Source organism: Lepidochelys kempii, chromosome 14 (genome assembly GCF_965140265.1).
Source record: "Lepidochelys kempii isolate rLepKem1 chromosome 14, rLepKem1.hap2, whole genome shotgun sequence".
NCBI classification, from domain to species: domain Eukaryota; kingdom Metazoa; phylum Chordata; order Testudines; family Cheloniidae; genus Lepidochelys; species Lepidochelys kempii.
The window spans coordinates 35,602,607-35,674,460 of NC_133269.1; the positions used below are offsets into that span (position 1 = coordinate 35,602,607).

At 45.8% G+C, this 71,854-nt stretch overlaps 3 protein-coding genes and 1 pseudogene across 3 annotated transcripts; all 4 read right to left on the minus strand.

Annotated features, from left to right (window-relative positions):
- Positions 1-12,544: 12,544 nt before the first annotated feature.
- On the minus strand, positions 12,545-13,501 carry LOC140897726 (olfactory receptor 14A16-like). Its single transcript, XM_073310711.1, has one exon. The coding sequence runs from the start codon at positions 13,499-13,501 to the stop codon at positions 12,545-12,547; it is 957 nt and encodes a 318-aa protein (XP_073166812.1).
- Positions 13,502-32,347: 18,846 nt separating this feature from the next.
- On the minus strand, positions 32,348-33,307 carry LOC140897712 (olfactory receptor 14A16-like). Its single transcript, XM_073310658.1, has one exon. It carries the CDS (start codon positions 33,305-33,307, stop codon positions 32,348-32,350), a length of 960 nt encoding a protein of 319 aa, XP_073166759.1.
- A 15,541-nt stretch (positions 33,308-48,848) lies between these two features.
- Positions 48,849-49,808, minus strand: LOC140897775 (olfactory receptor 14A16-like). Its single transcript, XM_073310801.1, has one exon. It carries the CDS (start codon positions 49,806-49,808, stop codon positions 48,849-48,851), a length of 960 nt encoding a protein of 319 aa, XP_073166902.1.
- A 9,345-nt stretch (positions 49,809-59,153) lies between these two features.
- Positions 59,154-60,109, minus strand: LOC140897488 (olfactory receptor 14A16-like; annotated as a pseudogene).
- Positions 60,110-71,854: the final 11,745 nt, after the last annotated feature.

Here is a 71,854-nt window from a genome sequence, read left to right on the forward strand (position 1 = left end):
TTGCCCCATGGAAATAGGACACGGACATGCCCAGTGCACTGAGCACCAGGTCATCTCTAATAATTCCACTCTCCCTTTCCCTGCCTTGTCTAGTTGCACTGTGAGCTCATGTGGGGAGTGGCTGTGTCTCACTGTGTCTATCTTCAGTATCCCTGTCAAGAGCATTGGTGTTTAGCTGGCAGCAGCGTGGGGCAGAGGATCTGATGCTAGAATAGGAGAGCTGGGTTCTGGTCCCGTTCACCTCCTTTTGGTTCTTGGGTTGGGTCAGGATAGCCAGACATTAGCGGGCTAGTTCAACTCTGACTCTAAATTGAAAGGTGCTGGTGGGTTTAAAACACATTCTGGGGCTACCAGCTTTGCTTGTTACTCAATTTTTATCATCTACTTGTTATTCCTTTGAAACAGAAATAAGCACAGTTGCAATAGCACAAATAGGTTGGAAATCATGGCATTATTCAAAACTATTGATGTGTCCCACCCTTGCTAACAACTCCATTTCCAATAAGGGGTAGTTGGAAATTTTCGTTCTAATTTTTGTTTTCAAAACCAGGATTTTAAACTAAACAAAAATGTCTGGGAAAGTGTCTGTGATACTATTTTTTTTATAAATTGGAAAACCCAGTTTTCTTTTGTTTTCAAATTAAAATTTTTAGTTTTCAAGTGTTTTCAGCTGAAAAAAATAGTTTTTGGCTGCCAAGTCTCCAAAACTTTTCTGATTTTGGGTTTCTGGTGCAAAGTCAAAATTTTCCACTGATTTTTTTTTTCTGACTGGATCTAGATGTATGACTAAATAGATAGCAAAAGCCTTACAGAGTTCAAAATGTAATTTACATGGAAGGTCTTACATATACTCTGTATATTAATCCCCAAATATATTTAATTGAAATAGTGAACTTACTGCGCAGGTCATTGTGGATTTTTCCCCAACTTGTGTTGCATTCGATCCTCCAGCGCCAGGATTCTTTGGTCATTATCTATCTAACTCAATTGTTAACACCACTGGAGTATCTAGAAGCCAAAGGTTAAACTATGTAAGAGTATTTTCTCCCCTCACTCTTAGATTGATCTGATAGAGCTCGGCTCAGACCTATTGCCCTCTGCAGATGAGCTGTGTGCAGCTAGCATTGAGCTTCACTGACATTAAAGGACTGGTGCTGTGGAAGGTGACTTATCCATGTCTATTTTCGGACTTATAGGACTCGCTCCCCGGAGCTCTGCACAGCTCAAAAGCAGAGGCCCAGAGGCAAAAGTTCAAAGAGTCAGAGAGAAAGCCAAAAGGAGACTTTCTTCACACCATACATGATTTTATAGACCTCTGTCATATCTTCCCTTTGTCGTCTCTTTTCTAAGTTGAATAAGCTCAGTCTTTTAACTCTCTCCTCATATGGAAGCTCTTCCATACCTCTAATCATTTTGGTTGCCATTCTCTGTACTTTTTCTAACTCTAAACTTCACATAACAGAAGGACCAGGGGTCACCCAATGAAATTAATAGGAAGCAGGTTTAACACAAACAAAAGAAAGTACTTCTTCACACAACACACAGTCTACCTGTGGAACTTGTTGCAAGGGGATGTTGTGAAGGCCAAAATTATAATGGGGTTCAAAAAAGAATTAGATAAGTTCATGGAGGATAGGTCTATCAATAGCTATTAGCCAAGATTGTAAGGGATGCAACCCCATGCTCTGGGTTTCCGTAAACCTCTGACTTCCAAAAGCTGGGACTGGACGTCAGGGGATGGATCACTCAATGATTGCCTGTTCTGTTCATTCCCTCTGAAGCGTCTGGCACTGGCCGCTATGAGAGACAGGATACTGGGCTAGATGGATCATTGATCTGACCCAGTATGGCCGTTCTTATGAACTGCACACAGATCCCCAATCCAGTTCATACAGCTTAGCCCTGGTCTACACTAGGACTTTAGGTCTAATTTAGCAGAGTTAAATCGATGTAAACCTGCATCCGTCCACACAATGAAGCCCTTTTTTTGACTTAAAGGGCTCTTAAAATCGATTTCCTTACTCCACCCAAACAAGTGGATTAGCGCTTAAATCGGCCTTGCCAGGTCGAATTTGGGGTTCTGTAGACACAATTCGATGGTATTGGCCTCCGGGAGCTATCCCAGAGAGCTCCATTGTGACCACTCTGGACAGCACTCTCAACTCAGATGCACTGGCCAGGTAGACAGGAAAAGAACCGCAAACTTTTGAATCTCATTTCCTGTTTGGCCAGCGTAGCAAGCTGCAGGTGACCGTGTAGAGCTCATCAGCAGAGGTGACCATGTCGGAGTCCCAGAATCGCAAAAGAGCTCCAGCATGGACTGAACGGGAGGTACAGGATCTGATCACTGTATGGGGAGAGGAATCTGTGCTATCAGAACTCCATTCCAGTTTTTGAAATGCCAAAACCTTTATCAAAATCTCCCAGGGCATGAAGGACAGAGGCCATAACAGGGACCCGAAGCAGTGCCGCATGAAACTTAAGGAGCTGAGGCAAGTCTACCAGAAAACCAGAGAGGTGAACAGCCACTCTGGGTCAGAGCCCCAAACATGCCACTTCTATGATGAGCTGCATGCTATTTTAAAGGGTTCAGCCAGCATTACCCCAGCCATGTTGTTTGACTCCTCCAATGGAGATGGAGCCAACACGGAAGCAGGTTTTGGGGATGAAGAAGACGATGATGATGATGAGGTTGTAGATAGCACACAGCAAGCAAGCAGAGAAACTGGTTTTCCCGACAGCCGGGAACTGTTTCTCACCCTGAACCTGGAGCCAGTACCCCCGAACCCACCCAAGGCTGCCTCCTGGACCCGGCAGGTGGAGAAGGGACCTCCGGTGAGTGTACCTTTTAAAATACTATACATAGTTTAAAAGCAAGCATGTGAAAGGATTAATTTTCCCTGGCATTCGCGGCTCTCCTGGATGTACTCCCAAAGCCTTTGCAAAAGGTTTCTGGGGAGGGCAGTCTTATTGCGTCCTCCATGGTAGGACACTTTACCACTCCAGGCCAGTAGCACGCACTCGGGAATCATTGTACAACAAAGCATTGCAGTGTATGTTTGCGGGGCGTTCAAACAACATCTGTTCTTTATCTCTCTGTGTTATCCTCAGGAGAGTGAGATATCATTCATGGTCACCTGGTTGAAATAGGGTGCTTTTCTTCAGGGGACACTCAGAGGTGCCCGTTCCTGCTGGGCTGTTTGCCTGTGGCTGAACAGAAATGTTCCCCGCTGTTAGCCACTGGGAGGGGGGAGGGTTGAGGGGGTAGCCACGCGGTGGTGGGAGGCAAAATGTGACCTTGTAACGAAAGCACATGTGCTATGTATGTAATGTTAACAGCAAGGTTTACCCTGAAAGAGTGTAGCCATTGTTTTATAAAATGTGTCTTTTTAAATACCGCTGTCCCTTTCTTTTCTCCACCAGCTGCATGTGTTTCAATGTTCACAGGATCTTCTCCTTCCCAGAGGCTAGTGAAGATTAGAAAGAAAAAAAAACGCACTCGTGATGAAATGTTCTCTGAGCTCATGCTGTCCTCCCACACTGACAGAGCACAGACAAATGCGTGTAGGCAAATAATGTCAGAGTGCAGAAAAGCACAAAATGACCAGGAGGAGAGGTGGTGGGCTGAAGAGAGTAAGTGGCAGGCTGAAGAGAGTAAGTGGCGGGCTGGAGACAGGGCTGAAACTCAAATGTGGCGGCAGCGTGATGAGAGGAGGCACGATTCAATCGTGAGGCTGCTGGAGGATCAAACCAATATGCTCCAGTGTATGGCTGAGCTGCTGCAAAGGCAGCTGGAGCACAGACTGCCGCTACAGCCCCTGTGTAACCAACCACCCTCCTCCCCAAGTTCCATAGCCTCCTCACCCAGACGCCCAAGAATGTGATGGGGGGGCCTCCAGCCAACCAGCCACTCCACCACAGAGTATTGCCCAAAAACCAGAAGGCTGGCATTCAATAAATTTTAAAGTTGTAAACTTTTAAAGTGCTGTGTGGCATTTTCCTTCCCTCCTCCACCACCCGTCCTGGGCTACCTTGGTAATCATCCCCCTATTTGTGTGATGAATGAATAAAGAATGCATGAATGTGAAGCAACAATGACTTTATTGCCTCTGCAAGCGGTGATCGAAGGGAGGAGGGGTGCGTGGTTAGTTTACAGGGAAGTAGAGTGAACGAAGGGGCGGGGGGTTTCATCAAGGAGAAACAAACAGAACTTTCACACCGTAGCCTGGCCAGTCATGAAACTGGTTTTCAAAGCTTCTCTGATGTGCACCACGCCCTCCTGTGCTCTTCTAACCGCCCTGGTGTCTGGCTGCACGTAACCAGCAGCCAGGTGATTTGCCTCAACCTCCCACCCCGCCATAAATGTCTCCCTCTTACTCTCACAGATATTGTGGAGTGCACAGCAAGCAGTAATAACAGTGGGAATATTGGTTTCACTGAGGTCTAAGCGAGTCAGTAAACTGCGCCAGCGTGCCTTTAAACATCCAAATGCACATTCTACCACCATTCTTCACTTGCTCAGCCTGTAGTTGTACAGCTCCTGACTACTGTCCAGGCTGCCTGTGTACGGCTTCATGAGCCATGGCATTAAGGGATAGGCTGGGTCCCCAAGGATAACTATAGGCATTTCAACATCCCCCATCAGTTATTTTCTGGTCTGGGAATAAAGTCCCTTCCTGGTTGCCTGTAGCTGAACAGAAATGTTCCCCACTGTTAGCCACGGGGAGGGGGAGGGGCTAGCCACGCAGTGTGGGAAGGTAAAATGTGACCTTGGAATGAAAGCACATGTGCTATGTATGTAATTTTAACAGCAAGGTTTACCGTGAAAGAGTGTACCCATTGTTCTATAAAATGTGTCTTTTTAAATACCACTGTCCCTTTTTTTTTCTCCACCACCTGCATGTGTTTCAAGGATCACAGGATCTTCTTCTTCCCAGAGGCTAGCGAAGATTAGAAGGCGAAAAAAACTCACTCACGATGAAATGTTCTCTGAGCTCATGCTGTCCTCCCACACTGACAGAGCACAGACGAGTGCATGGAGTCAGACAATATCAGAGTGCAGGAAAGCACAAAATGACTGGGAGGAGAGGTAGCGGGCTGAAGAGAGTAAGTGGTGGGCTGAAGAGAGGTCTGAAGCTGAAAGGTGGTGGTAGCATGATGAGAGGAGGCAGGATTCAATGCTGAGGCTTCTGGAGGATCAAACTAATATGCTCCAGCATATGGTTGAGCTGCAGGAAAGGCAGAGGAGCACAGACCGCCGCTACAGCCCCTGTGTAACCAACTGCCCTCCTCCCCAAGTTTCATAGCCTCCTCACCCAGACGCCCAAGAACGCGGTGGGGGGGCCTCCGGCCACCCAGCCACTCCACCCCAGAGGATTGCCCAAGCAACAGAAGGCTGGCATTCAATAAGTTTTAAAGTTTTGCCCACACTGCCAGGGCCCGTGCTTTGAGAGAAGTCTGTGTCCATGTCCTCATGACTCTCGTCACCACGCTGATGTCGCCTCCTCGCCCGGTATCGCTTTGCCAGGTTCCGGTGCTGCATATACTGCTGGATAATGCGTGTGGTGTTTAATGTGCTCCTAATTGCCAAAGTGATCTGAGCGGGCTCCATGCTTGCCATGGTATGGCGTCTACACAGAAAAAAGGTGCGGAACAATTGTCTGCCATTGCCCTGACGGAGGGAGGGGGCGACTGATGACATGGCTTATAGGGTTGGCTTACAGGGAATTAAAATCAACAAAGGGGGTGGCTTTGCAAGAAACTGAATGGCCCCCTCAAGGACAGAACTCAAAACCTCAAGGATAGAACTCAAAACTGGGTTTAGGAGTCCATTGATTTCACAGAGGGAGGGAGGAGAAAATGAATACAAAACAAATCTGGTCTATTTCTTGTTTTGAGCCCCTTCATCTATCTTTATACATCTTGCTGGCAGCAGACTGTGCAGTACGACCACTAGCCATCATCATCTCCTGGGAGCTCGGCAGAAGACTGTGCAGCATGACTGCTGGCTGTCGTCTTCTGCTGGCTGCTGATTAAAAGACAGTGCATTGCTGGTAGGACTCAATCACCATGAGACGAAACTTAAAAGGGAAACGACCTGGCTGAGTCACTCCCATGTTTGCCCAGGCACCCCTGACCTCATCGAGGTCAGTTAAAAGAGCACCCTGGACTACGTTGACGATGGCTACCAGTCATACTGCACTGTTTTCTGCCAAAAGGCAATAAGCTGCTGCTGTGTAGCAATGCAGTACCACGTCTGCCAGCACCCAGGAGACATACGTGACGGTTACCTGAGCGGGCTCCATGCTTGCCATGGTATGGCGTTTGCACAGGTAACTCAAGAAAAAAAGGCGTAAAATGATTGTCTGCCCTTGCTTTCATGGAAGGAGGGAGGGAACGGGGGCCTGACAATATGTACCCAGAACCACCCGCGACAATGTTTTAGCCCCATCAGGCACTGGGATTTCTACCCAGAATTCAAATGGGTGGCAGAGACTGCGGGAACTGTGGGATAGCCACCCACAGTGCAACGCTCCGGAAGTCGACGGTTGCCTCGGTACTGTGGACACACTCCGCTGACTACAGGCACTGAGAGCATTTGTGTGGGGGGACACACAATTGACTGTATAAAAACGCTTTCTACAAAACCGACTTCTATAAATTCAACCTAATTTCGTAGTGTAGACATACGCTTAGATGCTTGTGCCAAAACATTGCCACTAGCGGCCTAGAGGGGTGAATGGTCCCTGTGCAGGCAGCAATGAATGCAAGGCTGGGCGTTGAACACTCCAAAGCTCAGGCCTGGTTGTTTCTGTTGTTTTTGTTTGGCCAATGATGAAAGAGTGGCCAACTGTAAATTTTGAGGCTGGGTAAATTTCTACTTCTCAAAGCCTTCAGCTGGCATTTTCAAAGGGGCTTAATTTTCAAAGGTGCTCAGCTACCATGGACTGTCAGATATCCAGCAAATGGAATAACCTTTAACTTATACCCAAGTGGGAAGCAAATTAAACTGTGTGAACAAATTGATCTGTCTCAGCCCCCAAACTCCTGCTTTTGAAAATCCCACCAGGCACCTACATACCTTTAAAAATCTGGCCCTTCCATGTTCTAAAATCACTGGCCTTGACAAAGCCTCAGTTAGTGGCCCAGGCTCCCTATTCAATGAATGGGAAGAAACAGGTGCCTAACAATGGGATCCACACAAGTCAGCATGCGGGGCCCAGAGGCACCTAAGCTAGCCAATGTGAGATACAAACCAGAAGGGTGTGTGCTAAGCTGTGTCCCTGTTGCAGTATAAGGTGCCTCAGTCCAGGTAGGCAGGAAGCGTCCATCTTGGCTTGTGATCCACAATTGGGAACCCTCTCCTAGGGTCAGTCATATATGGTATTTTTTTGCAACGAGGAGGAACCCCTCCCTCATAACTGTCAGACCAGTGGTTAGGGTACTCACCTGGGATATGGGAGATCCCTGGTTCAAATCCCTCCTCTGCCTGATGAGGAAAAGGGATTTGAAGAGGGATCTGCTACCTCTCAGGTGAGTGCTCTAACCACTGGTCTGTAGGATATTCTGATATGGAGCGCCCTCAATCTGTCCTGTTAAAGCTGTTCCACTTTGGATAAAGAGGTAAAGAGTCACTGGGACAGAGAGAAAGCAAGCACGAGAATGACTCTCTAGCCTGGTAGTTAGAGCACTCCCCTGGAAGGTGGCAGACCCAAGGTTCAGTCCCCTGCTCCAATGCCTGTGTAATTATTTGTTGACAGGGATCCCCTCCTGATAATACCCCACAGCACTGATGATGTGGACATTGGCACTACATCCTTTCTCAGTGCACACCCTTGTCCGTGTTGATCCCTCTCTGCTCCATTCATCAGTGAGGTGTCTAACGTAACTGACACACCAGGTCCCAGAATCCCAGTTGCAGCCCACAAGGCGAGGAAGCCCTAGAGCCATTGACCTGGGAGCCCATCCCAGGAATTACAGGCTCCCAGGTCCAGGGTAGGGACTTGGAAGCCCTGAGAGCCCTGGCTCGAGACAGGTCTTCAGCATTCCCAGGCTCCCTGCTTCTGAGCCACACTTAGAGACGGGGATCCCAGGGCTTTCAGTCTCCCAACTCTGTGGTGGGGAGCCTGGAAGCACTGCCCTGAAGCCAAGGACCCTGAGAGAACGGGCTCCCCAGCTTGGCAGGCAGGCACTGCTCCATGGCCAACCTGCTTTTGCTTCACTGAAAGTTCATGGAACCCCAAAGTTCCTGAGTTCTATGACTCTTTGAGTTCTATGAATCAGCATTTTTGGACAAAACTCTGTTTCACTGGAAAATTTCCATCTAGCTCAATACGTGGCCTCCCTGTTATTGTCTCAGCCAGAAGCTGGAGTGTGCTCCACCCTGTATCATTGGAAGAACTGACTGAATACAGCAAAGTCATCCCTGGGTGACTCGTAATGTTACTTTTTCAGAGAATTTGATTCAGCTGAGTTCATGACCCCTGTGTGAATATTCCGGCAATGCAGACAGGAAAATTGGTGGAATCAATGACATTTAAGCAATGAGATGGGATTTTCAAAGGGGCCTCAGGGATTAATGTGCAGAACTCCCATTGAAAGTCAATAGGAGTTGGATGCCTAAATACCTTAGGCCCAGTTGAAAATCCCAGTGTCTCAGGTTGGACTGGCCCTTTAAGGGGAGATGGTCTCATCCACACCTGTGCCCTGTTATTCAGTCCCAGATGATGGGCTTGATTTTGGGTCTGTGGGTGGGTCAGGTGACCAGGCATCATGGGAGGGAGCCTGATCCATCAGAGCAAGGGGTACCAGTGGGTAGGACAGACCCAGGGGAGGTCTGTCTGGAGAAGCTCAGAGTCTGGAATGGGTCTGGCAGAGCGCCACTGCTCAGAGAGATCTGAGGAGCAAAGAGAGCTGGACCTGATGCCCTGATCCAAGGGTAAAGACTAGAAGAGGGCACAGGGAGTCTCCTGCAGGGAATCCAGAGGGGACCCAGGGTCAGAGAGGACTTGGGAAGAAGCTCTCCATAGCTGCCAGAGGGGAGGACTGGCTGGAGTGACCTGCACTGCAGGGCAGGAACAAAACCCACAGAGGGAATTAGGAGTCCAGGATGGGTTTAATGGCCTAGTGAGCCTGGAGAAGACAGCCTTGAGAGACTGGCTTTGAGATAAACTTTTATTTTATGTCAATAACCAGACACCAGAAGCAGAGAGAAATTTAAATGCACCAATTGTAGCAGTTTGTTTAATTGGGGAAGGGGAGAAACTGAAGCAGCGGCAAGTCTGAGACCAGTTGGCCCTATCCCTAATCCAACAAAACACTTAAGCATGAGATTAACTTCCAGTTTTCAATGGGACTACCGTGTTTAAATTAAGCACATCCTGAAGTGGTTTGCTGGATCAGGGCCTTAGTGCAGAATATTCAGTGGAGGGGAGTTTCAAATTCACAACCATGTGTGTTTAGAACAGATCCTGAGGTCGTGTAAATTCTCAGAGCTTTGTTGACTTCAGTGGAGATATAACAATTTACTCCAGCTGAGGACTGGCCCCTTCCTTTTTAAGGAACCTGTGTGTGACAGTTCAACTGATCCACTCAGGGAAGGGAAACAGAGCATGTTAAAAATATATCCAGCCGAAACAGCTCAAAGTTCAAATGCTGAGTACTTAGGATGAACTGTGTAGATGAGCTGTGGAGTAAGATATCGTCAGAGAAATTCTTTGGTAAATGTTTAATAATTAATCTTTATAAGAAAATCATGATCTGGGCATAGTCTTGAATAGGAAATGAGTCACAATAATTTCCACAAATTATTCATTATCTATCTATCTATCTAACAGTTCACAATCAAATAAAAATCTATCATTATGACACAATTAGGTTGCGTGTTAGGACAAAGAATGGCCCTCTCTCTCTGCCTATCTAATCTCAGACTCTGCCTTTGTCTATCGTATGTGTAGTGTACACAACCACACACAAAGATAGTATTCTAATAGTAATAAAAGGCCAACTTCTGAGATCCTTTCTCAGTTTGGAGGTGACTAGATTTACACTGGATGGCATATGGAATACCAGATCAGTGCATGTATCAAGGTTCCTTCCCCACTCTGATTCTCGGGTATAGATGTGGGGACCTGCATGAAAGACCCCCTCATCTTATTCTTACCAGCTTAGGTTAAAAACTTCCCCAAGGTACAAACTTTGCCTTGTCCTTGAACCCTATGCTGCCACCACCAAGCGTATTAAACAAAGAACAGGGAAAGAGCCCACTTGGAGACGTCTTCCCCCAAAATGTCCCTCCAAGCCCTACACCCCCTTTCCTGGGGAAGGCTTGATAAAAATTCTCACCAATTTGTACAGGTGAACACAGACCCAAACCCTTGGATCTTAAGAACAATGAAAAATCAATCAGGTTCTTAAAAGAAGACTTTTAATTAAAGAAAAGATAAAAGAATCACCTCTGTAAAATCAGGATGGTAAACACCTTACAGGGTAATCAGATTCAAAACAGAGAGAATCCCTCTAGGCAAAACCTTAAGTTACAAAAAGACACAAAAACAGGAATATACATTCCATTCAGCACAGCTATTTTACCCACCATTTAACCAAAGGAAATCTAACGCATTTCTAGCTCGATTACTTACTAACTTTACAGAGTTTCTGAGCTGCATTCCTGATCTGTTCCTGGCAAAAGCATCAAACAGACAGACAGACACTTCGTTCCTCCCCCGCCCTCCAGCTTTGAAAGTATCTTGTCTTCTCATTGGTCATTTTGGTCAGGTGCCAGTGAGGTTATCTTAGCTTCTTAACTCTTTACAGGTGAAAGGGTTTTGCCTCTGGCCAGGAGGGATTTTATAGCACTGTATACAGAAAGGTGGTTACACTTCCCTTTATTTTTATGACAGCATGTGATGGCATTTTTCCATTTACACGAAATTATAACAAAATTACCCCAGCCAAATAACTTGCACCAGTGTTTATGTTACTACTGAATTTAGTCCCATGTCTTTGGTCCAAGAACTTGTCAGTAGTAAACTGGTGATGCAAGTTGAGCTACTCTGCATTAGCTCTGGTTTAGCTGAGATGGGAATCTCACCCTTACATGTCTGTTGCATTCACTTTCTCCAGGCTGCCTTTAGCCCCACTTGGATCCTTGTGTGTACAAACCATTGACCAAATCATGATTCCTTTGAAGTGAGTGGCTAAATTCCAGTTACTTCAGTGGGGATCAGAATTTGGCCTTGTTATCCAGAGTCTGATTGTCTTTAGGAAACATTGCAAAACCTTCCTCTTAAATAAGCCTTTCAACAACAGCAAGAATGACACAACATTGATTTATGCAGTGGTGTTTTAGCCATGTTGGTCCCAGGATACTAGTTAGACAAGGTGAATGAGGTAAGATCTTTTATTCCTCAACTTCTGTTGGTGAGAGAGACAAGCTTTTGAGTTTACACAGCGCTCTTCTTCAGATCTAGGAAATGTACTCAGGGTGTTACAGCTAAATAAAAATTGGAACAGATTGTTTAGTGTAAGTAGTTAACACATATTTCAAGGGACCATTCAAGGTGAATTGGCCTGTTGACGACACAGGGTATCATCAAACAGTTACAAACCATACTCAATAGGGACCACGTCCTGAAAGAAATACTTCCAGAACTCCCTGTTCTGGCCTTCAAACAGCCTTCCAACCTCTCCAAGCTCATCCTCAGAAGCAAGCTCCTCAGAGACCAGGACACACCAACTCAAAGCGACACCAGACCTTACCAGAACAACAGATACAAAACCTGCAGACATATCTCCACTGCTGTGATGATCAGCACCCCCCACAAAACACCTGTCAAAATTCATGGGTCCTACACATGCCTATCACAACATGTGGTATGCCTCATCCAGTGCACTAAATGCCTCAATAACAATTATGTGGGTGAAACCAGACATTCACTATGCTCTCGAAAGAACTCGCACAGGAAAATGATAAAAGACAAAAACACCCTATTGCCTGTGGGTGTACACTTTTCATAAAGTGATCATTCTATATCTATACCGTGGGTTTCCACGGTATGCATCCGATGAAGTGAGCTGTAGCTCACGAAAGCTCATGCTCAAATAAATTGGTTAGTCTCTAAGGTGCCACAAGTACTCCTTTTCTTTTTGCATTCTATATCTGATCTCTCAGTCCTTCTCCCAGAGGAAACTTGCACAACACCTTCAAAGGATGAGCCTGGGAGCTTAAATTCATAACTTTGCTAGATCCTAAAAATCATGGACTGAATGGAGACACTGGATTTATGGCTTATTACAACAATCTGTAATCCACTAACCACCCCACCCCCTGCCTCCTTCCCTATGACCTGAGACGTGTTAATGGGTAACTTATTTACACTGATATAAACCTATAATAACTCCACTGATTTAGCGGAGCAAGTGTGGATTTACCACTATAAATACAGCATTTTGCATAAAAAATCACATACCATATTCTTATGGGGACAATAACAGAGTATCATCAATTGATTGTGTTTGTAAAGAAACACAGATAAAACCATGTTCATAAGAGAAATATAGACATTTTATTCTTTGTGAATAATCTCCACCCAGTCAGTTTCCTCAGGGAAGCTTTGATTTCCTTGTTCCTCATGCTGTAGATGATCGGATTCATCACTGGCGGCAGCACGGAATAAAGAACAGCCACCATGAGATCTAGACCTGATGGAGAGCTGGAGGTGGGTTTCAGATATGCAAAGATGCCAGTGGAAACAAACAAGGAGACCACAATGAGGTGAGGGAGGCAGGTGGATAGGGCTTTATGCCTACCCTGCTCAGAGGGGATTCTCAGCACTGTTTGCAAGATCTGAGTATATGACACAATTAAAAAAACAAAACAGCTTAAGCCTAAGCATGCACTCAAGATGAGTACCTCAACTTCACCAAGGTATGTGTCAGAGCAGGCGAGCTTGAGTAGCTGAGGGATTTCACAGAAGAACTGATCCACCATGTTGCCTCCACAGAAGGAGATTGCAAATGTGTTCCTGGTGTGCAGTGAAGAATATACAGTTACACTGATCCAGGCACTGGCTGCCATTTGGACACAAGCTCTCCTGTTCATTATAGTCTCATAGTGCAGTGGTTTGCAGATGGCGACGTATCGATCGTACGCCATGATGGTGAGTAAGGCGAAGTTGGCTACAGCAAAGAAGACGAGGAAAAAGACTTGGGCAACACATCCAGAATAGGAAATGGATCTGGTGTTCATGAGGGAATTAGCCATGGACTTGGGGATGGTGACAGAGATGGTACCGAGGTCCAGGATGGACAAATTCATCAGGAAGAAGTACATGGGGCTGTGAAGGTGGTGGTCAAGAGCTATGACTATGATGATGAGAAGATTCCCTGTCAGGACTGCCAGGTAAAGCACTAGAAACACCACAACGTGCAAAATCTGCAGCTCCCGAATGTCAGAGAATCCCAGGAGAAGGAACTCAGTTATGTTGGTTTGGTTGGACATTTTCTTTCTTAGTTCATAGTGTCCTGCCTGTGGAGGGAAAGACAAGGGCAATGGCCAGGATTATAGTGAGAGAGGGAATGACTCCAATTCCCCTCTCCATAATATCTCATTATATAAATGTCAAAGGTGCACAGCATTCATCACTTCTATTGACTGGAGTAGTGAGGGCTGCTCACAACCAGAGCACGACTCTGGTGCATTATCACGGGAGTGTAAATTGGCATCGCTCCCTTAAAGTCAATGTAGTTGGGGTCAGTTTACTCCATCTGAGGATCTGGCCTAATATGTGGCTTGATCAAATGCAGTATGGAGGATGGAACAAAACAACCCAAATCCAAGAATGTTAGCCAGCATTGTGCCCCTATTGCTACAGACACCAACTAAAATGCCTACACAGTCTGATTCCCACTTTTCTGGGAAATGCAGGATAGACTCATCCGGAGTCCCACATGGCAGCTCGTCTGTGATGATTCCACCCCAATACCACACAGATGGCCTGCTGCCTGTTTACACATTGATTTATGGCACCAAATTGTAGCTGCATTTCCATCTCTGGGCGATGATGGGCTAGTAGCGTCGCTCAGTTACTGCTATGTTGTATTGTTTCCCTCTGTGACTTTATCTCTGTATTGTGTGGGTCAGTGGCAGTCAGGAGACTTGGGTTCTACTCTTGGCTCCACCACAGCCTCTCCTGCCCGGCCTTCCATACAGTTTTGCAACCCCCATGTGGCCCTTGGGCCAAAAAGTCTGCCCAGATTTAGGCTGAAATTGTTTGGTTCTCACAACCTCAATGAAAAGTTAATTTTTTCTGATGAAATTTTTTTAAAAAAAATCTGATCTCTAGATGTCTGCATAATTTGATAGTTAAAGTCTCAAAGAGTTCTAATGACAATTCATATTTCTGATATTAAATTTTCCCTGTACATTAATACTCTAACATATTTAATTGAAATAGAAAACTTACTTTCATAGACTCATAGAATCATAGAAGTGGAAGGGACCTCGAGAGATCATCTAGTCCAGTCCCCTGCACTCATGGCAGGACTAAGTATTATCTAGACCAGAGGTGGGCAAACTTTTTGGCCCAAGGGCCACATGGTAGATGAAAAACTGTATGGAGGGCAGGGTAGGGGAGGCTGTGCCTCCTCAAACAGCCTGGCCCCTGCCCCTATCCGCCTCCTCCCACTTCCAGCCCCCTGACTGCCCCCCTCAGAATCTCTGACCCATCCAACCCCCCCTGCTCCTTGTTCCCTGACCACCCCCTCCCGAGACCCCGTGCCCCTAATCGCCCCCCCCCAGGACCCCACCCCCAATCCAACCCCCACTGTTCTTTGTCCCCTGACTGCCCCCTGGGACCCTCTGCCCCTAACCAACCCCCCAGCACCCCAACCCCATCCAACCCCCCCGTTCCCTGTCCCCTGACTGACCCGACCCCTATCCACACCCCCGCCCCCTGACAGGTCCCCCAGGACTCCCACGCTTATCCAACTCTCCCCCCCCCGTTCCCCGGCCGCTGACTGGCCCCCCCAAATCTCTGCCCACTGTCCCCTGACTGTCCCCCAGGACCCCCGCGGGAGTGCTCTGCCCCACCGCCCAGAGCACTGCCTGCACAGTGGTGTGGCTGCGGGGGAGGGAGAACAGCACGGGAGGGGCCAGGGCTAGCCTCCCTGGCTGTGAGTTCAGGGGCTGGGCAGAACGGTCCCGCGGGCCAGATGTGGCCCGCTGGCCGTAGTTTGCCCACCCTGATCTAGATTATCCCTGACAGGTGTTTGTCTAACCTGCTCTTAAAAATCTCCAATGAAGGAGACACCACAACCTCCCTAGGCAATTTTTTCCAGTGCTTAACCACTCTGACAGCTAGGAAGTTTTTTCCTAATGTCCAACCTAAACCTTCCTTGCTGCAATTTAAAACCATTGCTTCTTGTCCTATCCTCAGAGGTTAAGAGGAACAACTTCTCTCCCTCCTCCTTGTAACAACCTTTTATGTACTTGAAAACTGTTATCAGGTCCCCTCTCAGTCTTCTCTTCTCCAGACTAAATGAACCAATTTTTTTTTTTCAATCTTCACTCATAAGTCATGTTTTCTAGACCTTTGATAATTTTTGTTGCTTTTCTCTGGACTTTCTCTAATTTGTCCACATCTTTCCTGAAATGTGGTGCCCAGAACTGGACACACTACTCTAGTTGAGGCCTAATCAGCACAGAGTAGAGCAGAAGAATTACTTCTCTTGTCTTGCTTACAACACTCCTGCTAATACATCTCAGAATGAGATTTGCTTTTTTTGTAACAGTGTTGCACTTTTGACTCATATTTAGCTTGTTATCCACTATGACTCCCAGATTCCTTTCCACAGTACACCTTCCTAGGCAGTCATTTGCTATTTTGTATGTGTGCAACTAATTGTTCCTTCCTAAGTGGAGAACTTTGCATTTGTCCTCATTGAATTTCATCCTATTTACTTCAGACCATTTCTCCAGTTTGTCCAGATAATTTTGAATTATAACCCTATCCACTTGCAACCCCTCCCAGCTTGGTATCATCTGCAAACTTTATAAGTGTACTCTCTGTGCCATTATCTAAATCATTGATGAAGATATTGAACAGAACCAGACCTAGAACCGATCCCTGTGGGACCCCACTCGTTACACCCCTCAAGCATGACTGAACCATTCATAACTACTCTCTGGGAACAGTTTTCCAACCAGTTATGCACCCACCTTATAGTAGCTCCATCTAGGTTGCATTTCCCTAGTTTGTTTATGAGAAGGTCATGCGAGACAGTACTAAAAGCCTTACTAAAGTCAAGATATACCACATCTACCGATTCTTCCCTATCCATACGGCTTTTTACCCTGTCAAAGAAAGCTATCAGGTTGGTTTGACAGGATTTGTTCTTGACAAACCCATACTGACTGTTACTTATCACCTCATTATTGTCTAGATGTTTGCAAATTGATCGCTTAATTATTTGCTCCTTTATCTTTCTGGGTACAGAAGTTAAGCTGACTGGTCTGTAATTCCCTGGATTATCCTTATTTCCCTTTTTATAGATGGGCACTATATTTGCCCTTTTCCAGTCTTCTGGAATCTCTCCCATCTTCCATGACATTTCAAAGATAATCACTAATGGCTCAGATATCTCCTCAGTCAGCTCCTTGAGTTTTCTAGGATGCATTTCATCAGGCCCTGGTCACTTGAAGACATCTAACATGTCTAAGTAATTTTTAACTTGTTCTTTCCCTATCTTAGCCTCTGATCCTACCTCATTTTCACTGCATTCACTATGTTAGACGTCCAATCGCCACCAACCTTCTTGGTGAAAACTGAAACAAAGAAGTCATTGAACACCTCTTCCATTTCCACATTTTCTGTTATTGTTTTTCCCCCCTCATTGAGTAATGGGCCTACCCTGTCCTTAGTCTTCCTCTTGCTTCTAATGTATTTGTAGAATGTTTTCTTTTTACCCTTTATGTCCCCAGCTAGTTTGATCTCGTTTTGTGCCTTGACCTTTCTAATTTTGTCCCTACACACTTGTGATATTTGTTCATATTCATCCTTTGTAATTTGACTTAGTTTTCACTTTTTGTAGGACTCTTTTTTGAGTTTTAGATCATTGAAGATCTCCTGGTTAAGCCAGGGTAGTCTCTTGCCATACTTCTTATCTTTCTTACACAATGGGATAGTTTGCTCTTGTGCCCTTAATAATGTCTCTTTGAAAAACTACCAATTGTCTTCTATTATTTTTCCCCTTAGACTTGCTTCCCATGGGATTTTACCTACCAACTCCCTGAGTTTGCTAAAAAGTCTGCCTTCCTGAAATCCATTGTCTTTATTGTGCTGTTGTAGATAAATCTCTGCATTAAGCATCTTCACATAACTTTCATATGACTTTGTATTATGCCTCTATTTTCCTACAACTTTATATCAGATCCTTATTTAGAAAACTTTGTATTGAGCCTTGGTATAATGTTAAAAATGTCTTTTTGCTAGAAGTAGAATAAGATCTCTCCCTCCTGCCCCCCCCCCCCCGTTAATCAATTGACCTGTTGAATGAACGAGGTGTGAATGGGTAAGGCGTGGAAGGCAAGCACCTCCAGACAGCTGCAACCATTGGAGAGGAGATGGAAGCCAGACCCAAGAACAATAAAACTTGTCAAGTGGGCTCACTAAAGAAGATCAAACATATTGACGGCCTTGGGAGTTAGAAGCGATCACCTTCTTTTGAAAATACCCTCTTTGAAAATAAATGTGGCAGCATTAAGACAACACCCAGAAGGAAGCAGCACAAAGGACCAATGGACACAGACACAGATTTCGTATCTGGCATAGATTTGCATGAGAGAGAAGCTGCTATAAATATGAGGTGTCTTGCAGAGGACCCCAAGTCAACATTGGAGCATCGATCCGGATCGACAGAAGCCCTGCTCCACCCCTCCCACATCTAATTCACCTGGCCAGTGAAGTTAAGGGGAGCAACTAGTTGGTAACAACAACAAGATGGAGTGTGCTTGTGTATGTATGTGAGTGCATGAGTGTAATATATACCGCATGCATATGATAGAGTATTGATTGATACATGTATTACCAATAAATGTGGTGCTTTGCCTTATTCCCCCTGAAAAGATCCTGTGCAGTACTTTAAGTACAACACTGTTTTTCCTCCTACCATTGCTTGGAATCATGAACTCTACCATTTCATGATCACTTTCACCCAAGACACCTTCCACTTTCAAATTCTCAACCAGTTCCTCCCTATTTGTCAAAATCAAATCTAGAACAGCCTCTCCCCTAGTAGCTTTCTCCACCTTCTGAAATAAAAAATTGTCTCCCATGCATTCCAAGAACTTGTTGGATAATCTGTGCTCTGCTGTGTTATTTTCCCAACAGATGTCTGGGTAGCTGAAGTCCCCCATCACCACCAAGTCCTATGCTTTGGATGATTTTGTTAGTTGTTTAAAAAAAGCTTCATCCACCTCTTCTACCTGGTTAGGTGGTCTGTAGTAGACCCCTACCATGACATTGCCCTTGTTTTTTACCCCTTTTATCCTTACCCAGAGACTTTCAACAAGTCTGTCTCCTATTTCCACCTCAACTTCAGTTCAAGTGTATACATTTTTAATATATAAGGCAACACCTCCTCCGTTTTCCCCTGCCTGTCCTTCCTGACCAACTGTACCCTTCTATACCAATATTCCAGTCATGTGTATTATCCCACCAAGTCTCCATGATGCCAACTATGTCATAGTTGTGTTTATTTACTAGTATTTTGAGTTCTTCCTGCTTATTCCCCATATTTCTCACATTAGTATACAGACATCTAAGATATTGATTTGATTCTCCCCCCACCAGTTATGTCTTGTCTCTCCCTTATTTCTGCTATAGCAGCCCATGCTTCCCCCAGATTCCAACACTTCTCCCAGGTCTCCATGTTTTTGACTTACCTGTGGGCTTTGGTCACCTGCCCCCGTTGAACAAAGTTTAAAGCCCTCCTCACTAGGTTAGCCAGTCCGTATCCAAATATGCTCTTGCCTTTCTTCTTTATCCCAATTTGCAGTGCATTTGATCTTGCAGTGTTAGGAATCATTGGTCATTATCTATCTATCTATCTATCTATGCATCCACTGCCAGGATTGCCTGGTTCTCTCTCTTTCCGAAAGCCCCTCCCAGCTCTAGAGCTGATGCTGGCTTGTGCAAGCTTCAGATACGGTCACAGCCCAGGATGTTCATGTTCTGGGGCTAAATAGCTGACTCCAGTCTCTAGGGCTGTGAGCCCAGGTCTGCTCTCACCTCTGGATCAAACCACCCTGACAACCTGCACTAGCTGATCCTAACCCCACAGAGTGGGAACAGTACCTGCCCTGGATCTCACATGAAGGCAACGTCCCTGGAAGGACCCTTGGCTAAAAACAAGGCAGGGCTAAGTCACAAAGGGGGTCCCCACAGGATGGCAAAATAAAATATAAATTTGTAGCACAGACATGTGACCTACAATAGCTAAGAGCCTAGTGGCACCAGAGTCTCAGCTGGCCTGGAATGTCCTGTTCCTTCATTAACTCCACATAATTACCTCTGAGTGAGCAGAGATGTTTTTCTCCTGCATTGCACCAGCAGCTCTTGGGATGCAGCCACCAGAGGAACCCACAGTTCAGGCTGTCCTGGCTCCTTGAAGTTGGTCACTAAGAGGTACCCAGAGGCAAACACTAAAAACTAAGGACCAGGTCCTGAGCTGGTGTAAATTGATGGTGTAAAGTTCCATTGACTTCAGAGTAACAAGGGCTGTTTACACCAGTTGGGATCTGATTCATTTACTTCCATGGAGCTACATCCATTTACACCATCTGGGAATCTGGCCCATGATGCAGTTTCCAATCCATATTCTTCGCCTGTGAAACTGAACCAAAGAAGAGTCAAAAGTTCATAATCAGTCTGCTCTTTCCTAGTGCTTTATCCATTGAGATTAGTTACAAGGGTAATTTGTAGGGGTGACAGAGTGATTCATTACCACTTAGGACAGACTCTGGAGGAATTCTGTGGTGTGGAGATTTTCTGTATCTGATCTTCAACTTCTCCTGGGATGAATGGGCCAGCTTTCTTGCTTTCTTTCTTTCTCAGTAGTTCCATTTTTTTTCCTTTTTGCAGACAACACTAAAATAAAAGGCTCCTTTGGCTGCAGATGCAAAGTTTAAAAGTGTTAAATTCACACTAGACATTCATGTCAGAGAATGAAATACAAAGGGCCAGATCTCCAGTGGGTATAAATCAGCCCTAGATCTATTGGAATCAATGGTTCAGATCCCCAGCTAGTTCAAATCAGTGTAGCTCCACTGGAGTGAATGGGTCAGTGCCCCAGTTTCTGTAAATCACCTCTGGCTGCCTTGGAGTCAAAGGGTCCAGATCCCCAAACAGCTGTTGCGTAAATCAGCCACAGCCCCACTGAAGTCAATTAGACCAGTTCCTCAGCTGATGTAAACTGGCAGAGTGCTATGGAACTAGGCCAGGTTACTCGGATTGAATATATGTGCCGTGATGTCTAGCGTATTGTTTATTCCTTTATCTCAGATTTTTATTGCTGGACATCACAATCCCATTTTAATGATCATGGAATATTCCAATAACATTGTTAATAGAAACCTGTGAGATGGGTACCCAGCCAGTAAATGAACTGATGAATATTATAACTACACAGCAACACCTCTATAGTGAAGGTTGTGCCAGGACTTCTGCTTAAAATTCCACCTTTCTTTAAAAAAATGATACGCTTAGTCAAAGTTCTTTGACATTTAATGTGCCTTAGGAGGGGCAGGGTAGGGTTAATGACCCCAAATTTGGGTCACCTGAGCTAAGGGTTGTGGAGGTATAAGCCCAGTTAAAAGTTTCTAGGTTTGTTCATTTTGCTTAGAGCTAGAGATCAAACTATCATAGAATCATAGAATCCTAGAATATCAGGGTTGGAAGGGACCTCAGGAGGTCATCTAGTCCAACCCCCTGCTCAAAGCAGGACCAATCCCCAATTAAATCATCCCAGCCAGGGCTTTGTCAAGCCTGACCTTAAAAACTTCTAAGGAAGGAGATTCTACCACCTCCCTAGGTAACGCATTCCAGTGTTTCACCGCCCTCCTAGTGAAAAGTTTTTCCTAATATCCAATCTAAATCTCCCCCACTGCAACTTGAGACCATTACTCCTTGTCCTGTCTTCTTCTACCACTGAGAATAGTCTAGAACCATCCTCTCTGGAACCACCTCTCAGGTAGTTGAAAGCAGCTATCAAATCCCCCCTCATTCTTCTCTTCTGCAGACTAAACAATCCCAGTTCCCTCAGCCTCTCCTCATAAGTCATGTGTTCCAGACCCCTAATCATTTTTGTTGCCCTTCGCTGGACTCTCTCCAATTTATCCACATCCTTCTTGTAGTGTGGGGCCCAAAACTGGACACAGTACTCCAGATGAGGCCTCACCAATGTGGAATAGAGGGGGACGATCACGTCCCTCGATCTGCTCGCTATGCCCCTACTTATACATCCCAAAATGCCAATGGCCTTCTTGGCAACAAGGGCACACTGCTGACTCATATCCAGCTTCTCGTCCACTGTCACCCCTAGGTCCTTTTCCGTAGAACTGCTGCCTAGCCATTCGGTCCCTAGTCTGTAGCTGTGCATTGGGTTCTTCCGTCCTAAGTGCAGGACCCTGCACTTATCCTTATTTAACCTCATCAGATTTCTTTTGGCCCAATCCTCCAATTTGTCTAGGTCCCTCTGTATCCTATCCCTGCCCTCCAGCATATCTACCACTCCTCCCAGTTTAGTATCATCCGCAAATTTGCTGAGAGTGCAATCCACACCATCCTCCAGATCATTTATGAAGATATTGAACAAAACCGGCGCCAGGACCGACCCCTGGGGCACTCCACTTGACACCGGCTACCAACTAGATATGGAGCCATTGATCACTACCCTTGAGCCCGACAGTCTAGCCAACTTTCTACCCACCTTATAGTGCATTCATCTAGCCCATACTTCTTTAACTTGCTGACAAGAATACTGTGGGAGACCGTGTCAAAAGCTTTGCTAAAGTCAAGAAACAATACATCCACTGCTTTCCCTTCATCCACAGAACCAGTAATCTCATCATAGAAGGCGATTAGATTAGTCAGGCATGACCTTCCCTTGGTGAATCCATGCTGACTGTTCCTGATCACTTTCCTCTCATGTAAGTGCTTCAGGATTGATTCTTTGAGGACCTGCTCCATGATTTTTCCAGGGACTGAGGTGAGGCTGACTGTCCTGTAGTTCCCAGGATCCTCCTTCTTCCCTTTTTTAAAGATTGGCACTACATTAGCCTTTTTCCAGTCATCCGGGACTTCCCCGGTTCGCCACGAGTTTTCAAAGATAATGGCCAATGGCTCTGCAATCACAGCCGCCAATTCCTTTAGCACTCTCGGATGCAACTCGTCCGGCCCCATGGACTTGTGCACGTCCAGCTTTTCTAAATAGTGCCTAACCACCTCTTTCTCCACAGAGGGCTGGCCATCTATTCCCCATGTTGTGATGCCCAGCGCAGCAGTCTGGGAGCTGACTTTGTTCGTGAAGACAGAAGCAAAAAAAGCATTGAGTACATTAGCTTTTTCCACATCCTCTGTCACTAGGTTGCCTCCCTCATTCATTAAGGGGCCCACACTTTCCTTGGCTTTCTTCTTGTTGCCAACATACCTGAAGAAACCCTTCTTGTTACTCTTGACATCTCTCGCTAGCTGCAGCTCCAGGTGCGATTTGGCCCTCCAGATTTCATTCCTACATGCCCGAGCAATATTTTTATACTCTTCCCTGGTCATATGTCCAACCTTCCACTTCTTGTAAGCTTCTTTTTTATGTTTAAGAGCCGCTAGGATTTCACCATTAAGCCAAGCTGGTTGCCTGCCATATTTACTATTCTTTCGACACATCGGGATGGTTTGTCCCTGTAACCTCACCAGGGATTCCTTGAAATACAGCCAGCTCTCCTGGACTCCTTTCCCCTTCATGTTAGTCCCCCAGGGGATCCTACCCATCTGTTCCCTGAGGGAGTCGAAGTCTGCTTTCCTGAAGTCCAGGGTCCGTATCCTGCTGCTTACCTTTCTTCCCTGTGTCAGGATCCTGAACTCAACCAACTCATGGTCACCGCCTCCCAGATTCCCATCCACTTTTGCTTCCCCCACTAATTCTTCCCGGTTTGTGAGCAGCAGGTCAAGAAAAGCTCCCCCCCTAGTTGGCTCCTCTAGCACTTGCACCAGGAAATTGTCCCCTATGCTTTCCCAAAACTTCCTGGATTGTCTATGCACCACTGTATTGCTCTCCCAGCAGATATCAGGAAAATTAAAGTCACCCATGAGAACCAGGGCATGCAATCTAGTAGCTTCTGCGAGCTGCTGGAAGAAAGCCTCATCCACCTCATCCCCCTGGTCCAGTGGTCTATAGCAGACTCCCACCACTACATCACTCTTGTTGCTCACACTTCTAAACTTAATCCAGAAACACTCAGGTTTTTCTGCAGTTTCGTACCTGAGCTCTGAACAGTCATACTGCTCCCTTACATACAGTGCTACTCCCCCACCTTTTCTGCCCTGCCTGTCCTTCCTGAACAGTTTATAACCATCCATGACAGTACTCCGGTCATGTGAGTTATCCTACCAAGTCTTTGTTATTCCAATCACGTCATAATTCCTTGACGTCACCAGGACCTCCAGTTCTCCCTGCTTGTTTCCAAGGCTTTGTGCATTCATATATAAGCACTTGAGATAACCTGCTGATTGCCCCTCATTCTCAGTATGAGGCAGGAGCCCTCCCCTCACAGACATTCCTGCCTGTGCTTCCTCCCGGTATCCCGCTTTCCCACTTACCTCAGGGCTTTGGTCTCCTTCCCCCGGTGAACCTAGTTTAAAGCCCTCCTCACTAGGTTAGCCAGCCTGCTCTCAAAGATGCTCTTCCCTCTCTTCGTTAGGTGGAGCCCGTCTCTGCCCAGCACTCCTCCTTCTTGGAACACCATCCCATGGTCGAAGAATCCAAAGCCTTCTCTCCGACACCACCTGCGTAGCCATTCGTTGACTTCCAGAATTCGACGGATTGATGTGATGTTGGGCAAAATGGTCTCAAGCTGTTGAGTTTTACCCAATGTAGTGCACGGCCCCCACTAAATCTTTGGGGGACTCAAATTGAGAATGAAATTTAAGAAAATGGGCACATTTTACTGTATGCTTGTGCCAGTACAGAAGGCGGGCTAGAGGGTTTCCTTCCCTTTCCATTCTGTAGCTCATTAAAGCTAATTTTTTGTAAGTGCACTAGAAGCTGAAAGGTTACTCGGATTGCTCTGACATTTGGTGTGCCTCAGGCAGGCGCGGCGTGTCATTCGCGTTCCAAATTTGTTGTCATTTGGCTAAGGACTTCCGGAGTTATAAGCCCCTCCATAACTCCCATTTTCCTTCTGCTGCTTTATACTGTTAAACTGCGAGACACTAATGACTGGATCAATCACAGACCTCATTGTGATTGACGGCTGTGAACTCACCCTTCAATTAACATAACTAACAATTAGTTAACCAAAAGCCCCCACCTAAGACAAGAGTAGTTTTGAGCTGAATGGCAGGAAGTTGTTATAGTTTGAGTCCTGGGTGGCGATTTTTTTTTTTTTTTGCGAGGGGAGGAATGTAATCAAAGCTTTTGGGTGACAAATTAGACATGTTCATGCTTCCTGAGAGGGCAGGGGTCATTAGGGGGCAGAGGAGTAGGAGAAAGGGGGAAGAGGGGTTTGGGACTGCAGCAAGGGGAGAGTGTTATGGGTAGGGGGATAAATGGGGAAGGTTTGTAGGTGGGGGGAAAGGTGGGGGCTCAAATGAGGGAGGCACAGCACCCCTTTGCTCTGGCAGTGTGCCCCAACCCCTGCACCCTCAACTCAGTCACTGCACCCAACCCCTGCACCCCCCAGATCTGCCAGTGCCACCCAACCCTGCTACACCCCAGCATTGCCAGTGCACCCCACCCACCCACCCCATGCTCCCAGCTCTGAGAATGCACCCCAACCCATGCACAACCCCTGCACACATCCACCAGTTCTCTTAAGCCAGGTCTACACTACAGTCCTATATTGGTATAAATACATCACTTAGGGATGTGAAAAATCCACACCCCTAAGCGATGTAGTTATAGCAACCTAATCCCCAATTTAGACAGCACTAGGTTGGTGGGAGAGCTTCTCCCATTGACATAGCTACTGCCTCTCACATAGGAGCATCTTCAATTAAGTGCTACAGCATTGCAGCTGTGCCGATGCAGCATTTTAAGTGTAGACCTGTCCTTTCACTGTGAGCTCCCTGGAGCACGGACTGTCTCTGTTCCTATAGTGGTGCTGCACCACTGTTATGGTTATAGTTCAGGTTAGAATCATAGAATATCAGGGTTGGAAGGGACCTCAGGAGGTCAAAGCAGGTCAAAGGAGGTCAAAGCAGGACCAATCCCCAGCTAAATCATCCCAGCCAGGGCTTTGTCAAGCCAGGCCTTAAAAATCTCTAAGGATGGAGATTCCACCACCTCCCTAGGGAACCCATTCCAGGGCTTCACCACCCTCCTAGTGAAATAGTGTTTCCTAATATCCAACCTAGACTTCCCCCACTGCAACTTGAGACCACTGCTCCTTGTTCTGTCATCTGCTACCACTGAGAACAGCCTAGCTCCATCCTCTTTGGAACCCCCCTTCAGGTAGTTGAAGGCTTCTATCAAATCTCCCCTCACTCTTCTCTTCTGCAGACTAAATAACCCTAGATCCCTCAGCCTGTCCTCGTAAGTCATGCGCCCCAGTCCCCAAATCATTTCCGTTGCCTTCTGCTGAACTCTCTCCAGTTTGTTCACATCCTTTCTGTCATAAATATAATGGGAAGGGTAACCACCTTTCTGTCCACAGTGCTATAAAATCCCTCCTGGCCAGAGGCAAAACGCTTTCACCTTTGGCGGTTCAATGATGAGACAGAACACAGCTTTATGCAAGCAAGCAGGCTGGTCAGCTGAGATGGGCTGTTCTGCCCCCCCCCCCCGCCTTCCACCTTCTCCTTTTATTATATTTCTCCCCCCTAAGCATTACACACTGCTACCGCAAAAAGATACACAAAGGAATGTATGACGTTGATTAATATACTTATTTACCATCCTTTATCTACTACAATCCTGGTTCTCAGGCCTTGAGCCCAGGCTAAGAAAGCTTCCCACAGTTGCTGTCCCAACAATCAAGTTCTCATGGTTCATATCTAGCCCTTGTCCTTGGATAGAGCAATGTGTGCATTGCTTCTACAAAACAGTCAGGGTGTGCCCTGCCTGCTTCCAGGTGGAATAGCTAAACATGAACCCTTCATTTCACCTGTAAAGGGTTAAGAAGCTAAGATAACCTCGCTGGCACCTGACCAAAATGACCAATGAGAAGACAAGATACTTTCAAAGCTGGAGGTGGGGAGACAAAGGGTCTGTCTGTCTTTTGGCTTTTGCCGGGAACAGATCAGGAATGCAGCTCAGAACTCCTGTAAAAAGTTAGTAAGTAATCTAGCTAGAAATGTGTTAGATTTCTTTTGTTTAATGGCAGGTAAAATATGCTGTGTTGAATGGAATGTATATTCCTGTTTTTGTGTCTTTTTGTAACTTAAGGTTTTGCCTAGAGGGATTCTCTATGTTTTGAATCTGATTACCCTGTAAGGTATTTACCATCCTGATTTTTACAGAGATGATTCTTTTACTTTTTCTTTAATTAAAAGTCTTATTTTAAGAACCTGATTGTTTTTCCATTGTTCTTAAGATCGAAGGGTTTGGGTCTGTGTTCATCTGTACAAATTGGTGAGGATTTTTATCAAGCCTTCCCCAGGAAAGGTGGTATAGGGCTTGCAGGGATATTTTTGAGGGAAGACATCTCCAAGCGTGCTCTTTCCCTGTTCTTTGTTTAACACGCTTGGTGGTGGCAGCATAGGGTTCAAGGACAAGGCAAAGTTTATACCTTGGGGAAGTTTTTACCCTAAGCTGGTAAGAATAAGCTTAGGGGGGGTTTCATGCAGGTCCCCATATCTGTACCCTAGAGTTCAGAGTGGGGAAGGAACCTTGACATAATTCTATAGTGGGGGGACCAAAACTGGACGCAATACTCCAGGTGTGGCCTCACCAGTGCCGAATAGAGGGGAATAATCACTTCCCTCGATCTGCTGGCAATGCTCCTACTAATACAGCCCAATATGCCATTGGTCTTCTTGGCAACAAGGGCACCCTGCTAACTCATATCCAGCTTCTCGTCCACTGTAATCCCCAGGTCCTTTTCTGCAGAACTGCTGCCTAGCCAGTCAGTCCCCAAGCTGAAGCGGTGCATGGGATTCTTTCTTCCTAAGTGCAGAACTCTGCACTTGTCCTTGTTGAACCTCATCAGGTTTCTTTCGGCCCAATCCTCCTTTTGTAGACAAAACTGTGTAGTGTAGACAAGGCCACAGTGTCACAGCTAAATATGAGGTAGAACAGATAGTTTAGCGTAAGTAGTTAGCACATATTCCAACGGACTATTCAAGGTGAAGTGTCCCGTTAACACTCCTCCAGTCGTAGAACAAAAGAGAGCACACAGAAGCCCAAATGGCAGCTGTACAATCTTCCCCCACTCAACAGTCTCTGGAAATGTGCCTCTACACTGCCCTGGAAGGACCCTTTTCATACATAAAAGGAGGTTCCCTTCTCCATATCCCTGCATGCTTCCTTAGTAATGGACCACAAGGGTGCAAATTATTGCCAGTAATGTTGATATTAGTGTCATGGGGAGACATCCTCTGGGAACTGGACAAAGATCCCCAGTGCATTTCATACAGGCCACCATAAAGAAATCAGAAAAAACTAACAATTATTTATCCAGAGTGGAACAGCTTCAAATGGAGTGATTGTGGGAGCCTCACTTCAGAATACCCCTAACACTAACAACGAGGACAGGGGCCCTGGATCCTTTCCCTATGCAAGCCTTTGTCAATGATGATCTCTCACTCTACTCCATTCATCAGTGTGGTGTCTGAAGTCACTGACACATCAGGTCCCAGAATCCTAATTATTGAAAGAAGCCAGCAAGAGTGGAAGAACGACTCCCCTCTCTATTGAAATGGGGTACTACCAGTGTTGTAACACTCAGTGAGCCAAATCCAGCCCTGGTGTCAGAGGGCACAACCTTAATGTAGTTAACATTGCCCTGCCAGTTTACAGAAGAGCTGAATTTGTGCTGTTCCTCGCAAGACCCACAGCTCCAAGTCCGGAGACTCCTTGCAAGTTCCCAGATATGAAATGCCGTAAAATCAAGTGACAGAAATATTTGTTCATTTGGACTGGTAAGAAAGCTCAAACACTAGACCTCTTACCAGTATTGTAAGAATATATGCAAAATACACTGATTTGGCCCACCAAATCCTGACCCATTCATCCTGGGTAACATTCTCCTTCCTTCAGCATAAAACTCTTCCATTAACCAACTAATTTTTCACCATTAACCAACTGCAAAATTTCCCCCATCAATCAACTAGAAAATTCTTCTCCTTCAACCAGCTGTAGACCTCTCTGCTCTCCACTAATCAGGCAAATCAGTCCTTCACCACCCATAGACTCCTCTGCCCTCTACTAATGATAAGATTATCCTCCATTCACCCACCAAAACATTCTCCAGCAGAACCAGCCATAGACCTCTTTGCACTTCATCACGCATAGTCTTCTGCACTTGACAACAATCACAGACCTTCCCTCCTCCTTATTCCTTATTCACAATCCATACAATTCACCTTAACCAAACTGGACTTCTTCCCTTTTCACTGACCAGGAGATCATTCCCCATTCATTGACTTTAACATTCTCCCTCCTCAACCAGTGAAACTTCCATATAATTTTCCCATCAACCCAGCCAAGCCCTCAAGGAAAGCTTGGGAGAATAGGTAGGCCAGCAGCACATCCTGAAGGTCAACAGACTTGGTTTTCAGCTTCAGAAGACAATTCCAGTGTCAATGAAGCATCATTGGTTTATTCAGGTGCCTCAACAGATTACTGTTGCCCTGGTGTCTAAATTAGGGTGAGAGGAGGGACACTGTACCTTGATGTTTTCCAATGAGGCCTAACTGCTAGGGATGTTAATGTTGTTTGGCTGGGAGGTTGCTCTGATAGGTGATGAATGAATGTCAATATTTATTGAAATATACAGCATAACATAACAACAAACAAAGCTTGAAAGCAGGGCTGGCCAAAACATGGGATTTCTGCTTCCTGGGAAATGTTGCTATTTCAAAATTTCCCTCTAACTGAAAACTCTGGGCGGGATGTTTTAGAAACACCAACACATGGTGCTTCAGAAACAAAGTTTGCTCCACAGGACCCCGGCATCTGCTGAGTAAAATTGACATTCTTGTCAGTTTCACGGCTGCTAATAGGAGCAGAATGTGAGTTTCACTCAACAGGTGATTCCAGGCTCCCAGGCCAGCTGGTTGCCCAGACTATGAGACTCAGTGGCCATTTTGGGAAGCCAGCTGGGCCGGAAGTCTGGAAGCCCTGGTGCTTCTGGGCCAGGGCTGTCTGCATGCTGAGACTGCCCTAGAGCCATGGCCCTTGGGAACCCAAACCAGGATCTTCAAACTTCCTGCTTCTTAACAGCTCAGCTTGGCAGGCAGGGCTCCATTGCCAATCTGACCTTGCTTCCCTGAAAGTTCATCAAACCTGAGATGTTCTGTGAATTATTTTGGGTTCTATGAATCAGCATTTTTGGACAAAACTCTGTTTCATCAGAAATTTTCCATCCAACTGTACTTGTGAGCTACCCTGTGATTTACCTCTGCTAGAAGCTGGAGTAACCTCCTACTCTGTATCACTGGAAAAACTGAATGTATATACAGCTAAATCTTTTTCGTGTGAATAATTACATTGCTTTTTCAGGGAATGTGATTCAGCTGAGTTGATGGCCCCATGTGAATATTCCAGCAATGCAGATAGAAACGTTCATGGAAACAGTGACATTTAGGCAAATGGGATGAGGCTTTGGTGAATGCACGCAATGGCACTTGCATGGAAGCTAGGGAAGGAACTGGTCTTCCAAATGCTCACCATGTTGGTCAACATCTTGGTGATGAGCATGCTGGTGAGCAGGATGTCCAGGAGAGACAGGTTCATGATGAAGAGTCGGAATGGACTGGTGAGTCTGGAGAAGAAGGCCCAGAGATTCTGGCTTTGAGATAAAATTGTTAGTTTATGTTAATAATTCAGACCCCAGAAGGGGAGAGTAATTCCAATGCACCAATTGTAAGGCTTTCTTTGACTGGGAAAGGAGAGAAATGGAGACAGTGTCAGGGTTTGACATCAATTTGTTGTTAGCCTTCAGCCCTAGGCATAACCCTAACCCGTATTCAACAGGGACTTCAGCATGAGTTTACCTTTCAACCTTCAGTGGGGCCACTCATATGATTAAAGTTAAGAATGTGCTGAAGTGGCTGTGGAATCAGGGTCTTTGTACAGAATATTCAAAGGGAGTGAGTTTTAAATTCGTACTCATGAGTGTTTGGAGCAGATCCTCAGCTGGTAAAAATTCTCAGAGATCTATTGACTTCAATGGAGCTATGACAATGTAAACCATCTGAGGATTGGCTCCTTGATTTTTAAGGATCCCCAGTGTGATACTTTCATTTGTTCACAGAAGCAAAAGAGAGCATGTTAAAAATGTATCCTGTCAAAACAGCTCAAAGGTCAAACACTGAGTATTTTAGGACGAACTGTTTGTAAATAACAGCTAGAATAAGAGATAGCCATAAAAATCTTTGTTAAATAATGTTTATAAGGAGTCCTTATGAGAAAATCATGATCTGGACATAGACAATCGTTAACAGGAAAAGAAGCACAATAATTTGTGCAATAATTTCCATAGATTATTCATTATCTAGCTAGCTAACATAATTCACAATCAAATAGAAATTTATCATGATGACAAAATGAGGTTGTGTGTTAGGACAAGGAATGGTCCTGTCTGTCTGTCTCTCTATCTAATCACATACTCTGCTTTTCTCTGTCATATATGTAGTGTACACAACCATGCACAAAGATGATATCCTAATACTAATAACTGGCCAGCTTCTGAGATCCTTTCTCAGTTTGGATGTGAGTAGATCGACACGGGAAGGCGTATGGAACACCAGATCAGTGCAAGTGGTGGCCCTTTTCCGCTTACACCAAGGTTAGAACAAAATGACCCCAGACAAGAAGCTTACACCAGTGTTCATGTCACTACAGAGTGCTGCCCAGTGACTTTGAGCCAGAACCGCATCAGTAGTAAACGTGTGATGTCATTGGGTCTACTCTGCATTGGTGCTGGTCTAGCTGAGTTGGGAAATCAGACCCTGACCTCTCTGTCACACTCACTTTCTTCAGGGTGCTGTCAGCCAAATCTGAATCCTTGTGTATATAGGCTATTGGCCTTGTGTATATAGGCCAAATCCTGATCTCCTTGAAGTGATGGGCTAAACCCTAGTGGCTTCCATGGAATACAAATTTGACCTCATTATCCTGTGTCACGGTTTCTTTAGGAAACTCTGGAAAAAGTTTCTCTTCAAAACACCCTTTTCACCATAGCAAGAATGACACCGTTTTTACATATTCAATAGGTAAAAATAATAGAAAAGATGCCTACCTCAGATTGTTATTTCTCTAACATCATTAATAATACAATAATACCCCAACAGTCGATACATAATCATTTCATCAGGAACTCAGCCAAGCAGAAACCTCTTTTGCACTGTGGGGAGCAAACCTTCAGCTCGCTCAGAAAACCCCATCAAAGAGATGACATAGTGGCACTTCCAAGAGAGGACAAACATTGAAATTCCTGTCAAACCAAACACTCACCATCTCCCCAGGCTTTCCCACCTCCACAACTTCCTGGAACAAAGAAACAAAACAAACCACCAACCAACCAGTTAAGCCAAAAAAAAAAATGCTAAAAATCTGACAAACAAACAAACAAAAAGCACAAAGAACAAATGCATTGATACCTCAATCAGAGATTTTATCCCCCAAAACAGGAAGAGCCAGAGATCTCACTACGGACTTTGCTTTGGCTACTGATTTTATGGGCAAAGTGCTCAGATAGTATGGTGATGGGTAGCAGCATATGATAGATAGATTCCAATCTTATTTACATTGGTCTAAACCTATAGTAACTTCATTTTTCGGAGTCATGTTTGTCTGGATTTTTCCTAGTGTAAATACCAAATTCTGCATAAACAGAGTGCACAGTATTTTCTCATGCAGGCGATAATGTCATCAGCTGATTATATTTATAAAGAAACACAGAATGAAATTGTTACTGAAGAAGAAATAAGGACATTTTATTCTTAGAGAATAACCTCCAAACTATCAGTTTACTCAAGGCACCTTTGAGCTCCTTGTTCCTCATGCCGTAGATGATCGGATTCATCATTGGTGGCAACACAGAATAGAGAACAGCCACCACGAGATCCAGACCTGAGGTAGAGCTGGAGGTGGGTTTCAAGTAGGCAAAGGTCCCCGTGCAAATAAACAAGGAGACCACAATGAGGTGAGGGAGGCAGGTGGAGAAGGCTTTACGCCTGCCCTGCTCAGAGGGGATTCTCAGCACTGTGGTAAAGATCTGAACATACGACACAATTATGAAAATAAAGCAGCTTGAGGCTAAGCACACACTAAAGATGAGAAACCCAACTTCACTGATTTCAGAATCAGAGCAAGCGAGCTTGAGTAGCTGGGGGACTTCACAGAAGAACTGCTTCACAATGTTGTCTCCACAGAAGGATATTGCAAAGGTGTTTCCAGTGTGCACTGCAGAGTAGAGAAGAACACTGATCCAGGCACTGGCTGCCATTTGGACACAAGCTCTTCTGTTCATCACTGTCTCATAGTTCAGTGGTTGGCAGATGGCAGTGTATCGGTCGTACGCCATGATGGTCAGTATGGCAAAATCTGCTGAAGCGAAGAAGAAGATGAGAAAGACTTGGGCAACACATCCAGAATAAGAAATTGATCTTGTGTTCATGAGGGAGTTGGCCATGGATTTGGGGATGGTGACAGAGATGGAGCCAAGGTCTAGAATGGACAGATTTATCAGGAAGAAGTACATGGGGGTATGAAGGTGGTGGTCGAGGGCTATGGCTGTGATGATGAGAAGGTTCTCCAGCAGGGATATCAGGTAAAGCCCTAGAAACACCACAAAGTATAAAATCTGCAGTTCTGGAACATCAGAGAATCCCAGGAGAAGGAATTCGGTCATGGTGGTTTGGTTGGACATTTTCTTTCTCAATACACTGTGTGATGGCTGAAGAGGGAATGAGAAGGGCAATGGTCAGGATTAGAGCAACAGAGGGAATTGCCCTGATTCCTCTCTCTCTAATATCTCATTATATGAATGTCAAAGGTGCACAGAACTCGTCACTTACAATGAGTAGGTGTTGGTAGTGCTCCTCACCTCTGACAATCAGTCCGTCATGTTATCACACTATTGTAAATTGAGTCAAATCCTTTAAAGTCAATGGAAATTCTTTACTTTACCCCATATGAGGATTTGGCCCACATTTTTGCTTGTTAAACACAGCCTGATTCCCACGTAGACACACACAGCATTGTAAGTAGAAGCTCATCTCTGATTTTTCTACCCCAAGCTCTGTGCCTAAAGGGCCAGCTGCCTACTTCCAAACTGATTTATGGCACCAACTCCCAGCTGCAGTTCGGCTGGCGTATAACAATGGACTAGCAGCATCCCTCCATCACCACTGTGTTGTATTGTTTACTCTGTGCGTGAGGTGCAGGGATTGCCAGGACACTTGGACTCTACTCTTGTCTCTGCCAGTGACCTGCTGTGTGACACTGGGCCAGTCATTTCCCCTCTTTCTGCCTCAGTTTCCCTTCCCTCCATTTCTCTGCTGTCTCTACTAGGACTGTAAGGGCTTTCATAGAGGGGCTGTGGGGCAGATTTTTAAAGGTATTGATGCACCTAGTGGGATTCTCAAAAGCATCAGGGCCCTCAACACCCCTTGAAATCAACGAGTTATAAGCTCCTAGGTGCTTCTGAAAGTCCCACTAGGTGCCAAAATACCTGTGGAAACATAGCCCCATGTCTCGTTATGTGTAAGTCTGCACACCCATTGACACCGAGTATACTCAGCCAGCAGCAGTGTGAAGCTAGGACAGGAGCTCTGACTTCTATTCGCAGTGAGCTCCCATATGTCCTTGAACGGGTCAGGATAGACAGGGGTTGTCTGCTTGGCTCATCTCTAACTCAGGGTTTAAAGGGGCTAGTCTGTATAAAACAGGGTCTGTGAGCTGTCAACTTTACTGGTTATTCAGTTGTTACCTCCTCGCAACTATCCCTTTGAAAGACTAATCACTCAGATGCAATAGAATAAATGGTTTGAAATTAAGGGTTTATCAGGCAATATTAATGTTCTCCAATTTATTTGAAGTTTAAGGCTGGTTGGAAATTTTCAGCTGTGTTCTTTTTAATCAAGACTGGGTTTTCAGCTAAACAACAACAAATCTCAGAATCTGTCTGCTTTTCTCTAAACATTTTTGGATTGTTCACTAAAGAAACCGAAAACTCAAAACCCAAACATTTTTGTTTTTTCGATTAAAAAAATCCACTTTTCAGCAGAAAGTTTTCATTTGCCAAAAACTAAGGCGGGGGGGGGGTGGATTTTGGGTTTTCAGTGAAAACTCAAAATTTTCCTGAAAGGTGAAAAAATTCCAATCAGCAGTAGGCATCTGATTAATTTGAGAGTAAAAGTCTTAACGAGTTCAGATTGTAATTCATATTTATCCTCTTAATTTTCCCTCTATGTTCATCCCCAAACCCAGTTAATTGAAAAAGCAGACTTACTGTGCTGATCTTCGTGGATTTTTTCCCCAATGCATGATCCAATCAGTCATCCAGCACTACAATTCTTTGGTCAATATCTATCTATGTACCAGAATCTAGAAGCGAAAAGCACATGCATCTGAGAATTCTTTCCCCCTTCATTTTGAGACTGCACTGCCAGAACTAGACTCATTCCTGTTGCTCTCTGCAGATGAGCTGTGTGTAGCTGGCGTTGAGCATCACTGGCATTAAAGGACTGATGCTGCTGGAAGGTAATTTATTCATGTCTATTTCCTAAGGGCGGGTGGGACTCACTCCCTGGAGCCCTGCACAGCTCAGCAGCAGAGGCCCAGAAGCAAGTGCAGAGATGCCTAGCTGATGAAGGCAGAAGAGCCATTCTGTCCCTCCAGTCCGACTCTCACATAGCATGGGGCCTATGATCTCCCCCAGCATTCCCTGATTCCAGCCCAGCTTCTGTGTTATCTGTGGGCCAGGATTGCAAAGATGGAGACAGGCACCTATGGGGATTTATCAATGCTCCGAAATGAGCTCGGTGCCTAAGTCCCATGGTCATTCAGTCGGAGTGAGGAGCTTAACCTGCTTAGATGCTATTGTACATCCCAATAGGCAGCTGTCATAAATATAAAGGGAAGGGTCAACACCTTTAAAATCCCACCTGGCCAGAGGAAAAACCCTTTCACCTGTAAAGGGTTAAGAAGCTAGGATAACCTCGCTGACACCAGACCAAAATGACCAATGAGGAATCATAGAATCATAGTACATCAGAGTTGGAAGGGACCTCTGGAGGTCATCTAGTCCAACCCCCTGCCCAGAGCAGGACCAATCCCAACTAAATCATCCCAGCCAGGGCTTTGTCAAGCCTGACCTTAAAATCTTCTAAGGAAGGGGATTCCACCACCTCCCTAGGTAAAGCATTCCACTGTTTCACCACCCTCCTAGTGAAAAAGTTTTTCCTAATATCCAACCTAAATTTCCCCATCTGCAACTTGAGACCATTACTCCTTGTCCTGTCATCTGCTATGACTGAGAATAGTCTAGATCCATCCCCTTTGATCCACTTTTCAGGTAGTTAAAAGCAGCTATCAAATCCCCCCTCATTCTTCTCTTCCGCAGACTAAACAATCCCAGTTCCCTCAGCCTCTCCTCATAACTCATGTGTTTTAGATCCCCTAATCATTTTTGTTGCCCTTCGCTGGACTATCTCCAATTTATCCACATCTTTCTTGTAGTATGGGGCCCAAAACTGGACACAGTACTCCAGATGAGGCCTCACCAATGTCGAATAGAGGGGAACGATCACGTCCCTCGATCTGCTGGCAATGCCCCTACTTATGCACCCCAAAATGCCATTGGCCTTCTTGGCAACAAGGGCACACTGCTGACTCATATCCAGCTTCTCGTCCACTGTCACCCCTAGGTCCTTCTCTGCAGAACTGCTGCCTAGCCATCCGGTCCCTAGTCTGCAGCGGTGCATTGGGTTCTTCCCTCCTAAGTGCAGAACTCTGCACTTGTCCTTGTTGAACCTCATCAGATTTCTTTTGACCAAATCCTCCAATTTGTCTAGGTCCCTCTGTATCCTATCCCTACCCTCGAGCGAATCTACCACTCCTCCTAGTTTAGGGTTATCCACAAACTTGCTGAGGGTGTAATCCACACCATCCTCCAGATCATTAATGAAAATATTGAACAAAACCAGCTCCAGGACTGACCCTTGGGGCACTCTGCTAGATACCGGCTGCCAACTAGAAATGGAGCCATTGATCGCTACCTGATGAGCCTGACAATCTAGCCAACTTTCTACCTACCTTGTAGTGCATCCATCCAGCCCATACTTCTTTAACTTGCTGACAAGAATACTGTGGGAGACCGTGTCAAAAGCTTTGCTAAAGTCGAGGAATAACATGTCCACTGCTTTCCCTTCATCCACAGAACCAGTTATCTCATCGTAAAAGGCAATTAGATTAGTCAGGCATGACTTGCCCTTGGTGAATCCATGCTGACTGTTCCTGATCACTTTCCTCTCGTCTAAATGCTTCAGAATTGATTCCTTGAGGACGTGCTCCATGATTTTTCTGGAGATTGAGGTCAGGCTGACCGGCCTGTAGTTCCCAGGATCCTCCTTCTTCCCTTTTTTAAAGAGGGGCACTACGTTAACCTTTTTCCAGTCATCCAGGACTTCCCCGGATCGCCATGCATTTTCAAAGATAATGGCCAATGGCTCTGCAATCACATCCGCCAATTCCTTTGCAACGCATCCAGCCCCATGGACTTGTGCAAGTCCAGTTTTTCTAAATAGTCTCGAAACCCTTCTTCCTTCACAGAGGGCTGGCCACCTCCTCCCCATGCTGTGCTGCCCAGTGCAGCAGTCTGGGAGCTGACCTTGTTCGTGAAGACAGAGGAAAAAAAGCATTGAGTACATTAGCTTTTTCCACATCCTCTGTCACTAGGTTGCCTCCCTCATTCAGTAAGGGGCCCACACTTTCCTTGGCTTTCTTCTTGTTGCCAACATACCTGAAGAAACTCTTCTTGTTACTCCTAACATCCCTCGCTAGCTGCAACTCCAGGTGTGATTTAGCCTTCCTGATTTCATTCCTACATGCCCGAGCAATATTTATATACTCATCCCTGGTCATTTGTCCAATCTTCCACTTCTTGTAAGCCTCTTTTTTGTGTTTAAGAACAGCAAGGATTTCACTGTTAAGTCAAGCTGGTCGCCTGTCATATTTACTATTCTTTCTACACATCGGGATGGTTTGTCCCTGTAAGCACAATAAGGATTCTTTAAAATACAGCCAGCTCTCCTGGACTCCTTTCCCCCTCATGTTATTCTCCCAGGGGATCCTGCCCATCAGTTCCCGAAGGGAGTCAAAGTCTGCTTTTCTGAAGTCCAAGGTCCGTATTCTGCTGCTTTCCTTTCTTCCTTGTGTCAGGATCCTGAACTCGACCATCTCATGGTCACTGCCTCCCAGGTTCCCATCCACTTTTGCTTCCCCTACTAATTCTTCCCAGTTTGTGAGCAGCAGGTCAAGAAGAGCTCTGCCCCTAGTTGGTTCCTCCAGCACTTGCACCAGGAAATTGTCCCCCACAGTTTCCAAAAACTTCCTGGATTGTCTGTGCACTGCTATTATTGCTCTCCCAGCAGATATCAGGGTGATTGAAGTCGCCCATGAGAACCAGGGAGTGCGATCTAGTATCTTCTGCGGGTTGCCGGAAGAAAGCCTCGTCCACCTCATCCTCAGGAGACAAGATACTTTAAAAGCTGGAGGGGGGAGAGACATAGATTCTCTCTGTCTGTGTTGTTTTTGCCGGGACCAGAGCAGGAATGCAGGTCAGATCTCCTGTAAAGGGCTAATAAGCAATCTAGTTAGATTCAGTTTTGTTTAAATGGCTGAGAAAATAAGTTGTGCTGAATGGAATGTATATTCCTGTTTTTGTGTCTTTTTGGAACTTAAGGTTTTGCCTAGAGGGATTCTCTATGTTTTGAATCTGATTACCCTGTAAGTTATTTACATTCCTGATTTTACAGAGGTGATTCTTTTTCTTCAGTTAAAATTCTTCTTTTAAGAACCTGATTGCTTTTTCATTGTTCTTAAGATCCAAGGGTTTCGGTCTGTGTTCACCTATGCAAATTGGTGAGGATTTTTATCAAGCCTTCCCCAGGAAAGGGAGTGTAGGGTTTGGGGAGGATTTTGGCAGAAAAGACGTTTCCAAGTGGGCTCTTCCCGATTATATATTTGTTAGACGCTTGGTGGTGGCAGCGAAAAAGTCCAAGGGCAAAAGGTAAAATAGTTTGTAACTTGGGGAAGTTTTAACCTAAGCTGGTAAAAATAAGCTTAGGGGGGTTTTCATGCAGGTCTCCACATCTGCACTTGAGAGTTCAGAGTGGGGAAGGAACCTTGACACTGTGGCAGAGCAGTGGGATTAACTTAAACTCATTTTGAGATTTTTTGAACCAGAAGCACAGATTTTTTAAAAGGAAATATTTTTTTTCCTTTGAGCTGTTGGAAAGCAGGTTTTAAGCTGAAAGCAGTTAGAGTTTTTTTTCTCTCTGCTTGGGGGCCAGAGCAGAGACAAAAGGGAATTGTCTTTTGTGAGCTGGAGTTTTCTTTACCTAAAGGCAGGGTAGTTAACTTCCTGCAGGGAAATTCACAAGTCTTCACAGACTGAAGTTGTTTTTTACCTAAGAGCAACTAGTGGGGTTTTCTGTCTATTTGCCTGGAGACAAAGGTGTTAGGGTCTTTTTTAAGAATTTTTCTGTAGGCTGACAATCACTATCAGACAACATAGGTATTTGGTTACAGCACAACCTATATATATATATATATATATATATATATATATATATATATTGACAAGCCAAGTTTTTTGTTTGTTTCTTTGTTTGTTTTATTTCTAACTCTCGGGTGTAAAGTTAGTTAAAAACAGAGAGGCAAACATGACAGAGCCCAAGGGAGAAACAGCCAAAGAGGCTGCCCACAGGAGAGCTATGGAGGCAGCAAAAGAGGCAGAAAAACACCAAGAGGCTGCTCACAGGAGAGCAATGGAGGCAAAGGAAAAAGAAATGGAGGAGAAGGAAAAAGAGCGGAAGCATGCACTGGAGATGGAGAAGGCAAAGGCTGAGCAGAATCTACTGGATAAACCTAACCATCCGACTCCAGCAATCCACAAATGGGAGTGACTATGTCCACAGTATAATCAATCCAGTGATATTGCTGAATATTTTCTCGCCTTTGAGAGACTGTGCACTCTCCTTAAAATTCCTGAAGCTCACAAGATGACCACACTGGTCGCAAAATTAACTGGATGAGCTCTGGACATATTCAATAAGATGCCTATTGATGAGGCTTCTGACTATAATAAGATCAAGGATTTGTTTTAAAGCAATTTCAAATTACATCTGAAACGTACAGAGTAAAATTTCGAACCCTTAAGAGAGGGCCTGGACTAAGTAATGTGGCTTATCTAAACCAGATGAAGGATCTGTTAGAGAAATGGGTGCAAGGAAGGGGTGTCACTAGCTTTGATGGAATGTGTGAGTTGATAGCTCAGGAGCAATTCCTGAATATGTCCAAGGAGGAAATAAAACAGTGTTTATGGGATAAGGAAATGGACTCAGCAGAAAGTCTTGCTTCTTATGCTGATTGATACAAGCAGTCCCAGACCACCAGAGGGGCGGAGCAAGCCGGAACAAAACGGGTGGAGGGAGGAGAGAGGAAGAACCCTGGTCGCAGTTGGAGCGGATACCAGAAGGGACAACCTCAGACCACACCCTACTACCAGAGGCAGCCCAAGGCCCCAACTACACACCAAGGAATACTCCAGACACCTTATCATCCTGCCACACCGTTCTCCAGCAACCCACCTCGCCCCAGTGACCCGTCAGCTGGACGATGTTTTAAATGTAACGAGCCAGGGCCAACTGCCCCAAGAACCCCAACAGATTACAGTTCATTGCACCGGAATAACACCAGAGGTCCTCAGGCCCAGATACCTCCCAGATACCCTTGGAGGGAAGGGAAACTGTGAGTGTGGGCAGGAAGAAGGTCACCGCTTGGAGGGACACCGGAGCACAAGTATCGGCTATCCATGCTTCCTTAGTGGACCCCAATTTAATTGACCCAGAGATCCAAGAGACAATTCAACCCTTCAAGTCAAACTCATTTAATGTGCCTACAGCCAAGTTGCCTGTCCAGTACAAGGGCTGGTCAGGAACATGGACTTTTGCAGTCTATGATGATTATCCCATCCCCGCGCTGTTGGGGGAAGACTTGGCCAATCATGTGAAACTAGCCAAGAGGGTGGGAATGGTCACCTGCAGCCAGGCTAAGCAAGCCGTCCCACCTAGCTCTGTTACGGAAACTTCTACCAGGACCTGGTCAGAGGTGATGGACCCAGACCGCATGCCAACGTCTGCAACAGCAGTAGTGGATCCAGTCCCAGATACCCAGACAGAGCCAGTCCCAGAACCGGAACCAGCAGCACTCCATAACCCTACACAAAAGGCTCAGCCGGAGCCTGAACCCCAACATAGTGCACCAGCGGAGAGCGGTTCACAGTCAACGGAAACAGCCCCATCCCATACATTGCTTCAAGAGGGACCAAGCCTAGGTCCACAATCCAATGAGGAACTTATGTTTCCAGCATCAAGGGAACAGTTCCAGATCGAACAGGAAGCAGATGAAAGCCTCCAGAGAGCTTGGGCAGCAGCACTGAGTAACCCACTGCCTCTCAGCTCTTCTAATCGATCCAGGTTTGTTGTAGAAAGAGGACTTTTATACAAAGAAACTCTTTCTGGTGGACACCAGGAAGACTGGCATCCTCAGAGACAGTTGGTAGTTCCAACTAAGTACCGGGTCAAGCTCTTGAGCTTGGCCCATGATCATCCTAGTGGCCATGCTGGGGTGAACAGGACCAAAGACTATTTGGGGAGGTCATTCCACTGGGAGGGAATGGGCAAGGATGTTTCTACCTATGTCCGGTCTTGTGAGGTATGCCAAAGAGTGGGAAAACCCCAAGACCAGGTCAAAGCCCCTCTCCAGCCACTCCCCATCATTGAAGTTCCATTTCAGCAAGTAGCGGTGGATTCTGGATCCTTTTCCGAAAAAGACACCCACAGGAAAGCAGTACACACTGACTTTCAAGGATTTTGCCATCCAATGGCCGGAAGCACTAGCTGTAAGCAACACCAAGGCTAAAAGTGTGTGCCAGGCACTAGCAGACATTTTTGCCAGGGTAGGTTGGCACTCTGATGTCCTCACAGATGCAGGGACTAATTTCCTGGCAGGAACTATGATAAACCTTTGGAAAGCTCATGGGGTAAATCACTTGGTTGCCACTCCTTACCACCATCAAACAAATGGCCTGATGGAAAAAATTTAATGGGACTTTGGGGGCCATGATACATAAATTCGGAAATGAGCACTCCAGTGATTGGGACCTAGTGTTGCAGCAGTTGCTCTTTGCCTACAGAGCTGTACCACATCCTAGTTTAGGGTTTTCACCATTTGAACTTGTATATGACCATGGGGTGATGGACCCGGACCCCAGGCCAACATCTGCAACAACAGTAGTGGATCCAGTCCCAGAGACCCAGACAGAGCCAGTCCCAGAACCTGATTGATTTTCAGTTTCCTAAAGACAAAGGGTTTGGTCTGTGCTCACATTGCTAACCAATTGGTTGGTATATTATTCTCAAGCCTCCCCAGGAAAGGGGGGTGAAGGAGTTTGGGGGGATATTTTCTGGGGATTGGGATTCCAAGTGACCCTTCCCTGAATTTTTGTATACATCACTTGGTGGTGGCAGCAATACCGTCCAAGAACAAGGGAAGGAATTTGTGCCTTGGGGAAGTTTTAACCTAAGCTGGTCGAATATAAGCTTAGGGGGTCTTTCATGTTTGTCCCCAAATCTCTACCACAGAGTTGAGAGTGGGTGGGGAAGGGAACCCTGACAAGGGTCATACTCCCTGGTGGCCAGAAGGAAACACTCAGAGGCCCCAAGGAAGAGCAGGAAATCCATTTGTACAACACAGCCCATGTAGGAAATGTTCTTGTCCTCTGAGAGGAAGTTCACCAGCATCTTGGGGACAGTGACCGAGGTGTAGCAGGATAAGACCCGGAGAAAGAAATACATGGGGGTTGAAAGGCTGGGTCCATGATGATGGTGATGAGAAGGATGTTCCCAGTCAGGGTAATGGTGTAAAATAACAGATAGATGGACAACAGAGGTACCCCCAGCTCGCAGTGGTTGGACAATCCCAGTAGAGTGAATTCAGTCACCACAGTGAGGTTCCTCCTTCTTGATTCTTCTGCATATTTCCTCTGTGGGGGGACAATAAATATCTAGATAACATGTGAAGGAATGACCCATTTCAGGAACTAAGGAGGAGATGTTCAAAGGCACACATGGAAGTTTTGGACTCAGTGCCCAAGGACATTCAATAGGAGTTGTGGCCCACATCCCCAAAGGTATGTGAGTGGCTAACTCCCATTGATTTCTAGGGGAGTTAGGCACCTAAATACTTTAAAGTGTCTGGGAGCCTGAATGCCACATGTGCCTTTGAAAATCTTCCCCAAAAGTCATAGGAGCAAATTCTCTCTTCATGTCACCAAGTTCAAATCTCATGGAGGGTCCTTCCAAAATCCCTGTGTGGGTTGACTGGCATTTCCATATTCGCGATGTGGCCAGAAAATGGGAAAAAATGTCTCAAGAGAAAGAATCACCCCCAAAAGTTCATCATTTCTGTGTGAGCAGTCAGGACTGCCTGGAAAGGGCCCTTCAGTTAGACAAATAGACTCACAGATAGACCAACAGAAAGACAGACAGACACATAGGCAGACCAGTAAAAATACAGATAGACCAATAGATAGATAGACCAGTAAACCAATGGATAGATTTCACTTGGACCCAAGTTACTTGTTTAAATTCTATCCTCTTTCACATTCCTTTAACCATCCCACCTTCCCTCCCTCTCCAATAAGGATACACAGTTTCTGACTTGTAATTAATAAGGAACAGATTGACTACACTATATTCTAACTGACACACTATGCAGGTCCCCAGGTGGTGCAGATCAGCAAAGCTGCTTTGAAGTAAATGGAGCTATGCTGATTTACCCCTAGAATTCCATCTAATCAGCACAGAGTTTTCTGCCCTGCTCGGTGAATCTAAAGCAGGGGTGGGCAAACTTTTTTGGCCCGAGGGCCACATCTGGGTGGGGAACTTGCATGCGTAGCCATGAATGTAGGGCTGGGGCAAGGGGCTGGGGTGTGGGAGGGGGTGTGGGGTGTGGGAGGGGGTGCGGTGTGAAGGAAGGGGCTCAGGGCAAGGGGTTGGGGTACAGGAGGGGGCTCAGGGCAGGAGGTTGGGGTGCAGGAGGGTGTGTGGAGTGTGGGAGGGGGCTCAGGGCAGGGGGTTGGGGTGCAGGAGCGGGTGCAGAGTGTGGAAGGGGACTCAGGGCAGGGGTTGGAGTGAGGGGTGCAGGAGGGGTTTAGGGTGCAGGTTCCAGCCCTGCGCCATTTAACTTGAGTGGCTCCGGGGTGGCAGCAGTGCGCAGCGGGGCTAAAGCAGGCTCCCTGCCTGCCCTGGCCCCGCGCTCCTCCTGGAAGTGGCCGGCACCATGTCCCTGCGGCCCAGGGGGCGGGGGGCAGAGGGCTTCATGCGCTGCCCTTGCCTGCGGGTACCTCCCACGAAGCTCCCATTGGCCGTGGTTCCCCTTTCCCAAAGAATGGGAGCTGCGGCACATGGGGGCCGCAGGGACGTGGTGCTGGCCGCTTCCAGGGGCGGCGCGGGGCCAGGGCAGGCAGGGAGCCTGCTTTAGCCCCACTGCGCCACAGACTGGCAATCCCATGTGCCGCCTCCAAAGCCCTAATGGGCCGGATTCGGCCCAAGGGCCATAGTTTGACCACACGTGATCTAAAGTATGAACACATTACCAGAGACCAGGAGGATGTGACGACAGATCTACCAGGAAATATAACAACTGTAAATAGCTATGAAGAGAGATGTAACAAAAAGTAGAGCTGGTTGAAAATTTTGAGGTAAATGTTTTCCCCATAACAAAATGCTAATTCAACAAAATCTAAATGTTTAGCTGCAATGCATTGATTTTGTCAAAATTTTCCAGAGGAAATTGATAAGATTGAAACATTTTGTTTTCTCTATATCATTTCATCTATCATATAATATAACGTAATATTATATAATATGATATAATGATAACGTCCAAATGAAATGTTTCAACCTTATTTAAAAAAACATTTTTCCTTATTGATATGCAATATTTCAGAATATTTTGTTTCATGACCAGCTCTGAAAAAGAGGTAAGGCATTGCTCTTATTCTAATTTGTAATGAATATATTATAATAATAATAATTAATAATAAGCCAATTCTTTGAGCCCATTATGCTCGACTTACTGATTGCCATTTCAATTGTTCCATGAGCAATTCCACAGAAACCATTGTGATAATTTACAGAACAAGGTCCCGTTCAATATGAAGGTATCACAATCTGTCACCTCTGAACTACGAACATCAGTTGTGTCTGCCTCACTAACTCTGGCTGAGGCAGGTCAGTATTTACCCCATTTCTGCAGATGGGGAAACTGAGGTACAGAGAGGCTAGACATGATTCTCTTCTCAGGTTGCATAGCTAACATGTGGCTGGGGCAGGAAGAGATTCCAGATCTCATAAATCACCCTGGTCTAAGCACAGAACTGCCCCTGAATATTCCCTCTAGATGTGAGAGTATACACCTCTGCAGAAAACCAAATATATGATTAATCAAACGACTGAGATGGGGGTCATGTATATATACAGAGAGATAGACAGACAAACAGTTCATTTCATGCGCCCACCAACCATCAACACAGTCCCATTCTTTGTAGTCTCAAGCTGCTCCATTCTAAAGACACCAGTTAAAGGCTGCATGAATACAGAGGCTGCAGAGACCAGAGCCTTGACAGCTTGGATTTGGTGAATAATAATTGTTAGTTTATGTTAATAATTCAGACCCCAGAAGGGGAGAGTAATTCCAATGCACCAATTGTAAGGCTTTCTTTGACTGGGAAAGGAGAGAAATGGAGACAGTGTCAGGGTCTGACACCAGTTTGTTGTTAGCCTTCAGCCCGAGGCATAGCCCTAACCCGTATTCAACAGGGACTTCAGCATGAGTTTACCTTTCAACCTTCAATGGGGCCACTCATAAGAATGTGCTGAAGTGGCTGTGAATCAGGGTCTTTGTATAGAATATTCAAAGGGAGTGAGTTTTAAATTCATACTCATGAGTGTTTGGAACGGATCTTCAGCTGGTGAAAATTCTCAGAGATCTATTGACTTCAATGGAGCTATGACAATTTAAACCATCTGAGGATTGGCTCCTTGATTTTTAAGGATCCCCAGTGTGATACTTTCATTTGTTCACAGAAGCAAAAGAGAGCATGTTAAAAATGTATCCTGTCAAAACAGCTCAAAGGTCAAACACCGAGTATTTTACAACGAACTGTTTGTAAATGACAGCTAGAGTAAGAGATAGCCATAAAAATCTTTGTTAAATAATGTTTAATAAGAAGTCCTTATAAGAAAATCATGATCTGGACATAGACAACCGTTAACAGGAAAAGAAGCACAATAATTTGCACAATAATTTCCATAGATTATTCATTATCTAGCAGGCTAACATAATTCACAATCAAATAGAAATCTATCATTATGACAAAATGAGGTTGTCCGTTCGGACAAGGAAGGTCCTGTCTGTCTGTCTCTCTATCTAATCACATACTCTGATTTTCTCTATCATATATGCCGTGTACACAACCATGCACAAAGATGATATCCTAATACTTGTAAGCAGTGTCAGGATGAGCTCCACCCTGACATCTGGTGGTGAGGTGTGGCAAGTTGTGGAAAAGAACTTCAGGGGCCGATCTCATTTGCATAGGCACACCCACCACGCCTAGAATGAGACCATAGCTGCCCAAATGGTCACTTTGGCTGCTGTGGGATCCCCAGTGTCTCTGTTATTGGGGCAGGAAGAATAAATTGTTATTACCCTGATTATGGGAACTGTGCTTGGAACTGTATGTGGCCTTTTGTTATGATGGAGGGATTCACCATCATCTAAGTAGCACTCGCTAGGCAAGGGTCATGGGTTCCAAAACTGTGTGAATGGAGAGAGGCTGGGGACAAGTATTAATACTTGGTGGCATAGGCCCCTTGGTGAGGGCCTTACATGCTGATTGCACTTCCTCCTCTCTCCACTGTGGAATATCAGAGCTAATTTTGATTTCATTAGAAGTCTAGTTATAGGCTGCTGAGCTCACTTTGGGCTGACAGTGCACCAGCACTGGGGCTCTCCTACTATAAGCTGAATTCACCTAAGAGCTGACATCACTGAGTGTTGTGTTAAGTAGTGGGGGAGCCTGAAGATATATTGCGGAGCAGTTTGCAGGACAGCTGGTGAAGCAGTTCGACGCGGAGCAGTGTGTGGATGGCAGAAGCTGCTTGTGGGCCGTGGAGCTGAGTGAAGGAGTTCGTGGGGCGGCTGGCGGAGCGGAGCGCAGCTGAGCGAAGGAGTTCGTGGGGCGGCTGGTGGAGCGGAGCGCAGCTGAGCGAAGGAGTTCGTGGGGCGGCTGGTGGAGCGGAGCGCAGCTGCGCGAAGGAGTTTTGTGGGGCGGCTGGCGGAGTGGAGCGCCGCTATGGAGCTATGGGGTGGTCAGCTTCAGATCACGTAAGGTGCCTCTTACCCCCGTCCCATTTCCACCCAGGTTGGGAGGTAAAGCTCCGCCGATAAACTTTCGAACTCTGGGGCTGCCCTGACCAGGGACAGAGACTTTTGGGGCATTGGACTTTTGGGACTTTGGGTGATTTGGGGTTGCTGGACTCAAGAACCAAAGGGAAAAGGGCATGCCCCAATTTGCCTGGGGTGGGGTTGTTTTTGCTCATGGGTTGTGTTAGGAATCCTGTTGGTGGTGTTTCCCCAACATAATGCCACATTGTTTCTCTCTGTTATTAAAAGACTTTTGCTACACTCAGACTATGTGCTTGCGAGAGGGGAAGTATTGCCTCTTGGAGGCGCCCAGCGGGGGTGGTATATATTTGTCCCAGGTCACTGGGTGGGGGCTCGAGCCGGTTTGCATTGTGTTATTGGAATGGAACCCCTAGATATTGAACCCGGCCCTTGTTGCTGCCAACTCTGACGGGCAGAAGGGTTACATACTAATCACTGGCCAGCTTCTGAGATCCTTTCTCAGTTTGGATGTGAGTAGATCGACACGGGAAGGCGTATGGAACACCAGATCAGTGTAAATGATGGCACTTTTCCATCTACACCAAGGTTAGAACAAAATGACCCCAGACAAGAAGCTTACACCAGTGTTCATGTCACTACTGAGTGCTGCCCCGTGACTTTGGGCCAGAACCACATCAGTAGGAAACGTGTGATGTCATTGGGTCTACTCTGCATTGGTGCTGGTCTAGCTGAGTTGGGAAATCAGACCCTGACCTCTCTGTCACACTCACTTTCTTCAGGGTGCTGTCAGCCAAATCTGAATCCTTGTGTATATAGGTTATTGGCCAAATCCTGATCTCCTTTAAGTGATGGGCTAAACCCTAATGTCTTCCATGGAATACAAATCTGACCTCATTATCCTGTGTCAGGTTTTCTTTAGGAAACTCTGGAAAAAGTTTCTCTTCAAAACACCCTTTTCACCATAGCAAGAATGACACCGTTTTTACATATTCAATAGGTAAAAATAATAGAAAAGATGCCTACCTGAGATTGTTATTTCTCTAACATCATTAATAATACAATAATACCCCAACAGTCGATACATAATAATTTCATCAGGAACTCAGCCAAGCAGAAACCTCTTTTGCACCCTTTTATCATTGTGGGGAGCAAACCTTCAGCTCACTCAGAGAACCCCATCAAAGAGATGACATAGTGGCACTTCCAAGGGAGGACAAACATTGAAAATTCTGTCAAACCAAACACTCACCATCTCCCCAGGCTTTCCCACCTCCACAACTTCCTGGAACAAAGAAACAAAACAAACCACCAACCAACCAGTTAAGCCACAAAAAAAATGCTAAAAATCTGACAAACAAACAAACAAACAAAAAGCACAAAGAACAAATGCATTGATACCTCAATCAGAGATTTTATCCCCCAAAACAGGAAGAGCCAGAGATCTCACTACGGACTTTGCTTTGGCTACTGATTTTATGGGCAAAGTGCTCAGATAGTATGGTGATGGGTAGCAGTATATGATAGATAGATTCCGATCTTATTTACATTGGTCTAAACCTATAGTAACCCCATTTTTCTGAGTCATGTTTGTCTGGATTTTTCCTAGTGTAAATACCAAATTCTGCATAAACAGAGTGCACAGTATTTTCTCATGCAGGCGATAATGTCATCAGCTGATTATATTTATAAAGAAACACAGAATGAAATTGTTACTGAAGAAGAAATAAGGACATTTTATTCTTAGAGAATAACCTCCAAACTATCAGTTTACTCAATGCACCTTTGAGCTCCTTGCTCCTCATGCCGTAGATGATGGGATTCATCATTGGTGGCAACACAGAATAGAGAACAGCCACCACGAGATCCAGACCTGAGGTAGAGCTGGAGGTGGGTTTCAAGTAGGTAAAGCTCCCCGTGCAAATAAACAAGGAGACCACAATGAGGTGAGGGAGGCAGGTGGAGAAGGCTTTATGCCTGCCCTGCTCAGGGGGGATTCTCAGCACTGTGGTGAAGATCTGAACATATGACACAATTATGAAAATAAAGCAGCTTGAGGCTAAGCACACACTAAAGATGAGAAACCCAACTTCACTGATTTCTGAATCAGAGCAAGCGAGCTTGAGTAGCTGGGGGACTTCACAGAAGAACTGATCCACCATGTTCCCTCCACAGAAGGATATTGCAAAGGTGTTTCCAGTGTGCACTGCAGAGTAGAGAAGAACACTGATCAAGGCACTGGCTGCCATTTGGACACAAGCTCTTCTGTTCATCACTGTCTCATAGTGCAGTGGTTGGCAGATGGCAGTGTATCGGTCGTATGCCATGATGGTCAGTATGGCAAAATCTGCTGAAGTGAAGAAGACGACGAGAAAGACTTGGGCAACACATCCAGCATAAGAAATCGATCTTGTGGTCATGAGGGAGTTAGCCATGGATTTGGGGATGGTGGCAGAGATGGAGCCAAGGTCTAGAATGGACAGATTCATCAGGAAGAAGTACATGGGGGTGTGAAGGTGTCGGTCTAGGGCTATGGCTGTGATGATAAGAAGGTTCCCCAGTAGGGATATCAGGTAAAGCACTAGAAACACCACAAAGCATAAAATCTGCAGTTCTGGAACATCAGAGAACCCCAGGAGAAGGAATTCGGTCATGGTGGTTTGGTTGGACATTTTCTTCCTCAGTACACTGTGTGATGGCTGCTGGGGGAATGAGAAGGACCATGGTCAGGATTAGAGCAACAGAGGGAATTGCCCTGATTCCCCTTTCTCTAATATCTCATTATATGAATGTCAAAGGTGCACAGAACTCGTCACTTACAATGAGTAGGTGTTGGCAGTGCTCCTCACCTCTGACAATCAGTCAGTAATGTTATCACACTATTGTAAATTGGGTCAGATCCTTTAAAGTCAATGGAGCTTCGTTACTTTACCCTAGCTGACGATTTGGCCCAAGATGTGGCTTGTTAAACGCAGCCTGATTCCCATGTACACTCACCCTGCATCATAAGTAGCAGCTCAGCTCTGATTTTTCTACCCCAAGCTCTCTGCCTAGACGGCCGGCTGCCTGCTTCCAAATTGATTTATGGCACCAACTCCCAGCTGCACTTTGGCCTGCGTGTTACAATGGACTAGCAGCATCCCTCCATCATCACTATGTTGTATCATTTACTCTGTGCTGTGCGGTGCAGGGGTTGCCAGGACACTTGGGCTCTACTCTTGTCTCTGCCAGTGACCTGCTGTGTGACCTTGGGCCAGTCATTTCCCCTTCTTTCTGCCATGTCTACTAGGACTGTAAGGGCTTTTGGAGAGGGGACGTGGGGCAGATTTTTAAAGGTATTGATGCACCTAGTGGGATTCTCAAAATCATCAGGGCCCTCAACACCCCTTGAAATCAACAAGTTATAAGCTCCTAAGTGCTTCTGAAAATCCCACTAGGTGCCAAAATGCCTTTGGCAGCAGTGTGAAAATAGGACAGGAGCTCTCAGTTCTACTCTCAGTGAGCTCCCGTATGTCCTTGAACGGGTCAGGATAGACAGGGGTTGTCTGCTTGGCTCAACTCTAACTCAGGGTTTAAAGGGGCTAGTCTGTATAAAACAGAGTCTGTGAGCTGTCAACTTTACCGGTTATTCAGTTGTTACCTCCTCGCAACTATCCCTTTGAAGGAGTAATCACACAGATACAATAGAATAAATGGTTTGAAATTAAGGGTTTATCAGGCAATATTAATGTTCTCCAGTTTATTTGAAGTTTAAAGCTGGTTGGAAATTTTCAGCTGTGTTCTTTTTAATCAAGACTGGGTTTTCAGCTAAACAACAACAAATCTCAGAATCTGTCTGCTTTTCTCTAAACATTTTTGGATTGTTCACTAAAGAAACTGAAAACTCAAAACCCAAACATTTTTGTTTTTTCGATTAAAAAAATCCACTTTTCAGCAGAAAGTTTTCATTTGCCAAAAACTGAGCGGGGGCGGGGGGGAATGGATTTGGGGTTTTCAGTGAAAAGTCAAAATTTTCCTGAAAGGTGGAAAAATTCCAATCAGCAGTAAATATCTGATTAATTTGAGAGTAAAAGTCTTAACGAGTTAAGATCGTAATTCATATTTATCCTCTTAATTTTCCCTCTATGTTCATCCCCAAACCTAGTTAATTGAAAAAGCAAACTTACTGTGCTGATCTTTGTGGATTTTTTCCCCAATGTATGATCCAATCAGTCATCCAGCACTACGATTCTTTGGTCAATATCTATCTATGTACCAGAATCTAGAAGCGAAAAGCACATGCATCTGAGAATTCTTTCCCCCTTCATTTTGAGACTGCACTGCCAGAACTAGACTCATTCCTGTTGCTCTCTGCAGATGAACTGCGTGTAGCTGGTGCTGGGCATCACTGGCATTAAAGGACTGATGCTGCAGGAAGGTAATTTATTCATGTCTATTTCCTAAGGGCGGGTGAGACTCACTCCCTGGAGCTCTGCACAGCTCAGCAGCAGAGGCCCAGAGGCAAGTGCAGAGATGCCTAGCTGATGAAGCCAAGAGAGCCATTCTGTCCCTCCAGTCCGACCCTCACATAGCTTGGGGCCTATGATCTCCCCCAGCATTCCCTGATTCCAGCCCTGCTTCTGTGTTATCTGTGGGCCAGGATCACAAAGATGGAGACAGGCACCTATGGGGATTTATCAATGCTCCGAAATGAGCTCGGTGCCTAAGTCCCATGGTCATTCAGTCGGAGTGAGGAGCATAACCTGCTTAGATGCTATTGTAAATCCCAATAGGCAGCTATCTCCTTCTTTAGGTACCTAAACCCCTTTGTAATCCTGGCCCTGTCTCTCTCATTAACTTCCAAGGCCTGGGCTTCTCCTGAATTTCAGAAAATCGTGCCTGGGATTGGCAAAGGAGCAGTGTCATGGAAAAATTAACTGCACGGTGTGTTTGGATCAGAACAAAGCCTGAGGTCCGTTTATTCAAGCGTGCGCATACAGGGAGAGTCAGCCGGAGCTCCTCTGCCGCAAACAGAAAATACAGGAGCTAATAAAGCTGAAAACCACAATCTGTTAAGCACACTTCCTTCAACAGCATTTTTCCTTATTTGGCCTACAGTGCAAGCTTCAACGGTAGCTTTACCTAATTTGGAATATAGCAAAACAAGCTTTACCGGTTATTGACAGGTGCTTCCTTTGCGGTTAACGGTCTTTTCTAACTTCTAGTCGTTGTGGTTACATTTTTAAGCTGACCTACTAGATTTTTCCTCCACAGCAGTAAGGCATGTACATCTTGGGCTCCTAACTCCCTTAGATGCCCTATCAGCATGTAATGATAACTAGGACAGCCAGTAGAGGTGAAATTAACTTACAGGACGTACCGGTACGCCGGAGTCCTGAGCAGGGGGGCGGGGCCTGAACCGGAAGAGGTGGGGCTTGATATCCCTGGGAACTTTAAATCGAGATTTAAAGGGCCTGGGGCTCTGGCTGCAGCAGCAGTGTCTGGAAGCCTTTCAATTACGGCCAGAGCTACCAGATACGGAGGCACCTGGGAGCCCCGGGGTTTGGGGGCAATTTAAAGGTCCCGGGACTCCCCACAGGGACAGGAGCCCCAGGCCCTTTAAATCACCACCCGAGCCCTGCTGCTGGAATCCCCGGGGTAGCGGTGGTGGCCGGGGGCTCAGGCGGTGATTTAAAGGGCCCGGTGCTCCCGGCTGCCGCTACTGCAGGGGCACCCCGTGCCCTTTAAATCGCCACCCGACCCCCGGGGTTCCCGGCCACCTCCACTACCCGGGGGCTCCAGCAGCATGGCTCTGGCAGCAATTTAAAGGTCCCGGGGCTCCGGCCGCTGCTGGGAGCCCCAGGCCCTTTAAATCGCCAGCCTGGGGAAGCTGGTCCGGTCTGGTGTACGGGCTTTTGCTGGTATGCCAGACCGGACCGGCTTACTTTCACCTCTGACAGCCACGCATCTAGAGAAAGGAGCTCAAGATGCTAAGAATTCCTGTGATCTAAGCCCAGCTATGCAGCTATGTTACCTCAACTCTCTGTGCCTCTCTTTACCAAAACCTGGGGGATAATAATTGAGACTGGATCAAAAATTCATTAAGAAACTTTTGTTTAGAGATGATCCATGATTCACCCAATGAACCCATCTTACCCGAGACTAGTGGTTCTCAAACTTTTGTACTGGTGACCCCTTTCAACTAGCAAGTCTCTGAGTATGACCCCCACCCCCTTAGAAATTAAAAACACTTTTTTATATATTTAACACCATTATAAATGCTGGATGCAAAGCAGGGTTTGGGGTGCAGGCTGACAGCTCACGACCCTGCATGTAATAACCTCGTGACCCCCTGAGGGGTCCTGATCCCCAGTTTGACAATCCCTGCTCTAGACTCTGAGTGTTTCCTTCCCTCTCCCTCACTCAGGCCACACCCCCAAGCAAACACCCACAGCCCTTAATCTTCTCCCACCCCTCTCACAACCCCCACCCCACAGACCCTCTCAGCCCTTGTTCTTTGAGATTTCCCCCTTCCATGGCCAAGAGCCAATTCCCCACCCAGAGTTCCTGACTCAGCTTCCTCAGAGATCCCTGTTCAACCCCTCTGCCCACCAGTCCCCTCTTCTACCACTAGTCCTCTCCTCTGCTCAGGCCCACTCCCATGACATGGCGCCAGCCCCAGGGAACAGCCACTCACCCCGGCTCCAAATACTTGCCCATTCTCTCCTCCTTCTCCCCATTGGCAAGCCCTGGACACCACTTCCTTCCTTCCCCACTCTCCTCCTTCCTCTTCCTGGCCCAGCCCCTTTTCTGAACAGTATTTTCAGGGTGGCCTCTGCCCAGCACACAGCTAAGCTGGGGAACTCACTGCCACAAGGGATTGCTGAGATAAAATGACCAGCAGGGTGAGACATTGCCATGGATCACCAGAGCCTTCATGGTTACATTAGATCACAGAATGAATTAAACTGCCATGGTGTAGGTCTCCAGCCAGCCATTAACTCACAGGGAACATCCCTGACACGGAGGTTATTGCAGAACTGTCCACTGAGGGGGTTCCTCTCCCTCCCTCTCCAGCAGCTGGTGCTGGTCCCTCCAAGAGTCACAGCTCTGAGCCGAGCTGTTTCCAGGAGCCTGTGGAAAGAGGCACAGTTAATCCCATAAAGCTCTGCTGACTCTCAGGACTGGATTCAGACACTCCAGGGGCATTCATGGGGTGGGGGGAGGCTTCAAAGAGAGGCTGGGCCAATGGCATGGAACCCTGCTCTGTCCCAGAAGAGGAGCAGGTGAGTCTCCCCCAATCCCTTGGGATCGGCTAGGTGCCCACAGACAGGCAGGGGGCAGTCATGGTCCCCCAAGTCCTTACCTGGGGCAGTTCCCCTCTCCCAGAGCCATTATCTCAGGCTTTTTTCAGACTCAGGCTGCAGCTGCTGCAGTGGGGGCAGATCTCCTCATCCCACCCCAGTTGTTCCAGGCTGTGGGTGACGCAGCATCCGTTGCTGGCCCCAGTCAGACCCAGGGCACGGGACACCCCCACCCCAGCATGCCCCGCTCCTGGTACCGAGTCATGCCGTACTTGGCGTGGTACAGCAGGCTCTCTGGTATCAGGGGGTCTCCTTGAGATTCACCAGGTGCGGGGTTTGCAGCAGGGGGCAGAGGGATAGAAAAGTAGGGAAGGAGACACTATGGTCAGTGGGGGCTGGAGGGCAGAGCACCCCATAAAGAAGGGCCATGCCCCAGGGGATTCTGGGATTGAGGGTCCCAACATCTCATAGAGAAGGGCTGTGCCCCAGGGGATTTGGGATTGAAGGGCCCAGGACCACACAGAAAAGGGCCACACCTCAGCAGGGGCTGGAGTCAAAGGACTTGAATCTCCTCTTCCTGAGACCAGACATACTCCATTGGAACACCATGGACTTACCCTGGGGTGAGGGAGGGAGAAATCAGCCCCATTGAGTCCAATGGAGTTACTCCTGATTTACATCAGGGTGAGTGAGAGGGAATCAGCCCCATCGACTGGAAAGAAGTGACTTCTAACTTTTCTTAACGTTGATGTGTTTTGGTGCTCATTTATTGTGCCCAGACAGAGATCAAACCAGGGCTCAGATCCTCCTGGCAGGGAGCATTTCCAGTATTCAAGGGCCACTCACCAGCTCTTTGGAGGAAATAAAGTCATAGTGTTATTAGCCAAAAGGTTTAGCTCTCAGTTAGGCCTCTCAGCCTTGGAAGTGCTTGGAATCGCGCCAAATGGATTACGCTGTGCACGTGTATGGAGAGAGGATGAGCTGGTTGAAAGCTACCTCTGGCTCACCGGCTGTGAGTCCTTGAAGGGGGAATGTCCAGTAGCGGCTGACAAACCCGCATGCCATCTGGGCACTTTGAGTTCAGATCTAACCCTTAGCTGAAATCTGAACCTAAGAATAAGGAGGTACCTGGCTCTGCCTGAGGGTTTCGAATTGTGGGGAAATGTCACCTGGGCGCCACAGGATATTTAGTAGGTGATGGACCAATTTTTGAAATGCACTTACCTGCTGGGAGGGGAGGATGATGGGGGTGGGAACTGGGGAGGCGGCTTTTTGGGGCAGCGAGGGGAGGGGTGATTATGGAGTGGGGGACAGAAAGGGTGGGTGGGTAGGAGATGAGCTGGGGGTCAGGAGATGAGGAGGGGTGGGACACTGGGAAGAGGGGACATGAGGGTGAGTGACAGGGGGCCTGGGAGAACAGAGGAGTGTGATGTCCCGTCTCTTTCAGTGTTCAGGGGGCTCTATGCTCTAAGAACATAAGACAATAAGAACGGCCATACTGGGTCAGGCCAAAGGTCCATCAAGCACAGTATCCTGTCCTCTGACAGTGACCAATGGCAGGTCCCCCAAAGGGAATGAACAAACAGGTTATCGTCAAGTGATCCATGCCCTGTCACCCAATCCCAGCTTCTGGCAAACAGAGGCTAGGGACACCATTCCTGTCCATCCTGGCTAATAGCCATTGATGGACCTATCTTCCATGAATCTATCTAGCTCCCTTTTGAACCCTGTTATAGTATTGGCCTTCACAACACCCTCTGGCAAGGAGTTCCAGAGGTTGACAGTACGTTACATGAAAAAATACTTTCTTGTGTTTGTTTTAAACCTGCTACCTATTAATTTCATTCGGTGGCCCCTTGTTCTTGTATTATGAGACGGAGTAAATAACACTTCCTTATTTACTTTCTCTATACCACGCACGATTTTATAGACCTCTATCATATCCCCCCTTATTTGCCTCTTTTCCAAGATGAAAAGTCCCAGTCTTATTCATCTCACCTCACACGGAAGCCGTTCTATACCCCTAATAATTTTGGTTGCCCCTTTCTGAACCTTTTCCAGTTCCAATATATCTTTTTTGAGATGGGGTGACCACATCGGCACGCAGGATTCAAGGTGTAGTCATACCATGGATTTACGTAGAGGCAATATGATATTTTCTGTCTTATTATCTATCCCTTTCTTGATGATTCCCAACATTCTGTTTGCTTTTTTGACTGCCGCTGCACATTGAGTGGATGATTTCAGAGAACTATCCACAATGACTCCAAGATCTCTTTTTTGAGCGGTAACAGCTAATTTAAACCCCATCATTGTATATGTATAGTTAGGATTATGTTTTCCAATGTGCATTACTTTGCATGTATCAACATCAAATTTCTTTGGTCATTTTGTTGCCCAGTCACCCAGTTTTGAGAGATCCTTTTGTAGCTCTTCGCAGTCTGCCTGGGACTTAACTCTCTTCAGTAGTTTTGTATCATCTGCAAATTTTGCCACCTCACTGTTTACCCCTTTTTCCAGATCATTTATGAATATGTAAAATAGGACTGGGCCCAGAACAGATCCCGGGGAGACACCACTATTTAGCTCTCTCCATTCTGAAAACTAACCATTTATTCCTACCCTTTGTTTCCTATCTTTTAACTAGTTAACAATCCATGAAAGAGCTTTCCCTCTTATCCCATGACTGCTTATTTTGCTTAAGAGCCTTTGGTGAGGGACCTTGTCAAAGGCTTTCTCAAAATCTAAATACACTATATCCACTGGATCTCCTTTGTCCGCATGCTTGTTGACCGCCTCAAAGAATTCTAGTAGGTTGGTTAGGCGTGATTTCCCATTACAAAACCATGTTGACTATTTCCCAACAAATTATGTTCATCTAGGTGTCTCACAATTTTGTTCTTTAAGATAGTTTCAACCAATTTGTCCAGTACTGAAGTGAGGCTTACCAGCCTGTAGTTGCCAGGGTCATCTCTGGAGCCCTTTTTAAAAATTGGCGTCACATTAGCTTATTACTGTTTAGTTTATCAGTTTGTTGCAAAACCTCCTCTAATGACACCTCAATTTGGGACAGTTCCTCAGATCTGTCACCCAGAAAGAATGGCTCAGGTTTGGGAATCTCCCTCACATCCTCAACAGTGAAGACCGATGCAAAGAATTCATTTAATTTCTCTGCAATGGCTTTATCATCTTTGAGTGCTCCTTTAGCATCTCGATCATCCAGTGGACCCACTGGTTGTTTAGCAGGTTTTCTGCTTCTGATGTATTTAAAAAAAATGCTATTACTTTTGGAGTCTTTGGCTAGCTGTTCTTCACATTCTTTGTTGGTCTTTCTAGTTATATTTTTACACTTCCTTTGCCAATTTATGCTCTTTTCTATTTTCCTCATTAGGATTTATCTTCCACTTTTTAAAGGATGCCTTTTTGCCTCTCACTCTCTCTCTCCTCCCCAGCGCAAAGCTTCACTTTCCTGTTAGGTTCAGTTTTGCAGTGGGAACAATAAAGCAAGCACAGCACCCAGCTGTGTTTCCGTTAGCGATATCTGCGCCTGTGTGACTATCTCCTTCTCTGCTGGATACAGAACTAGAACAAGGGGCAGGGGGCCTGACAACCCCACATTCCCCTACCTTGTGTGTGTCAATATCAGAGGGCTCTCGATGCATCTATGGGTGTCCGATATGCCTCCTTCTCCCCCTTTTGTGATCTTGGGGGCTTTCTCCTTGCCTTTTGGCACGAGGGGGACTGAGTCTGTCTCCCTAATCACCGCTCCCGATGTGTGCCAGGGTCTAGGGAATTGCTGCCCCTTGGGGTGTGAAGCTGGGAAGAGGCAAAGGGGGACATGAACCCACAACACACTGAACAGCCTGCTGGCACCTGGGTGACCGATATGAGTGGAGCAGTTCACACCTCTCCAAGCATTTGTTTCAGGCTGTACCATCTCCTGCAGGTGTTTCTCACTCCACTGAGAATAGCTCATTGAGATGAACAGGCCACTTCATCCCTCTCTGAGCCTGCATTACTGCAGATGGCTGTGTCCAGCTTTGCGCTGCGCTTACTGACAGATTTGGGCGTGAGGAGACGATGTGACGGGAACCCAGATTGGCCAAGCAATGCACAGAATACAGCTCCTTTCCAGTAAAATGTGATCATTCTTAAAAGCACCTTTTGCTTCACTCATCATCCGTATCCATGGCCACCTACAGCTGCCACAATGACCACTGACTCCAACCAACAAGCTTGCTTTCTCTTAAAAAACTAGGAAATAAAATGGTAACAAACTTCATTAACACAGAGTTAAGGTTTCCCAGTGACAGCTCATGCCTGTTCAGAAGGTCAAGTTCATAGAATCCCAGGAGATCATCTCATCCAACTGCTGCTCAAAGCAGGACCAAGCCCCAGTTTTTCCCCCGGATCCCTAAATGGCCCCCTCAAGGATTGAACTCACAACCCTGGGTTTAGCAGGCCAATGCTCAAACCACTGAGCTATCCCTCCCTTAAACTCATGCATCTCACAAAGAAATGCAGAATTGAATTAAATGCCCTCATAATGTAGATAGATAGATTCTTCTCTAATTCCCAGTAGAGTAACTCCACAGACTTCAGTGAACTTAGTCTGGATTATTACTACTGTGAAGACAACATTTTTGCATAAAAAGCCTGCACATCACATTCCCATGGAGACAATCATGTCATCGGTTGATTATATCGGTAAAGAAGCACAGAATGAAAACATGGTCATGGGAGAAATCTGGAAATTTTATTCTTTTTGAATAACTTCCCCTCAGTCAGTTTCCTCAGGGCACCTTTGAGCTTGTTCCTCATGCTGTAGATGGCTGGATTCAGCACTGGAGGCACCACGGAATAGAGAACAGCCACCATGAGATCCAGAGCTGAGGCTGAGCTGGAGGTGGGTTTCAGGTAGGCAAAGGTGGCAATGCAAATGAAGAAGAAGACCACAATGAGGTGAGGGAGGCAGGTGGAGAAGGCTTTATGCCGGCCCTGCCCAGAGGGGATTCTCAGCACTGTTTTGAAGATGTGAACATATGACACAATTATAAAAGCAAAGCATCTTAAGGCTAAGAACGAGAGAAAAGAAGTAACAACAACTTCACCGAGCTATGAGTCAGAGCAGGTGATCTTGAGCAGCTGGGGGATTTCACAGAAGAACTGATCCACCTGTTGCCGTCACAAAAGGGTAATGCAAATATGTTCCCAGTCTGCGTAGTAGCAACGGGAATTCCACTGATCCATGCAATGGCTGCCATTTGGACACAAGCTCCCCTGTTCATTATAGTCTCATAGTTCAGTGGTTGGCAGACGGCGACATATCGGTCGTACGCCATGATGGTGAGAAAAGCAAAGTCAACCGAGGTGAAGAAAATGAAGAGAAAGACTTGGGCAATGCACCCAGAATAAGAAATCGACCTGGTGTTCAATAGGGAATTGGCCATGGACTTGGGGACGGAGACCGAGACAGATCCGAGATCTAGTATGGATCTAGTAAATTCATCAGGAAGAACTACATGGGGGTGTGAAGGTGGTGGTCGAGCACCACAAGGATGATAACAAGGAGATTTCCCACCAGGGCTGCCAGGTAAATCCCTAGAAACAGCAGAGTGTAAAATCTGCAGCTCCCGAACCTCAGACAATCCCAGGAAAAGGAACTCTGTCACGGTGGTTCGGTTAGACATTTGCTTTCTCAGTACATCATGGATTGCCTGTGGAAGGAAGGGCAAGGGTAATGGTCATGCTAGAGTCCTCCTGCCTCCTCACCTCTGACAATCACACCACTAATGAAGAGCATTGTCACACCAGTGTAAATTTCCACAGCTCCCTTACAGTCCAAGGATGGCATCCGTTTCCTCCATCTGAGGATCTGGTCCAAGATGAGGCTTGATAAAATGCAGTGTAAATATGGAACAAGTTACAACCCAAACCCAACAATCTTAGGAATTATGGACATCCTATTGCTACAATGGAGAGCGAGTTTAGGAAAGAAGAGTAAGTCTACGTCTACGCCACGAGCTAGGGGAGTGATTCCCAGATCACATACACTACTTGCAATAGCTCGAGGATGGCTAGCACAAGTCTAAAACGTAGCATAGCCATGGCAGAAGGGGAAACTGTGCTGAATACAAAGCCCCAGGGCTCAGGTGGGCTTGTACTCAGCATGGCTACCGCAGCCACCCTGCTATTTATGCTCCCCAAACTAGCCCACGAGTACAGGGATGCAAGCTGGTGAATCACAGCCCTAACTTGCTGAGTAGACATATCCTAAAAGAGTTTGGCTAATTTAACCTAGCACAATGCTGGCTGAGAGAGGTTATGATCACTCTCTATAAATACATTGAGGGGGTAAACCCCAGGGAGGAAGAAGAGCTATTGATGCTAAAGGACAATGTCGGCACAAGGAGGAGCGGGGATAAATTGGCCAGGAGTAAATTCAGCTTGAAAATGAGAAGAAAGTTTGTCCCCATCGGAGGAGGGACAATCTAGAGCAGCCTCCCAATAGGAGCCGTTGGGGACAGACAACTTAACTGGTGTTAACACGGAGCTGTGTCAGTTTAGGATGGAGGTTATATGACTGGGTTGCCAGTGAGAGCAGGGGATTGGACTCGGTGACCCAGGTCCCTTCCAGGCATTTCTTCTTTGGACAAACAGCAGGCTAACAACTTGGACAGGAAACTAGACTTCTAAACCAGCAGCACAGCCTGATCCCCTCTTCCAAGGGAAACAAAACACGGACATACCCCGCGCCCCGAGCAACAGCTCCTCTGTGATGATTCCACACCAAGTTCTGTGCAGAGACGGCCTGCTCCCTGCTGACAGATCGATTCATGGTCCCTGATACCTACAACACTTGTGTCTCTGTGTAAGGATGGGCTAGGAGCACCCCTCGGTTACTGCTGTGGTTTATCATTTCCCTCTCTATCTTCATGTGTGTGCTAGGCAGGACAGTGGCAATCAGGAGACTTGGTTTATGTTCTTATCTCTGCCACTGACCTTCTGCGTGACCTTGAGCAAGTTGCTTCCCCTTTCTGTGCCTCTCTTTCCTCTTCCCCCCTTTCTCTGCCTTGTCTACTAGGCCTGTGATCTTGGGTAGGGAGGGGCTGTGTTTTGCTGTGTGTATGTTCTGTGCACCAGTTTGCAACATTGCTGTTCAGCTGGCAGCAGTGTGGGACAGAGGATATGGGGCTGGAGAGGGAGATCTTGCTTCTGTCCCCCTTCATTTCCTCTGTGTCCTTGGGCAGGGTTGAGATAGACAGGCTTCAGGTGGCTGGTGCAACGCTGACTCTGAGTTTACAGGTGCTAGTGTGTACAAAACACAATCTGCAGGCTTTGCTGCTAACCTGTTTTTTTACCTTCCCATAACTATTTCTTTGAAACAGGAATAAACACGGTTGCAATAGAACAAACAGGTTTGAAATGGCTGTATTATTAAATATAAGAATAATGTTTCCCATCTTTGTTTAAAGCTCAATTTCCAACTAAAACTAAACAAAAATGTCCAGGGAAAGTTGCTGCTATACTTGAAACAAATTTTTAAAAAAACCACAAAACCTGAAAACCTCAATTTTCCTTTGTTGGCAATGTGACATTTTCACTTAACACTAGTATTTTGCTAAAAACAAACACGTCTGGTTGCCAAATCCTGAATCTTTTTCTGATTTTGGGGTATCTGATGCAAAGTCAAAGTTTTGCGCTGATTTTTTTTTTCCTGACTGGCTCTAGTTCTCTGACTTAATTGACAGCTAAAGCCTTAAAGGGTTCAAATGATCATTTTTGTTTAAGGTCTTACATTTGTTCTGTATATTAATCCATGACTGTATTTAATTGAAATAGTGAATTTACTGTGCTAGTCTCTGTGGATTTTTCCCCAAACTTGTGATTTATCTTGGATCGACAGAGCATGGTAGTGTAGACCAGCCCTAAAACAGTTCAGATTGTAATTTCACATTTATGGTCTTAAATATTAATAGCCCATATTATGGAACTGAAATAGCAATCTTACTGTGCTGGTGTTTGTGGAATTTGTCTCAGCTTGTGATGCAGTCGATTCTCAGGCATCAGAATTGTTTGGACATTAGCTAGCTAGCACCTCTCACTGTGTTATCCAGCACTCCTTTGCTGTCCTCTTGCTGGATGTCCTGAGTTGCTGACAGTCTCTGCAGTTCCTAGCAGACCAGGATCTACTCCACGGATGGGTGCTTCCTGCTCCCCTCCTAGGGCAGGCTTGGCTGAGAGGCGATGGACTAAATGGGATCAGGGACTGAAAGCCCCTCCCAGCTCTAGAGCTGATCCCAGCTTGTTCAGGCTTCAGACACGGCCACAGCCCAGGATGTCCCTGCTCTGGGGCTAAAGAGCCGAATCTGGTCTCCAAGGCTGTGAGCCCAGCTCTGATCTCACCACAGGAACAAACCATCCTGACAACCTGCCCTAGTTGATCCTAACCCCACAAAGGTGAAACAGCACCTGCCCTGGATCTCTCATGATGGCAGCATCCCTGGAAGAATCCTTGTGTTGGAGACCCCAGGGCATGGCCACTAGTTAAGTCGAGGGGATGGAAAGCCATAAGGGTTGAGGAAGTCTCCTTGCTGAAGGCCTAAGGGCTTCTTTTTAACCCCCCTTAATAGAATTCAGGCCTGGCTGGTTGAGTAAGCTCTTTTGCTTTTAAAACAATGTTGCAGCCGCAGATAATGCCTCATAGTGTAAGGTTTGCTGACACCAAGCTAAAGATAATAGGAGATAGTTACAAGGCCAGACAGAATGTGCTGGTTGTTTAAGTTGCTAGGAATTCTTGTTTGAGGTTGCAGGAAATAAACATTGTTGTAATCCATATAAGGAAGGCAGAGTATTTGTGCAAAGTTTTAATTGGCTGATGTGTAGCGCAGTAGCATTAAGGAATATAAAAGTGTGTGTAATAACCTGCTCTGGTGTGCAGGATTTGAGATTCTCTTCTCCCTGTACCTTGTTTGCAGCTGCAAATAAATTTTTCTGCTTCTCCACCCCGTTGTGATTATTGAGTGAAACACACCAGGTAACGAAGCCCTGCTATTGTTTTGCCTCTCGGCACTGGGTGCCAGCAACAGCTTTTGGCGTCCCTGGGTGGGCAATGAGGCTGCAATTTAGCCTTGCCCGGATCCCTTCCGGAGGTCGAGGATTGCAGTGACAACCGACGCCCAGCGCGCACCGGTGAGTTCATTGGGGGCATCGGAGGAGACGCAGTTTGATCGACCCCGGAGGGCACAACGATGCAACGCACTCACATAGTCGAAAAGCAGCTGTGGGAGATGGTGGCGGAACCGGTCCCTTGGATAAAGTAGGAATCTTTTAAAATCTGGATTATATGCTCTGTTGGAACCTGGGGATGCCCAGAGTTACCCTGTAGGTATGGGACAGGAACAGAGCATGGGAGGTAGGGTACGGTGCATGCCCCTAAAGTGTATTTTAATAAATTGAAAGGTATTTGAATCAGATCCAATAACTAAGGCTAAATTGAAGAGATTTTGTACGGTTAACTGGCCTCAGTACCAATTAGAGGACCAGGAACAGTGGCCTCCCGGAGGATCACTAAATCATAATACAATCCTCCAGTTACTCCTGTTCTGTCAGCAAAGAGGGAAGTGGAATGAGCATTCGTATGCTTATTTGTTTATGACCTTGTGGTCTCATATTGATATTTTACGATGCTGTAATTTAACCCCGATTGGCCCGGTAGCAATTAATGTCAGTCCCCGGACCTCCACCCCAAATGTAATGGCAGATCCGGTGTCTCCTTCGGCCCTTACACCCGCACAGAGTGAGGCTCCTTCGGCCCCTACACCCACACAGAGCGTGTCCCCTTCGGCCCCTACACCCACACAGAGCAAGGCTCAAAGTAAGATTCCTAGTGAAGCTCATAGTGAGGTTCGAGCTCCATCTGCTGGACTATACCCTTTACTTACTGAGACTAAAATCGCCTGTAATGCAAGAGAAAGAACAAGCTGCTGCTACTATGCAGATCTATACTCATGCACCTTTTAATCCTATGGACCTGGCCGCTTTCAAAGCACAGGCTGGAAAATTTTCTATCAACCCAAGCAAGTTTGTATCGGTTTTTGAGGGATGTCTTAGCAGCTATAAGCCAGACTGCAATAATTGTAATGTCCTTCTGCGAACATTATTGACTGAGGTTGAACGAGAACAGGTCATAGCTAAAGCAAGGGAGGAAGCAAAGAGGCAATATGACCAGGACCGTAACAATATCCCGACCCCAGATGATCAGGTTCCTATAAAGGATCCTAGGTGGGACCCAAATGACAATCAGGCTATGACCCACCTCACCTCCTATAAGGAGCTGCTAATGTATGGACTCCGTCACGCAGCTGTCAGACAGAATAATTGAATGTTTAAATTGTATGTAATGATCAGTGGGTCAGAGAAGTGCCCAGTGCAGAGAGAGTACCCCAGAGTGGGGACACCCTAGCCCCTGTGCACAGCAGGGTTGGGGGTCGAGCCCCCCAGGAATCCTAGGCCAAGCCTTGTTGGTGTTACGAGGATTCTGCCAGACAGGAGAGTGGAAGGGGAGTCCTCAAGAGCAGGGAGGCCTCTGGGTAAAGGAAGTGGGAGCGAAGACTCGGATCCTTTCGCTAGCCCACTTCACCAGGGTAGTGCAGAAGCCAGGAAAGTTCCCCACAATAGCGGGACTATTCCCCCACTTACAAATATAGTAGTCTAGTATCATATGGCTCAGTCTTTTTACTCATCCACTTTTTCTTGTTAGTTGCATTTCTCATAGGATTAGTTAGCAAGATAGGTTAATTAATTCAGTCTTTATGTTTCTATTTCTAATGTCACAAGTTACACTTAAATTCTTTTTGGTTGCATTTTCTCAGAAGCCTGACATAAAAGTGAACTTTTAAACTGAGCTGCTCTACCTTTTTTATCATTGTCACAGGGTCCGCACAGGTTTCCCCTTTCTCTCCCCTGTGCCCTGTGCTGAGGCTGGCAAAATAAGAGTCCTCACACCTTCTTCTGGTGTTTCACCCTTGTGCTTTTATTTACAGTGCAGTCCTGTCATAAATCTAAAGGGAAGGGTAACCACCTTTCTGTAAACAGTGCTATAAAATCCATCCTGGCCAGAGGCAAAATCCTTTCACCTGTAAAGGGTTAAGAAGCTAAGGTAACCGCACTGGCACCTGACCCAAAATGACCAAGAAGGGGACAAGATACTTTCAAATCTGGAGTGGGGGGGGAAGGCTTTTGTCTGTCTGTGTGATACCTTTGCTGGGAACAGATCAAGGATGCAAGCCCTCCAAGTCCTGTAAAGTTAGTAAGTAATCTAGCTAGAAAATGCATTAGGTTTTCTTTGTTTTGGCTTGTAAATTTGCTGTGCTGGAGGGAATGTGTATTCCTGGTTTTGTGTCTTTTTGTAACTTAAGGTTTTGCCTAGAGGGATTCTCTATGTTTTGTATCTGACTGCTGTGAGATTATCTTCCATTCTAATCTTACAGAGTGTTTCTTTTACCTTTGTTTTCTTCTTCTAATAAAGTTATTTTTTTTTAAGAATCTGATGGGATTTTTAGGGTCCTAAGAAACCCAAGCTGGTCTGTGCTCAACTTGTTTATTCTCAAGCCTCCCCAGCAAAGGAGGTATAAGGGCTTGGTGGGATAGCTGGGGGAAGAGGAACTCCAAGTGGTCCTTTTCACTGGTTCTTTGTTAAAGCACTTGGTGGTGGCAGCATACCCTAGTCCAAGGGCAAAGATTTTGTCTCTTGGGAAAGTTTTAACCAAAGCTGGTAGAAATAAGCTTAGGGTTTTTTTTCATGCAGGTCCCCACATCTGTACCCCAGAGTTCAGAGTGGGGAAGGAACCTTGACAAGTCCCCTTTATCCCCCAACAGTTATCCCCTTTCTAACCCGTTCCAGGGTCTCCTGGCCTATGAGGCACCCTTCCTCTGGTGAGGAGACAGAGCTGTAGCCTCCTGTCCCCTCCCAGGCTAGCCTCCTGACTGAGCTTTCTCCAGGGCTTTTATAGCCCTTCCCTTCCCTTCCTCAGCCCAGCTGCCGCTACTTACCTACCAGAAAGCAGGGCTTAGCCACCATTTTGGCAGGGCATTCAAGGGGTTTTACCCCTGCCCTGCCACAATCATGAAAGACATATAAGGTATCTTTTTTATTGAAATTAGAATATAAAGTGAAAAATATTATCATACATTTTCCAGTACTTTGCAGAGATAAAAATAAAAAGTACAAAATAAAAATTAAATTAGTCTTTGGGCTTTCCTTTTCTTCCCCCTGTTCTCCTTTTCTCTTTCTTTTTTCATTAGAATAAGGAGAGAAGTAAAAAAAGAGAAAAATGGGACAGAAGTAGTAAAAAAACAACGAAAGGAAACAAATGTGTTCCACCGTGAAAACTAATTTGTCAAGAAAAATAGATAGAGAGCCTGGTAAAAAAGCATAGGTGATGTCAAGTCCACAAGGTCAACCAATTTAGAAATGTGGTAGGCAATTCTAAAGTGAAGGGTTTTTTCTACAATTGGCAAGCCCGCAGCCTTACAAGTTACAACTCTATTTTTCTCTATTCTATCTACTCTAAGTTGTACAGATGGATCTATTCTACTAGTAGAGTTGGGTCTGTTCTATTGTATTTTGAACTAGTACAGGATGGTCTATTCTAATCTAAACTAGTCCAGGTGGGTCTATTGTATTCTGTTCAAAATTGATATTGAACTACCCAGTGAAATTAGGAAATAGACTATTTTAATTGAGATGTTTATACCACTGCCATAATCAATTACCATGTTTCTGTTGAGCTAGAATGCTGAAATGTGGGGACATTAATTGGCTGCTGAGGCCAAAATGAGATCAAATTTAAAGTTGACTTTTCAATCAGAGGTCATCTAAAGCTCATCAGTATTTTCTTCTCCCCCTTCTTCTTTCCACTACATCCAAGTCACTTCCTGGACCTGGCATAACCCCAAGAAGTCTTGACTACCCCTCTCCAGCTCTAACCCTAGAGTCAGGTTTATGTCTCAGAGTCAAGAAGAGAAGCCAGGGGTCAGGAAGCAGGGCCTGCAGCAGAGCGAGTCTCCAGGCAGCCCCATCAGTACAGCTGGCCGGCAGCAGGGTGCCTGATTAGCTACGCCACCTGATTGGCTGCAGAGGCCAGCAGGCTGGCTGCAGAGGCCAGCAGCTGGAGCAACTCACTAGCCTTGCCATGCTCATGCTCACCACTGAGCCTGCTTATGTGTTACCTTGTTCCTGCTGCTCCTGCCTCACACCCAGACTTGCCTCTGTCCTACCCCAGCCTTGAACCCCTTGTTGCCTGCTACCCGGCTCACTCCAGTTCCTGCCCTCTGTGTTGACCCCTGGCTTTGGCGCCGAACTACTGATGCTTGCCCCTATCTACTGATGCTTGCCCCGATCACTAGATGTCATGCCTGCTCAGACCACTAGGCTAGAACACCCTCCTCCGGGTGGGCTGACACCAGGAGACTTGGGATTTCCTTTCTTTGAAGGCTAGACAAATACCCAAGTCATCCCATTTCCCAAGTATCCTCCTCATGTCCTAAGTCTTGGAGCACTGGGGAAATTCCAGAAGACTGGAAGAAAGCTAATGTTGTGCCAAGGGTAAATGGGATGATCTGGGAAATTATAGGCCTGTCAGCCTGCCATTGATCTTGGGCAAAATAATGGAGTGGCTGATACTGGACTCAATTACTAAAGAATTAAAGGAGGATAATGTAATTAATGCAAATCAACATGGGTTTATGCAAAAGAGATCCCATCAAACTAACTTGATCTCTTTTTCTAAAGTGATTACAAGTTTGTCTGATACAGATAATAATCTTGACCTAATATACTTAGTCTTCTCTCAGGCGTTTGACTTGGTACCTCACAACATTTTGATTCAAAAACAAGTAGGATACAAAATTAGCATGGCACATGGTAAATGGATTAAAAAATGGCTAAGTGAAAGGCCTCAAAATGTAACTGTAAATGGGGAACTGTCATTGGGCAAGTGTGTTTCCACTGGAGTCCCACAGGGAACAATTCTGGGGTCAACAGTATTTAATATTTTTATTAAAGGAAGGATAGATAAAATCTGAAAGGAAAGATAAAATCATCACTGGTAAAGTTTGCAGATGACCCACAATTTTGGGGAGTGGTAAATAATGAAAAGGACAGGTCACTGATTCAGAGCAATCTGGATTGCTAGGTAAATTGGGCACAAGCAAATAATATTCATTTTAGCACAGGCCAAACGTAAATGTATACATCAAGGAATAAAGAATATAGGCTGCACTTAAAGGATGGGGAAGTCTATTCTGGGAAGCAGGGACTCTGAAAAGGATTTGGGGGTCATGGTGGATAATGAGCAGAATATAAAAGCCTAGTGTGACACTCTGGCCAAAACAGCTAATGCGATCCTGGGATGAATAAACAGGGGAATCTAAAGCACTTATTCAACCACTGCTAGACTACAGAGTCCAGTTTTGGTGCCACAATTGAGGAAAGATGTTAAAAAATTTGGAGAGGGTTCAGAGAAGGGCCATTAGAATGATTAAAGGATTAGAAAACATATCTCTTAGTGATGAAGCCAAAGAGCTCAGTCCATTTAGTTTAAGAAAAAGAAGGATAAGGGGTGACTTGATTACAGGCTACGTAAGTATCTACACAGGGAACAAATATTTAATAATGGGCTCTTCAATGTAGCTGAAAAAGTTCTGACGTCATTAAATGTCTGAAAGTTGAAGCTAGACAAATTGAGAGTGAAAATAAGGTGTAAATTTTTAACTGTGAGAGTCATTAACCTTTGGGATAAAATACATGCTGTAAGAATTATTTGGGGGAAATTGTCTGGGCTCTGTTATACAGGAGGTCAGGCTAGATGATCACAATGGTCTCCTATGCCCTTGGAATCTATGAGTCTCTGAAGTCCAGTAAACTTTGTAAATTTCCAAAGACTATTGAGTTTGGGTGGCTAATGATAAACATGAAGCAAATGAAACACTAAATGAACTTATTAATGATTGCCCTTGTGACAGAATCCCCAAAGCTGTGAAGTAGCATCTTCTTGATCAGGCCCGGATCAAGCTCAAGGGGATTTCAGAGAGTCTTTGCTGTTAGTACCAGTCTTAGCACATGGGTCAGATATGGTATAAGGGGGAGATTTCTGGGGCTTTCTCCTCTTTCGAATAAGATTCCCTTCCCCTGCCTGTTCAAAGAGCAAAGATCAGCCTTGAAATGTGACTTCCCCTGGCCATCCTCAATTGTTAGGATATAGGTATTCAGGCCTGTCTGTAAAGGCCTATACTCTAAGAATTTAGGTGTATTCTTATCACTTAGCTAGTTATAGAGGTATAAAAGAAAGAAAGAAAGAAAGAAAGAAAGAAAGAAAGAAAGAAAGAAAGAAAGAAAGAAAGAAAGAAAGAAAGAAAGAAAGAAAGAAAGAATCAAAATCACTGTCTGACTGTATAAGGCCTTTTCTCACTGTGACAGTCTGAGGCCCTGCTCTTAGACTAAGGCCTTTGGCTAAGCAGCAGAGGCAGCCATAAGCTAGGAAGCGAATGGTCACATACTTACATTCCAACTAGTCACATTGAAATAAGGCAATTAATTTTGCTGGGTGTAAACTAATTAGTTTGCTGGTTGTAAACTAATTAAGGTGCTGGGATATAATTGGTTAAATAATCGTGTTACAATATGTTAGGATTAGTTAACCAATCATTTTACTGAAATTAAACTAAGGTATAGCTAAGCAGAACTCAAGTTTTACTATACAGTCTGCAGTCAGTCAGGAAGTAAGGGGGGAATGGGAACAGAGAATGGGGGTGGGGAAATTGGAATCATGTTTTGCTAACGGGGAGAACGGGAACAGGGACACAGGTAACCCTCTGTGGTCTCAGAGCTGGGAAGGGGGGACGCTAAGGAAGGAAACTGGAATCATGCTTGCTGGAAGTTCACCCCAATAAACATCAAATTGTTTGCACCTTTGGACTTTGGGTATTGTTGCTCTCTGTTCATGTGAGAAGGCCCAGGGAAGTAAGTGGGTGAAGGAATAAGCCCCCTAACACCAGGCAAGGTATTAGTTTACCTTTGTTTTCTCAACTTGTGAATTTTCCCTTTGCTAGAGGGAGGTTTATCCCTGTTTTGTTGTAACTTTTTGACACTAAGGCTAGAGGGGGTTCCTCTGTGCTTTTTCAATTTTCTGCTACTCTGTAAGGTGAACTACCAGCCTAAGTTTACAGAGGTGATTCTTTTACCGTTTTCTCTTGAAATAAAATCCTTCTTTTTCAGAACCTGACTGATTTATGCATTGTTCCAAGATCTAGGGGTTTGGGTCTTTGATCATTTTGTAACCAACTGGTTAGGATATTATTCTCAAGCCTCCCCAGGAAAGTGGGTGTATAGGCTTGGGGGAATATTTTGGGGGAATAGGACTCCAAGTGGTCCTTTCCCTAATTGTTTGTTAGATCACTTGATGGTGGCAGCGATCCCAAGGCAAGGAGGAAATCTGAGCGTTGGTAAAAATAAGATTTGGGGGTCTTTCATGCAGGTCCCCACATCTGTACCCCAGAGTTCAGAGTGGGGAAGGAAGCCTGACATATGTTAATAAGCCAGACCAGAAGAAGGGACACATGAGCCTTTGTGGAGTTATTGAGGAGCAACAAGGAAGGAAATGAAGGCCAGGCACTGCAAAGTCATCCCAAGTTACGACGTGGCACTCCAAAGGTGGCCACACTATTTATACATCCCTTTACCAAACTACCCTTTCCTATCCTATTCACATAATTTGTGGATATTGATGTAGTAGAGTTGTGTGCAGGGAGGGGCTAGTTTGATCCATGGTGGAGACAGAAGACTGGCATTCCCAGCAGAGCAGAGTTAAGGTTGCTCGAGGAAATCTGCCTTTAGTTTTTCCCTTAACTTCTTTCAAGGGCTGTTTGGGATTTTTCACTTGAGAGATTTTTCCCTTGAAAAATGTGATTTCATCAAAATTTACATTTCCTGCTGGACAGCTGGAAAGCCAGACAGCATAGATATCTGGGCAGCCGAGGAATCAGGCAGCAGTCAAGCTGAAAGTCAACCAGGAGCTTCCCTGGTTTCCACTAAAAGTTTCAATGGATTCAACGCACTCCCATGAAAAGTTCCTATTCTGTCAAAACAGTATGTTCCAGTGGAAAATTGTTCCATAGGATAATTTTTGACCAGCACTAATCATTATATTTTACTGTATTTATCCACTGATGGGGGTGATGTGCAAGTTATTATCAAGGTCACTCGAGACAAGAAAGGGAAATCTGATTCAGAGATCCTCAGCTTCTCTGCTCAGCCCATTATGTGAGTAAGATTTTGGGTGCAACACTGCGTACCAAACTATAGTGCCCAGTTTCTTGTCTGCAAGGATCAGTGGGAAATTTGGGTAAGCAAGGAAAGCAGGGTTATGATTCCA

Bases quoted from the DNA above. Each gene is read 5' to 3' on its own strand.
- LOC140897726 (XM_073310711.1), bottom strand. From the start codon at position 13,501: ATGTCCAACCAAACCAACATAACTGAGTTCCTTCTCCTGGGATTCTCT.
- LOC140897712 (XM_073310658.1), bottom strand. From the start codon at position 33,307: ATGTCCAACCAAACCACCATGACCGAATTCCTTCTCCTGGGATTCTCT.
- LOC140897775 (XM_073310801.1), bottom strand. From the start codon at position 49,808: ATGTCCAACCAAACCACCATGACCGAATTCCTTCTCCTGGGGTTCTCT.